The sequence below is a fragment of the Coptis chinensis genome, chromosome 9 (assembly GCF_015680905.1).
Source record: "Coptis chinensis isolate HL-2020 chromosome 9, ASM1568090v1, whole genome shotgun sequence".
NCBI lineage: Eukaryota > Viridiplantae > Streptophyta > Magnoliopsida > Ranunculales > Ranunculaceae > Coptis > Coptis chinensis.
Genome location: NC_141464.1, coordinates 59,889,698 through 59,950,645, shown reverse-complemented (window position 1 = coordinate 59,950,645; position 60,948 = coordinate 59,889,698). Strand labels below are relative to the sequence as shown.

Sequence of the window (60,948 nt, the reverse complement as noted above, 5' to 3'; positions counted from 1 at the left end):
TTTTATTCTTAGCTCCGATTATCATATTGTGCAATATGATACATGCTCTCATAACAATACCCATTGTCTCCACATGCCATAATTTGCAAGCTTTTGCCAAAATCCCTAATTTAGATTGCAAAACCCCAAAAGCTCTTTCAATATCTTTCCTTGCAGCTTCTTGCATCGTTGCGAACCACTTCGTCTTTAGAGCATTAGGGTTTGAAATTGTTTGTATAAATGTCGCATAGTTAGGATAGATACCATCAGCTAAATAATAACTCATATTATAGCTATGCTGATTTACATCAAAATAAATAGGTGGAGAAGTACCATTGATCACATGCTCAAATACCGGTGAGTTGTCCAACACATTGATGTCATTGTGTGACCCTGACATCCCAAAGAAAGAATGTCATATCCACATGTCTTCGGTTGTAACAGCTTCGAGAATAACAGATGGTTTTCCAAAACGACCACTGTAAGCACCTTGCCATCCAGTTGGACAATTATGTCATTCCCAATACATATAATCAATGCTTCCCAACATATCTGGCCATCCATGTATGGCAGAATGTGCAAGCAAGCGTTCTGTATCTGCAATATTTGGCCTTTGCAAGTAGACTGAACCGTACAATTTGATAATTACATCACAAAAATGCCTCAATGCCTGGTTGCAAGTATCCTCGGAAATGTATAATTAATCGTCCAATTGATCAGCCACCATACCATAACCAAGAATACGCAAAGTTGCAGCCACCTTGATTAGAGGATCTATACCAGGTTTACCATCATTGTTAAATTTAGGCTGAAAGTATTTAAAATGAGTCTGAATATCGTTGAAGATGTGAAGAAATAAAAAAAATTCATACGAAAGCGCCATTTGAAATCCTCTTTCGGAAAGACAGGACGATCGACAAAGTAGTTGGCTTCCAATATTTCCAAAGTCAGAGCATAGTTTCTATGTTTCACTTTTCGACCCTTCTTTGAACCACCATGTGGTGCCTTCGGAGCATGTAGTTGTGCTTGTGCAAGTACAGCCAAATGGTGCTTCATAAGGGGAATAACGTTAACAAATTATTTATCAAGACTATCTACCGAGTCTTCCGCGGGAGAAGATGAAGAAGAAGACGGATGAAGATGAAGATGAAGATGAAGATTGAAGGGGAAACATCTCATACACTTCATGATCTATTTTTTGGCAATGTGTGTGTGTGTTGTTTGTTAAGGATTGATGTGAAATGGTTAAATTGTTTGATAAAAATGTTTGAGTTGAGAGTGTATGTAAAATGAAGAAGGAAATGAGTGTAGATATAGTTGGTAGAAATCCGGCCGTTTTTTGTCCATTTTTTTCCCGTTGGAGCACGCACGCGACAAGGAGTGGCGCCGCCCGGTGGTAGTGGCCTTACCCGTGTTTGTGATCAAAGTCAAAAAATGGGGCTTACATTAGTATCGGGCGCGACATTACTATTAATCGCTCCAAGATCCGCATCAAATTGTCAAATTCTATAACAAGAATCTTGACGATTGCGGTTATCGCGACCATGAATGAAGCCACCTAGAGATGGAATTCCGAGAAATTCCGAATATTTTCTTCAAATATGAAGAAAAATACATATTATACTACCACCTAGAGATGTTCTAATGACTTAACTTGGGAAAGAGTTAATTCTTCCATCAGAAAGCTAACATATAGTTCCAGTTCCATTGAGAAATACTAAGACAACTAATTCATGAATGCATTTATCGTACTCTTTATGAAAGGTTTCTTTCTCTAAAAGCTCTTGCTGAATAGGAATGTCTACTAGAGCCGGAACAGGTCCTCACAATTTAACTATCAGCACTTCGCCAGACAAAGAAACAGATTTATAAGCAGCGTCTATATGTTTAAGGTGCCATTTCTAGCGAGGGGCAGGAGTAGCAAGCATAACGATTCTACAGTGATTTTTTTTATTTCTAGCGTCTAGTTAGCACATAGCTTTACCAACAAGACTAGACCAAAGTGTTCACTACTGGGCACCATAAAATCATCCCCCCGTTGAAAATCAGACCAGATATTCTATTAGGTAAATTTTAGATCCATTCAATTGTACCTTCCAATTTCAAATATTTTCTTACATAGTATAGAATATTCGCCAAAACAACTACGCAGAGCACTACCGCAGCTCTTAAGAACGCGCACATGGAATGGCTGACCAAGGAAAAAACAGAACAAAATAAAACAAAACATGGAATTATTCATTAATTATTAATACTTCAGACCTTCTCTGCTTTTGGTTCCCCCTTAGCTTCTTTTTTGTTGCCTTAAGAGAAGCACTTATTGAGTGAAATTCACAGATTTGAGTTCAATAATGGATGGACCGGTGTACGCATGGTTGTGTCAGAATATCCCTAACAACTTAACAAAGTGTGATTATTCAAACTAACACAGATTAAGGACTACACGAAAGGCCTTCTCAATGAAGCAAAGATAATGTTCTCAGGACATTTCCCAACAATGGAAGAGTGGCTTCCAAATTTCCACAGTTACTGTGGCCTTGAACATCTTCATTGTGGATGCAGTCATGAACATGGGGGAAGTTGCAACAAATGAGATCTTCGATTGGATTACCAGTAAGCCTAAGATTATTAGATGTTCCTCTTACATTTATCGTCTCTTGGATGACGTCGCGACTTTCAAGGTATGACATTTGGTGAAACCTCATGTTACTGTTACTCTAGCCGTTATTGATATACAACAGGTTGTATGTATTACTTTATGCCTTGATCGATTTGAACTTCTTTCTTATTAGTCAATGGAAGTTGATGCATCCTAAGACATTAATGTATGCAAGCTAAACCAGGTACGAATGTAAACAGATGAGGGGATTTTCATTTGCCAAGAGAAATATGCGGTGGACTTGCTTAAGAAGTTTCACATGGTGAATTGTGTTACTTCTTCTACTCCTATGAACACGGATGAGAAGTTGACGTTGACTGATGGAACACCAACGGCTGACGAGAGATTATTCAGAAGCATGGTTGGCGGGCTGATGTATCTTACCCATTCTCGTCCGGATATAATGTTTGCAGTCAGTTTGGTTTCAAGATTTATGCACATACCTTCTGTTCATCATCTTGGAGCAGCCAAGAGAATTCTTCACTATATACGGGTGACTACCAGCTATGGTATTTGGTATGGACCAGTTTCAAAATTCAGTTTAGTTGGTTTTGCTGATAGTGACTGGGTAGGCTCTGTTGATGATCGGAAAAGCGCAAGTGGCTTCATTTTTAGTCTTGGGCCCGGGGCTATATCATGGCTCTCAAAGAAGCAGGCAACAGTCGCATTGTCCTCCTGTGAAGCTGAATATATGGCAGCAACATCAGCAACATGTCAAGCTATTTGGATGCAGAGAATTTTGGCAGACTTGCACCTAGTTCAAGCAGCACCAACAGAAATTTTCTGCAACAACAAAGCAACTATAGGAATAACGAAGAATCCGGTTTTCCATGGCCGAACAAAGCATATTGAGCTTCGTCATCACTTCATAATAGAGATGTCATCACAGAAGGCAAGATTGTGATGCAATACTGTTCGACAAATGATCAAACTGTCGATGGGTTTACCAAGGCACTCTCATATCCGAAGTTCTTGAAGTTTAGATCCTCACTGAATGTTTTACCTTTTTGCATCAAGGGGGAGTGATAAGCATTGATGTAAAACAAGTGGGTTAGTGTCTGCAAGTTAGTAGTCCAAATGGTCTATGTAATTGGCTGTAGTGTTTGAGTGGTTTAGGAGTCTGTTAGCTATACTTCAGGAGTTGTGCTAGTCTTATGGAGTCTTAGATTGTTGCACAAGTATAGTCACATTGGCTATGATTCTGTTATAAATAAGTCAGAGTTAGTACAATGTAATATCGAGTCTTTTAGTTCTCATAAAACAAGTAACACTTGCAGTCTCTTCTCTCTGTTCTGTACTTGTGCTTAAGTTCTCTGCTGTCATTATTCCAATAGTTTTGGTATCGAAGCCAAGGTTTGTTCCAGTTGAGCATTGGGCATTGCTCAAGAGATTAAGTGTTGTAGTAGGACACCTTTGTGGAGTGGAAGTGTTTGTCTAAAAGCTTCAAAGAGAAGTGCATCATGACTTCTCTAATTGTCTCACAATCCCAATCCTTAGTTCCAATAATCTTCAATGGCAACAGCTACGAGTTCTAGAGCATTAAGATGAGAACATTCTTTATCTCACAAGACCTTTGGGAGCTTGTTGAGAATGGATATGTAGAGACTGCAACCGATGTGAGGGAGCTTCGTATGAAGGATGCGAAGGCTCTACTTGTCTTACACCAAGCCGATCTTTCCCTGTCTTGCAGACACCACAAAATCGAAGGACGCATGGAATGTTTTGAAGCAAGAGTTCCATGGCGACAATAAGGTGACAACCGTAAAGCTTCAAACGTTTCGTAGGGAGTTCGAAACTCTCCTTACGAAAGGAAATGAATCTGTCCAAGATTTCATTTCTAGAGTTTCCGTGATAGTAAATCAAATGAAATTTTTTGGTGAACAAGTATCTGATCAAAAGGTTGTAGAAAAAATTCTGAGGAGTCTTCCGGCTAAGTGGGATAATGTTGTTATTGCAATAGAAGAATCGAAAGATATGAAAACTTATTCGGTGAATGAATTAATGGGCTCTCTTTTAGCGCATGAAGCTAGGATGAACAAGTCATCAGAAAAGAATGTGGAGTAAGCATTTCACTCCAAGGTGGAGATGTCTAACAGAGGGGGAAGAGGTCGAGGAAGAGGCAACTTTCATGGTCGAGGAAGAGGACACGGTAGATCCAGTATGGGTAGAAGCAATCAAAATGGCGACTAACAAAGGCAGAATAATGAGGATAGGAGATGTTATACTTGTGATCAGGTTGGGCATATCTCACCACATTGCCCACAAAAAGATAAGCAGCATGCAAATTTTGCCGTAGAAAAACACGAAGAAGAAAATCTATTCCTTACCTGTTTAGAATCGCAAGAGAAGATGGGTGATGTATGGCTCTTGGACAGCGGTTGTAGCAACCATATGACAGGGGAGAGAAGTCTTTTTCGCAACATAGATGAGTCCGCAAAGTTAGAACTTCGGTTGGGTAATGACAAGAAGATCCATATTGACGGCAAAGGGACTGTCAAGGCCAAAGGCAAATCAGGTATCAAAAAATCTCTATGTGAAGTCTATTATTCACCTGATTTAGCTCATAATTTGTTAAGTGTTGGCCAGTTAGTCGAACAAGGATATTCAGTTTTGTTTGAGGATAATAAATGTGAAATTAGAAGAAAAGAGGTATCCGATAAACCTCTTATTCAGATTCCTATGACTAAGAATAGGATGTTTCCTCTTGATCTTTCGTGCTTGGAAGAGTGTGCACTAGTCACTAATGTCAAAGATGATTCTAGACTTTGGCATCTACGGTATGGTCATTTGCATTTTAATGGCTTGAAGCTATTAAATCAGAAGAATATGGTATTGGCCAGGTTTGCCTTCAATCCACTGTAGTGATGATGTTTGTGAAGGTTGCATCTATGGGAAACAACACAAGTTACCATTTCCGGTTGGAAAGTCTTGGCGAGCGACGAATCCCCTTGAAATTGTCCATGCTGATATATGTGGTCCAACAAGGACATTATCCTTCAGTAAGAGTAGATATTTTTTACTCTTTATCGATGATTATACTCGTATGACTTGGGTTTACTTCCTTCTTACAAATCTGAAGCTTTTGATAAGTTTAAGGAGTTCAAAGTCTTCGCAGAAAAGGACAGTGGGTATATTCTGAAAACTCTTCATACTAATAGAGGGGGAGAATTCTTATCCAAAGAATTCATCTCATATTGCAAGAAACATGGGATACATATGCAGTTAACAGTGAGGAGAACCCCATAACAGAATGGGGTTGCAGAAAGAAAGAACCGGACAATAGTGGTGGAAATGGCAAGATGCATGTTGAATGAGAAAAGGCTTCCAAATAAATTCTGGGCTGAAGAAGTGGCGACATCAGTTTTTCTTCTGAACATATCCCCAACGAAGGCCGTAAGGAACATGACAACCTATGAGGCTTGGTGGAACCAAAAACCCAATGTAAGTCGTTTAAAGGTTTTTGGTAGCATTGCTTATTCATTGATTGATTCGAGTAATCGTTCTAAGCTTGATAAAAAGAGCGAGAAATGCATTTTTCATTGGGTATAGCGATGAAACAAAGGGTTATAGGTTATATAATCCAGAAAATGGGAAGCTAATTATTCATAGAGATGTTATATTTGACGAAAATAGTTTCTGGAATTGGGAAGAAGAATATAATTAGCATGTGCCATTTGTTGAAGATGTGGTAGAGCCGACTGCAAGAGTTTGAAATGTCTGACTTGGGACTGCTGCATTTTTTTCTCGGTATCCAAGTACAGCAAACAGATGAGGGGATTTTCATTTGCCAAGAGAAATATGTGGTGGACTTGCTTAAGAAGTTTCAACATGCTGAATTGTGTTACTTCTTCTACTCCTATGAACACGGATGAGAAGTTGACGTTAACTAATGGAACACCAAGGGCTGATGAGAGATTATTCAGAAGCATGGTTGGCAGGTTGATGTATCTTACCCATTCTCGTCCGGATATAATGTTTGCAGTCAGTTTGGTTTCAAGATTTATGCACATACCTTATGTTCATCATCTTGGAGCAGCCAAGAGAATTCTTTGCTATATACGGGCGACTACCAGCTATGGTATTTGGTATGGACCAGTTTCAAAATTCAGTTTAGTTGGTTTTGCTGATAGTGACTGGGTAGGCTCTGTAGATGATCGGAAAAGCACAGGTAGCTTCATTTTCAGTCTTGGGTCCAGGGCTATATCATGGCTCTCAAATAAGCAGGCAACAGTCGCATTGTCCTCCTGTGAAGCTGAATATATGGCAGCAACATCAACAATATGTCAAGCTATTTGGATGCAGAGAATTTTGGCAGACTTGCACCTAGTTCAAGCAGCACCAACAGAAATTTTCTGCAACAACAAAGCAACTATAGCACCTAGTTCAAGCAGCACCAACAGAAATTTTCTGCAACAACAAAGCAACTATAGCAATAACGAAGAATCCGGTTTTCCATGGTCGAACGAAGCATATTGAGCTTTGTCATCACTTCATAAGAGATGTCGTCACAGAAGGCAAGATTGTGATGCAATACTGTTTGACAAATGATCAAACTGCCGATGGGTTTACCAAGGCACTCTCATATCCAAAGTTCTGGAAGTTTAGATCCTCACTGAATGTTTCACCTTTTTGCATCAAGGGGGAGTGATAATAATTGATGTAAAACAAGTGGGTTAGTGTTTGCCAGTTAGTAGTCCAAGTGGTCTATGTAATTGGCCGTAGTGTTTGAGTGGTTTAGGAGTCTGTTAGCTATACTTCAGGAGTTGTGCTAGTCTTATAGAGTCTTAGATTGTTGCACAAGTATAGCCCACATTGGCTATGACTCTCTTATAAATAAGTCAGAGTTAGTACAATGTAATATCGAGTCTTTTAGTTCTCAGAAAACAAGTAACACTTGCAGTATCTTCTCTCTGTTCTGTACTTGTGCTTAAGTTCTCTGCTATCATTATTCCAGCATGATGATCACTATTATTTAAAGTAGAAGTATTACATTTTGGTTGTTTGGATTCTGTTTGCGTAAAACCGTAATAAACGACTTCGTTTTACTTTCGTTGTTGTTGCTGTCGTCATTGATTTTTTCTAATTAGGTTTAAAAGTTGCTAATTAAGTGGTAATAAGTGTTTAAGTGTTGTTGTTGTTGTCAGTTCAATTCAGTTGTTATTTATGTTTCTGTGAGCAAGTGTTAGCAAATCTTTACGCCCTACTTCAATTCATTCCATTTTAGTCTACTACTTGTCTATCTTAAGAAATAATAATATATATATATATCTTTTATTAGTTTGACTGTTAGGCTCGAACCTTTACGGATTTAGCATCTATGTGACAGTGGCATCGCTAAGGTTCCTAATAAGCTTGAGAGCTAGATCAAGTAGAACATCAAAGAATTTTTCTATATCGTGATCCATGGTTTTTCTAGGTGATGAAATGGTTTATCATAGCTTTTTCCTTAGTTTAATCAAGCATGTGATTGAAAAATAAAAGGTTCAATCAAATAGTACACATCTGATTGATATGGTTCTCTTACCCTTAGAGATTTAAGAGCTTCTGATGCTTGGTTTTTCCCTGACATCTAACATCATCTGAACTTCTAAAGTATCATTTGATTGCTGATTGCTATGGTATCTTTTTATTTTTTATGTGGATGTGTGATTTTATTTGTTTTTATGAATAAATCTAAGCCTGCATGCATGTTCTAAAATATTGTTATCTACAGTTTCGCTGGTAGCAGATGAATGGGCTGCAGCACCAGCACCTCCACAAGCCCACGCAACTAATCTTCCTGCTCCTAGTTGGGATTGATTTAAAAGGGTGTTGCGTCATTTAGTTTAGATATCATTTTGGCAGATTTTCATTCATAAAGTGACTGACTGACTGGGTATAGGTAGTTTTCTTATGCATCATCTTTGAACTGTTGGAACGATGCATTTTGGAATATTATAACTCATTTAAATTATGGCTTTTTTAGAGAATTATTTGTATTTGTCTGTTTCCTAAGTTTCTCTGGTTACTTGTGATCGAGGCTTCTCTTAATGGTTTCCTTTTCACTTCCTTTTCTCTTAATGGTTTCCTAGTAAAGTGATTGACGATCCATTGCAATATTGCGTTGTTTTCATTTCAATTAAAGCTGTTATTTTGATGAATGTGTAGACCGTTCATATGGCCTATCAATTTTTACGAATGTTGAGAGTGTTAAGAATGGTATCCAGTTGCTGAAAACTGCTAAAAACTTCGGTGTTTAGTTGCTGAAAATTGGTAGTCAGTCAGGTTGTGTTTTGTAAAACGGTAACCAATCACCGAAATGAAAACTCACGTTTGATATCCAGCTGCTATTTTTTACGAATGGTATCTCGTTGTTGAAAATTGGTCAAATATTTGGTATCCGGCCAATTACTATTTTTTACAAATGGTATCTCGTTGCTGAAAATTGATAACTCAAATTTGATATCCAACTGCTATTTTTTTACGAATGGTATCTCTTTGCTGAAAATTGGTCAAATATTTGGTATCCATCCAATTACTATTTTTTACGAATGGTATCTCGTTGCTGAAAATTGGTCAAACATTTCGTATCCAGTTGCTAAAATTTGTTTTAAAACTCCATATCCAGTTATAACTAGTGAACTATATTATGTTAAGTGAATTATCGCATAATCATAATATGTGAAAACCAATAGCATATGTTAAAACGATTGAGAAGATTACAACATTGCTAAAACACATAAACTAACATAAAATTGAGAATATTACAACATTCTATGATTCCTCTTTTTTTCCCTTCCCTTTCACAATAACTTTTGTTGCAAACCCATGACATATGTTGTCAACTTCAACTTCCAATTCCAATTCCAATGTGACCTTCTCATTCGCCTTGCCTGAACTAGAGCACTCACCATCTTCAATGTTGAGCAATGCACTTTTGAGCCATTCAAAGCGTCCACAACTAGGACACTTCAAATATTTTTCGAATTTGCTATGTGGTTGGAGGGACGTATGAACGAGTCTCTTAGTACAACACCTCTTACAAGCTCTCAATAGGCAATTGTCAACCCAATGATCCATATATGTGACCACAACAAAAACACCTACCTTTATTCGTTGTGCTTAAATTAGATTTAAATTCAACAAAAAAAAAATAGTTAGACATACCCAACTTAAAGAAAACAAAGCAAGTGGAGAAAATAAGTGTTTCAAACAAATTACCTTACAAGGAGAAGCTTTCAATGGGCAATTGTCAACCTAATGATCCATATGACCACAACAAAAACACCCACCTTTATTCATTGTGCTTAAATTAGACTTAAATTCAACAAAAATAAAAGTTAGACATACCCAACTTAAATAAAACAGTTGAAGTGGAGAAGATAAGTCAAACAAATTACCTTGAAAGTGTGGATTGGGTGAGTTGTCATGCTCAACACCTCCCATAATTTTGAGTTTTGGTGAGTTTCTATATTAGGGATGGAGAAGAAATGTTTGAAGAGAAATAGATTTTGAGGGTGGGGAAAGAAATAGAGTAGTAAAGGGCTAAAATTTGGGTTTGAATTTGAGAGGGTAGCCAAAAAGTTGAAAACTTATAACTGAAAATGAGTTTTGAGTTTGATTTTGAGAAAGAAATTCAAATCGACCCAAAAAGAGAATAAATTGATTTCAAAATTTTAGAAAAACAATTGGGCAAAATATTGAAATAGTATTGGATTATTAAAATAATTGGTGGAAATATCAAAATTATTTTGAAATTTTGAAATAATTGGTCAAAATAGGTAAATATCGATTTTGACAAATGGTATCCCGTCACCGAAATGAAAACTCAAATTCGGTATCCCATTGCTAATTTGACGAATGGTATCCAGTTGCTGAAAACTGCTCAAAACTTCGGTGTTCAGTTGCCGGAAATTGTGAAAAAGTCAGGTTGTGTTTTGTAAAGTAGTAACTAGTCACCGAAATGAAAACTCAAATTTGGTATCCAGTTGCTATATTTTACTAATGGTATCTCGTTGCTGAAAATTGGTCAAACATTTGGTATCTAGTTGTTGCAAATTGCTCAAAAACTCGATATCCAGTTACTTAACTATATTATGTTAGGTGAATTATCGTATAATCATAATATGTGAAAACCAATGGCATATATTAAAACAATTGAGAAGATTAAAATATTGTTAAAACATATAAACTAACATAAGATTGAGAAGATTACAACATTCTACCATTCCTCTTTTTTCCCCTTCCTTTTCACAATAACATTAGCAAGATTAATTAATCAATATTTATTAGCGTTCCATCGTAGGTATCTTCTATTACAACTTGGGGGATACCTAGTGACCCAAATGTCGCTGCCCTTGGCATTAGTCTTAAAGCTCAACTTGTCACTGGCGGTTCACGATGTTGTCATCATTGCTTCATTGGTAGAGGAACTGGACATGCTTCTATGAATTCAATATTCACATAATGGCATCCATGCTACAATATATGGCAACGCGATACTGAAAATGGCTTTGAAAATTGGTATCTCGTTACTGTACTAATGAGTTTCTTCAATGCCCCACCTACTATTTTTTTAGTCCTTTTTTCCTTTTTTTAATTGCATACAAATTTCCTGCCAACATTCAAATTATAAACTTCGGTACTAATTAAGATACCATGACAAAAGCAAAAACAAATGTTAAAAAATTACATTGTTATTACCTTGGGGTTTGAAGGTCTTGTTGGTTGAGAGCATCGAACATTCGTCGGAATTTCAAATACTTCACTCATTGTGTCATATTCATCATCCGTGTCTATTACATCTTCAATATCCTTTTCTACATATTCAATTGGTTTTTCTAACACTCACTACACCAGAAAAGGCCATAAATGACAGAAATTGTCGTCCTAAATCGAGATTTACGACGGAAAATGGTGTCCTAGAATTCGTCACGAATAGCACTGTTGTTAATATTAACGACGGAAAAATGCATGGTAAAGCAAATTAGAAATGCGACAGGCTTGTGACACTTAAAGCCGTCGTTAATTATAGGACATTATTATTATTATTTTTTTCGATAACCCATTAATTATAAGACACTCAAAACCGTCGTAAATTTCCTTTTTTACTGGAACTACATATTTTCAAATCTAGAATGTACTGAACCGTCGTAAATTTTCGTCTTAAGTTTAGGACACACATTTTCGTGGTGTATTGTCTTAGGGAAGGGAAGTCAAATAATGACAGTATTCGTCGTCGTATTTGTTTAAAGTAATTTTTTTAAAAATAATTAATTTTTTTAGTAGAACCTATTTTTTCTCTGACACCGCTACGAATGCTACATGATTCTCATATCATAAAATCAATTACACAAACATACTAAAACAACACATTTGAAAATTTGATACATTGGTTTTCCAAAATTTACAATGTTTTCAAGCTGTTGATTGCCAATAAATAACTAGGCTTTTAAAGTACACAAAACATAATAAAAACATAATGGAAAAAAAAAAACAATTTGTGCTTTGAAATTCCTATATTCATCATCTTTATGCAATTTGGTCTTTCATTGAGTCGCACAACCTTTCATGAGGGTAAAAAGCCTCAAGAATTTATTTTCTAGAGATGGAACAAGCAGCTAGCCAAGAATAGGCAAACGTATAACACGATAGGAGCATTATCAATGCAGCTCCACTCCAGCAAGTGTAGACTTCAGTTTATCCGATTGAACCTGGAAGTTATTGTACAAGACTACTTGTGGCCAGATACCTAATAATAGCATTCATATATTAAACACTAAAATCAAATAATTAGCACAAAGAGCACTACTGAAAACATCAAGGTTTAAGTATCTAGTAGGCTATTTATCATTGAAACTATTATGTAAGAATTGCCGTGAAAGCGAGTTTAACACTATCATATGAAGGACTCGAGAAAAAAAAAATGTACAGATTCAAGATGATATAATTCTCATGTTCGTAGAAACTTACCCGTTCAAACGAGTAGTGATAACAACAATAAAGTTTCAATTTTGTGAACCTTGCAATCATCAAACAAATATTCAAGAAACAAAACAATCAAGGAATTGATCAGCTCATTTAGACAAACATAACAAATGTAGGAGAATAGCGAAACTTCTATCACTACAAATTAGAGTTACACTGATAGCATAATAACGAGTAGTGACAACAATACCATCTCAGCTCCTGCTCTAACCTTCGGCAAAAAAAGAATATGCAATCAACCTAACAAGTTCAAAGAGATGAAATTATTAAGTGAATATTTTCAATATGCATTCAGTTTCCTAGATTACTGAAAAGTATATAAAACTACAAATGTGTAATGAATCTATATATTTTCCGAGGAGGATTTCCCTAAAAAGGATACATATCATTTCCCAGGAGGAATAGACAAATCCTAGGAATTAATCAACATAGGCACACAAAATGGTGACTCATGAAGATAGGGTATTTCATGCAAGGAAAACAAACAAATCAACATGACAAAAAGGGATCCGAAGTCAAAAAAAAAAAAATAGATCACATTTTTTTAGGAATTCATGCTAACATACCTCTACATACAAATTTAGTATCATATATTATGGCGGCACCGCCATTGTGTGTAACCATCCATACCATGTCAAACATTTGTGCATCTGCAAGATGCCTTTCCAATTTGTCCCTGCTGCATTTTCAGAGGCAAAGAAAGCCACTTAGCCAGAAGGACAATGGGAAAGCTAATATAGAAAGCTCAAGTCTTCATCCAATCTAACAATTTTAAATGGTGCAAAAGTTAAACATCAACGTCCATATGGCACAATTCAAAATTATAAGCAGGTAAAACACAATAAGCATCAACAAGCTTCTTTCTGGCTCAATTATAAGTAGCACACCAGGGAAGAACATATACTGAGAGATATTATACACTTCCACTAAGTTACAAATTACAACAACATGAAGTAAATCAGCGGAACTCAACCATACCAGTCTTGATGAAATATGTGGGTTGAAGCATATGGCTAGCCATTCCAAATTACAATCCTTGACCTGTCAAGCATCTTCATTCAGTGTCTGCTATGAAGTTGGGTTGCTCGCCTTGGCAAAGGTACTCATCACAAACTGAACCTGTACGCCAATCTTTTCGGAGTCGGAGTATGTCCTCTGTGAATGTCGAGCCTGATGCTCCAATGAACACAGTTGACATAGCACTGATGGTTTTATCTAGCATAGCTTCAACCTACATGGGATAAAAAACAATTCATGATTGGAGACCAAAAAATAATACCATAATCCAGAAAGAGTTAGGAAGGTTCAATCCATGACTGAAAATTTATTTTCTTGTTCTATTTCTGCAAGAAGTACCAGTTTCTTACTCTACCTGGGAATCTCCCTCAAGACCATGTCTGTATAGCAAAGCATCCCATTTTTCAGCCAAATTTCGGGATGGCCGTTTAACTAGTGGAATGGTTCTTCCATTCAACATAGTTAGAGACTGGAGGAGATCAGTTTCACTTTCTGCTGCATCTGTTGACAGATAGATTACTGGTGTATTGGCCCTTTCTGCCACCCGACTGATACAATTTACTGCTTGAGGAATGTTGCACCTGAACCACAGGCTTAAGCATTAAGGAAGCCATGACATTACTTAACATTTAAAAAACAGCTAATCAAAAACATTTCAGTGACTGACTCATGAATCATGCTGTAAGAGATTTCGTTGACGATACAAGAACATTTAGAACTCATGCCGAGATTTCGTTATGCTAGGACGACTCTTTCTAGTATGAGTAGTATCGCCTTTGGGGGGGGGGGGGGGGGGAATAACAGTCCAACCAACAGCCACAATTACTGTGTGATTCACGAAAATAAAAATTCCAAATTTGTTAATTCAGATTTAAATAAGGCCTACTTGGACCCGAAAACCAGGTGTCGAAAATATTGGCATCTTACCATCATGGAGGAATAAAATCGCAATTTTGTCATGGCTTGGGTATTTTATAGGTGATGTCAACTCTTCAAGAATAAAATTCTGACGTTGTTAGACACAATCTATAATGTATTGTTTGCGCATGAGTAAATGTTTGAGGATGTACTGTCCATGATATGCAACTGTTTTTTTACTTATAAATACATGCAATGTTTAGGAAAGAGAGCTCAATGGGACACATGACTGAAACCTACCTACCCACTCAATCTCCGGCCTTCTCTCAGAGTCTCTCTCCATGAATTTCTCTAAGGTGCCACAGATCGTCGTAGTTATAACAACATTGATAGCGTGTTTAGGTTTTGTAATAGTGACTCAACTAGCCAATGCAGAGAGGCCTTTGAGAGCTGGTGTTGATGAACAAAGTCAGGTTGAGGATGAAGTAGGTCAAGAAGGGGTGTTGGTTAAGCTTATAAATTTCTTGTGGCAGACTGGAAAGTCCTCTTATCACCACGCTTTTGGCGAAGTCTCTATCGTGCATGCAGCAAATTACTTTCTTGACTTCTTCATCATGAAATTAATAATATATTTGGTGCTTGTTTAATTTGGTGAACATGCAGGAAATGGAGTTAGGGTGGAGATTGGTGGTAGGATCCATAATAGGTTTCTTAGGTGCAGCTTTGGGGAGTGTAGGAGGAGTTGGTGGTGGTGGCATCTTTGTCCCTATGCTCACACTGATCATTGGCTTCGACCCTAAGTCCTCAACTGCCATTTCTAAGTGTCTGTCATCCTTCCTTTTTAACTTCTATTTCTTCCAACAACTAATAATGAAACTTTTTTTTTTATTAAGAGTCGAAGCTAACTTAACACGATGGTACTGGTAAAGGTGCTAATTGCTTGACTTGGCACTTAAGTATCTAAGCTAACTATATACTAAATTCTGAACAAATATAATTATTTTGCATCTTTTTTAGCATTTAAACATTCATGCCTTGCCGCTTCAAGAGTTAAATTATTCAAGATAAAAAATGTAAAAAAGAAAGAAAGAAGATGTTTTGCTTGTCTTCAATCTACTGCCAATGATTCTTCATGAGAACATATACAGTTGTTAAGGTTATGGCATGCAAAACTTACAAAGATTTTTTTTTTAAGGTGAATGACAATGTACTTACAAAGAAGTGATCATAATTTCCAGATAACCTAATATATAACTTACAAAGATGTGACCATAATTTCCAGATAACCTAATGTACTACATACATTGGGGAGTCCATACATTTTCAAGGGTGACATTTTTTTGTAAAGAAAACAAACTTTAAACATAAAGAAAATAGAAACCAAATATGTCGTTGTTTGGTTTTTGTAGCATATTAGCATATATAACTGGACCTGTGTGGCTGTGTCTAACAAAAACAGAAGTGGATCATGGACTCGATCAAGATTTGAGTTTTTCTTAGAAGTTTTTTCGGTTACCAATTTGTTGTGCACAATTGGGTTGTCTTCCGAGTTACGAAGTACCATTAAGTTCCTCATTTTCATTTGCAGCCTACCAACTTCTAAACAAAAAGGGTGATAATATGTTCTTGATCGTTTACTTTAATGATACACTCTTTCTCAGTCACATGATATGCCACTCATGGATAAGCCACCCTCTTTCTTCAAAACATTTCCTCGACCTATCGTTCTTCCTTAGTTCTACAGGGTTTCCCTTTTCTTTCCGAATTCTATATGGTTTACCCTCTCTTTCATATTTCTATTATGATTTTCAATTACTTTAAAGAGACCTGGAAGGTTTGCTAAGTTGTTTTTTTCATTATTATGGCAGTTCTGAGAATATATCATAGATGAGACTACTTTGTATCCTCGGTTATTTTTGAAAGAAAGGTGGTTAAGCAGATCTGTTTAAATTCAAGTGTTTGAAGAAGGAGATTTCTGAAAATAAAAGTGGTGGATGAGTGGATCTGATTCAATCTAATCACTTCCCAAGCTACAGAGTTGTTCACAGTTAACATCCATCTAGACTCTCGTCTCCAACGTATATCTCATCTCCAAGCCTCTTTCTTTCTTTATCCCCCAACAAATCTGTTGGTTTCTATTCAAAGAGGAACTCTCTTAGCTTCATTTGTCTAGTAGCGTAAGTTGTAATGTTTGATCTGTGACCCTAGTCTTTGGTTTATTATCATCTCATCATTAAGGTGATTTTGATGATGTTGATGCTCAATCAAGACAATTGCAACCTATCACAAAGAACAGTTTATCACTCACTATTAGCTTGAAACTTTTCTGTTATGACTCTAAACGGGTATGTTGACTAGAAAAATAGATGAAGAAGAGAAGCAGAAAACTGTTTTTAGATGGAACAAGTTACAGAGGGTAAGGGAGAGGCAGAGTGTATGTCATGGAGGAGAAGTGTATGTCACTATGGAATTACGTAGGTCTGATACCTAGTTGAGGCTATTTCGTATTCTATGTTACCTATATCACTATGCAGAGTTGTTTAAAATCATTGGTTGAAGGGATCTAAGAAAAGGATAATTACTAATTAAAAGGATGGAAACTCGATGATTCAAAGGCAAGTTTTTTCATCCTTCGCTGTTTGGTTTCAGATGAAAAACAGTCATCTGATAATACATAATATTTTACTTGTGTTGAAGGCTAAGCAAGGTTCTCTTTAAACTTAATTGGTTTAAGAAGGCCTTGAGAAGAGAAGAGTTCTGAATGACAAAAGGATATATCACGCGTTGTTTTAACAATAGAGTTTCCACTTTAAGCAACAATATAATTAGTGTATAACACACAAATTCTCAACTTCACATTTTTCTTTTCCCTTTCCCTTTCCTTTTCACCTTTTATCTGTTTATTTCTTCCTTAAATTGGCATATAGGCTGTACCGCTGTAGGCCCTGCACTACTGCCTTAGGCAGTTGATAGTTGATACTTGGGAGATACTTTTACACAAATGTTTTTCATTATTCCAGACAACATTTGTCAATTGTCATTTGCGCTAAAATCAAAGTAAATTTCCGCAAGGCTGATCCAACTCTAGATACAACCCTAGCGCATATTACCATTGAACTATCCCACTTACTAATGAGGCTTCAACAAAGTTTCAAACTTTGGAATCTATGCAACCAGAAAACACATTGTACTTATAAGCTTGTTTCATCCATTTCGTATTTTAAGGGAAAAAAACAAAATTCATTTGTGTTAAGAACTGGGTAGTATACTTACAAAACCCACACACAATTCAATCCAGCCAGAAAATAAAATAATAGACAACAATGGTAAATATTAGAACAAAGAGATTGGTTTCTGCATTTTAAATAATGAAGCAACCGTAGGCAATCTTACTAACATAAGAAATTGAGCAAATTATAAAAAAAGAAAAACAATTGTGAAACCATCGGAAATTGGGGTTAAACAATTACGACATTAAACAAAATTGAAACTTGTTGAAAGAGATAGAGATGGTTACCAAAGCTTCAGAGAGATGCAGCTCTAGCTCTTGCCGATCTTGAGACAGAGAGAGGTAAAGCTCTTGCACTTCGACCGAGGCCTTCACTACCAAAACTATCAGAGCACTCCCACCGTCCCACGGAAGCTTCACTCTTGCCGTTTTGTTTTAGTTTTGGCCTTTTGGGTTTAGTGCGGGCTTAGTGCAAATATTGGGCGGGCTTGTGAGAAAGAGTGGGAAAACCAACTACGACGGTCTGTGAAAAGTTAACAGACACCTTGTCTCGTCCTTAATATGGGACAGAAAGGAAAGTCTTTTTGCCAACATAATGAACCAATACGACTAGCACAAAACGATTTAAGACGGTATTGCTCATACTTTATTAGAGACGGGAAAATAGTCCTAAAAGTGCGTCCTTTTTCTCAAATTCCGGTGTAGTGACTATATACTCATCAATTTCTTTAACATTGAGATATGGGATGTTATATTGTGATGAATCATTCATATGAGAGTTGGGTAATGATAGATCTTCCATTTGAGATGAGGTAAGAAGTGAAGGTATTGAGAGTTGAGAAGTAGAAAAAAGTTGAGTTGAGTTAAAAATGTAGATGTAGATGATTGGAGAAAGAGGAGAATGTAGTTATATTTAGGGTGTGTATTTTAATGGTATGTAGTTGTATTTTAAGGTTGTGTATTTTGATAGTATATATTAGTTAATGACAATATGGTGAAATATTGAATTTTTATTGAAATAATTGGATGAAACATTGAATTTATATTGAAATATTGAAATAATTGGGTGAAATATTGAAATATCGATATGTCTAACCCTAAACCTTAAACCCTAAATTGGGAAGATCGAGGAATCTCAAATTTTGATACCTTTACAAGGTTTTTTTTTTAATATATAATAAAATAGGTGTTAGATTAGATAATGAATATTAACTTCCAAATGTAATAGATGTTAGATGCTAGATTCAAAGTATAGTTAGAAGCTTATAACTGTGTTGGTCTAAACCCTAAACATATGTACAGTTCCTACATATCAATTCTGAAATCATAAATAATAACCAAAATATTTTATTATGGAATGGAAAATGGATTTAAATTATATCATCTAATCCAACTTTAATTTGTTGGTAAAAATTTAGATGTTAGATTCAAATAAAGTCTAGTTAGAACTATACTTATTCAAACCCTAAACCTAGACATAAGCAAAATTGCTACTAATTCTAAAATAAAAAATTGTAAACCCAAACGTTTTATTATAGATTGGAGAATGGGTTTAAATTATATTATCTAATCCAATTTTAATATGTTGGTAAAAATTTAGATGTTAGATTCAAAGTGTAGTTAGAAATGTACTAATTCAAACCCTAGACATAAGTACATTTGCTACCAATTCGAAATAAAAAATTATAACCTAAACGTTTTATTATATATTAGAGAACGCGTTTAAACTATATAATCTAATCCAATTTTAATTTGTTGATAAAAATTTAAATGTTAAATCTAGCTCATTGATCCTTATATATGACTGGAATTTGGAGAATAAATTCTCCTTTCCCAAATCTGTTTTCTTGCCAATATTTTTAATTTAAGGATTTCAATATTTTCAATCATGCATGAACATAAGCTCTTCTTTCTTTAAGATAAGACATGTAATTTCTTTATTCATCCAAATATACTTGCATTGCTGATAAGATATGCTTTTAAGGGGGAGCAAAAGAGAGGACTCATTCTTTCGAACGTAACATGTTGTATGAGGGATTGTGGAGGAGTCCGAATTTGTGGACAAACTTGTCCACGCACATTTCTATTGGTTAAATCCATTTTTGTTCAGTTTAATAGTTTTTTTGGGCAGCCACTCTACCAATCATAAGCTAAGGTCTTGTGGACAGCAAACAGTTGCCCGTCCACAAACTTATTATGATTGTGGAGTATCAGAATCAGAGGCACTTGAAATGATAGTAGAGAAGGTTACAAACTTATGGAAAGACATGAACCAAGAGTGTTTAAGGCCAACGTAATATCCTGTGCCTCCGCAAGTCCTTAAAGTCATTTACAATTTGGCGCGAATATTGTTAGTGTGTTATTCTGACGGTACCCAAGATATTGTAGCTTCATTGTTGATTAATGCAATGCCTATTTGAATTATTTCAACACAAGTTCTGTAATAATTATTTAACAGTAGTCAGCTATGTGCCGATAGACCGATATTTGGCTGTGTTTGATAGGAGCTGTGGCAAATGCAAATTATAGCAAATAACACTATTCACACATTTGCCACTATTTACCACTGTTTGATATGATTTCTTACATGTGGCAAATGTTTTTGAGTTGTGCCACAACTAGTGATTTGCCATGATTTTGATGGCAAAATTTACTAAGGGGAGAGCTATGTAAATTTTCTCACAGCAAATTATACACAAATTTGCCACAAACTATTTGCTACCATGTAATCAAATAGCAACAAATCTAGATTTGCCACAAACTATTTACAATTGCCACTTTGATTACCATGACAAATTTGCCATTGGCAAATGGCGACAAAATTTGTCTTTGCCATAGCTCCTATCAAACACAGCTTTAAAGATTTTCGTTGCATGATATATCTGACTGACATAAATACATTTTGGGCCTTATTAATTGTCAGCCCATAGAAGTTTTGGGGGCCATCCATTTCTTTACTTGGTTCTGTTCAAATTCACACCCAGAAAATGATTTGAAGGAAAGGGCCAAATGGGAGGGGGTCTCTATTCTATGGTAATTCTGAGTGTGGGTAAAAAAAAAATCAGTTGCATTTCCAACCAATCTAGTTTTTACTGTGTAAGTCCTCTTATTTGATGAGCTTTGGTGTTTAACTTATTCTTTAAGAGAAACTATGACACTTTTATGCTTATTTAAGAGAAACTATGCAGTGTTACAACATATTTATTTATTAGTTTTGGTAAGAATTGTGTGGTACTTTAGGATTGAAAGTGTTACTCCCGTTATCCCGTAGTAGTTTGGAAACTTGATTTTGGGTTCATAGTTATTAGTTAATAGTTCAAATGATTATATTTTTCTTTTACGGAAAATTGTTCAATAGTTTATGAAATGTATATTAAATTGTGAACTAGGTGAACATCGAGGCAAGGAAAGAACTCCATTCATCCGTGGGAAATGGTGATGACAATGAAAGGAAAAAGAAAAGTAGAGATATAATCAGCAACTTACTTGAATCCATTCTTTTCTACATTCTCTCTTTCATCGATATGAAATATGTGTTGGAAATGAGGTGAGTTTCTGATTACTCACTAACAAACAAGAGCAGAGCACACAAACTAGAAACTCTCTGATTACTTAGAAACTTCACTCCTTCTAAAATGAAAAACTTACATAGGTATATATAGGGACTTAGAAACATCTAGATTCATGAATGACTCTTAGATTACTTAAGTACATTCATTTACTACTAGATACATGCACTCATTAATACTAGGTTCTAGAAGCAACTATACACTGAATTTGGTTTATTTTCCAACATCCCCTCCTAAACCAAATTCTCTTCCATCAACCACTCCCAGCATGTTCTTCAACTTGTTGAAAACATCAATTTTAAAGGGTTTTGTGAAAATGTCTACAGCCTGATCTTGGGTCTTGACATAAACCAATTCGATGTTGTTATTCTTCACGTGCTCCCGAATAAAATGAAAACGAGTATCGATGTGCTTAGTCCTTTCATGTAACATGCGTTCTTTGCCAATGCAATAGCAGATCTATTGTTAGTATAGACCTTTGTAGGTTCTTCTTCCTGCACCTGAAGCTTTTTGAGAAGCTTCCTTAACCACATCGCATGACATACCGCACTTGATGCCTACATACTCGGCTTCACAAGTAAAAAGAGTAACTATAGGCTGTTTTTTCGAAAACCAAGTGAAAGCGGTTTCTTCCATGTACAAAACAAATCACCACCCCAATCACTATCTGAAAAACCTTCAAGCTGAAAATCGCTACAACTAGAATAGAACAATCCATGACTAGTCGTACCTTTGAGGTACCGAAGGATTCTCTTGGCTGTTTGCATATGTGAGAACTTAGGTTCTTCCATATATCGACTGACTAGTCCAACACCATAGAGAATATCAGATCTGGTGCAAGTAAGATACCGTAGGCTTCCAACCAAACTCTTGAAAGCACTAGGATCAACTTTTTCTCCATCGTCATACTTGGACAACTTGTGACCACACTCCACGGGGGTAGAAACATCCTGGCAGTTTTCCATCTTAAACTTCTTGAGGACCTCTCTTGCATATCCTTCTTTATTAATAAATATTCCCTAATCCAGCTGCTTCACTTCTATGCCAAGAAAGTAAGACATGAGACCGATGTCTGTCATTTCGAACTCGTGAACCATGGACTCCTTAAACCCCTTGAACATCTTGGGATTATTTCCCGTAATGATTAGGTCATCCACGTATAAGCAAACAAACAAAATATCTCCATCTGTAGTCCTCTTGGAATAAAGAGCATGTTCATATGGACATTTATGAAAACCATTGCCTTCAAAGTATTGATTAATTCTGCTATTCCACGCCCTCGGAGCCTGTTTTAGTCCATACAAAGCCTTGTTCAATTTCAGCACCTTGTCTTCATGACCCTTTCGAACATAACCCATTGGTTGCTTCACATAGACCTCCTCTTGAAGGTAGCCGTTCAGGAAGGCAGATTTAACATCCATCTGTGCTATTTTCCATTTGTTTTGAGCTGCCAAGGAAATGATTAACCTTAGGGTCTCCATACGAACAACATGAGCAAATACTTCAACATAATCTATTCCGGATCTTTGATTGTACCCTTTCGCAACCAATCTTGCCTTGTATCTCTCAATTGCTCCACTAAAATTCTTTTTTTGCTTTGAACACCCATTTAACTCCAATTACTTTCTGTCCTCTTGGAAGCTCAACTAGCTCCCACATATGATTCTTTTCAATTGAGTTTATTTCTTCATCCATGGTTCCTTTCCATCTTTTGTCATGCACAGCTTCTTCAAAATCAATTGCTTCACTATCCGCAAATAAACAACCTTCAATCTCTTCGGTCTCCTCATAAAGATCTTTTATATGTTTTCTGCCTCTTGGTCCCACGCTTGAGCTGGAATCTCCTTGAGAGACGGGAGATTGTGGCTGAAAATGAGGAGTAATTGGAGTTTGTGGCTCATGGACTTCTTCGCCAACTTGCAGTTCCTCCATTTCACTTTCAAAGAAAGGGAGAAAATCATACTTCTCTTCTTTTGGAACATTCCAGTCCCATGAAGCTTCTTCATCAAACTCCACATCTCTACTAATGACCAACTTCTTTGAGATCGGATCATATAGCTTATATCCTTTAGCTCGAGAATCATAGCCAATGAAGACATACTTAGCACTCTTGTCATCAAGCTTAGTTCGTTTATGATCCGGTATATGTGCATAAGCAATGCATCCAAAAACCTGTAGGTGATGAATGCTTGGCTTCATTCCACTCCACGATTCTTGTGGAGTCTTACGCCACACCTTCTTGGTTGGACTACGATTCAACAACTAGGTAGCACATTCAACGGCTTCTGCCCAAAATTGTCGAGGCATTTTCTTGCTCTTTAACATACTCCTAGCCATGTTCATTATGGTACGATTTCTTCTTTCAGCCACACCATTTTGCTGTGGTGTATATGACGCAGTCAAAGGCCGCCGAATGCCATTATCTTCACAAAATTCTTCAAATTCCTTTGAAGTGAATTCGCCACCTCGGTCAGACCTTAAAGCAATCAATTCAGCTCCACTTTCTTTCTCAGCAAGCAACTTGAATCTTTTAAATTTGGAGAACACTTCTGATTTTTCTTTCAAGAAGTATGTCCATGTCTTGTGTGTAAAGTCATCAACGAACACAAGAAAGTATCTATTCTGACCAAGCGAAACGGGTTTGATTGGCCCGCAAACATTAGTATGCACCAATTCCAGGGGCTTCCTTGCTCTAAATGTAGCTTCTTGTGGAAAGCTCTTTCTTGGATGCTTACCAAGTAAACAACCTTTCCATAAAAGCCCCGGATTATCTATAGAAGGCAGTTCTTTCACCATGCATTTGTTAGACAACAACTTCAAGCCTTCAAAATTTAGATGGCCATACCTCATATGCCACAACCATGAGTTGTCTTTTTCACACACTTTCAAGCATTGCACAACCTCATTCTATATTAACAATTGAAACGTCCTATTGCTTGTCATAGGAACTTGGCAGATTAATTTTCTGTGTTTATCTCTTATGGAGAGTTTGCAATCTTTCAAATGAATATCATAACCCTTCTCTAGAAGTTGCCCGAGACTTAGAATATCACTCTTCATATCTGGAACATAATAGACATCGGAAATGAATTGTTGCTCTCCATTCTTCAAACGAAATGGAATTTTGCCTTTGCCTCTAACTGGTACCTTCGAGCCATTCCCAAATGTGACCGAACCACGCACCAACTCATTAAGCTCCACGAGCGGGGTTCTTCTTTCCAAATATGTGGATCGCTTGCTGCCGTATCAAGATACCAATTACCTGGTTCATTGCTTCTTTCACCTTGGTAGGTAAGTAACAAAGTGTGTTCAACCTTCGCATTCTCCTCAACAAAGTTAGCCATCTCTACAACATTGTCATTGCTTCTACACTCCGATGCATAATGGCCATACTTGTCACAATTGTAGCATTAGATATGATCCTTACACTCTTTGGCTTCATGACCAAATTTGTTACAGGTGTAACATTGTTTCTGCGATTTTTCTCGAGACCTTTGAAAATTGCCTCTGCCATGTCCTCTTGTGTTATAAAAATCCTTCCTTTCATCATGACCAGAGGTGTTAAAACCTCTTCCTCTTCCATGACCTCTTCCTCTTCCTTGGCCACGACCGCGTCCATGACCTCTACCTCTCTGATTTTGGTTACTAGCTTCATCACGCTCTTTTGTCAATGAGAGCTTTGAGTGCATCACTTGCTCAAGAGATGATTCATGCGCTTTCTTCTTAAGAAGTCTCTCTTCATGAACTTTTAAAGATCCCATCAACTCATCAATCGTCATAGTATCCAGATCTTTGGATTCTTCTATGGCCACCACAGTATAACCAAACTTTGAATCAAGAGATTGAAGTATCTTTTCCACCACTCGAACGTCTTCTAAATTTTCGCCATTTCTTTGCAATTGATTCACCACCGTTTGAACTCTGGAAAAATAATCAGAAATAGGTTCTGATTCCTTCATATGCAAGGACTCAAACTCTCCTCGAAGAGTTTGTAAGCGCACTTTTTTCACCTTCTCCGCTCCTTTGAATGAATTATGTAAAGTGTCCCATGCTTGTTTTGAATTAAGTGCACTTAAGATCTTCTCAAATGCAGATTCGTCCAAAGATTGATAGATAAGAAAGAGTGCCTTCTTATCTTTCTTTCTGGAATCTCTTAGACTAGTGAAGTCATTTGGTTCTAGAGCTGCTTCATTTTGTGGTTCAGTATAGCCTTTCTCTACTATATCCCACACATCTTGCGATCCCAGCAATGCTTTCATCTGGATGCTCCAGTTCTCGTAGTTCTCCTTTGTGAGATGAGGAAACTGAAATGGCATCATCCTATTAGCCATCTTTTCCACTGTGGCTCTGATACCACTTTGTTGGAAATGAGGTGAGTTTCTGATTACTCACTAACAAACAAGAGCAGAGCACACAAACTAGAAACTCTCTGATTACTTAGAAATTTCACTCCTTCTAAAATGAAAAACTTACATAGGTATATATAGGGACTTAGAAACATCTAGATTCATGAATGACTCTTAGATTACTTAAGTACATTCATTTACTACTAGATACATGCACTAATTAATACTAGGTTCTAGAAGCAACTATACACTGAATTTGGTTTATTTTCCAACAATATGTTGTCCAAACATTTGTCTTATCTAAATGATGGAGATACATCTGGATTACTGTCCCATCCCTAAGATTCGACCGGGAACTTTTTCCCTATGACTCCACTGACTCGGAGGACGAAGACCCATTTGATTATAACGAAAGAGGTGATAAAGATTACATCGATTTTGTGAAAAAGGTTTTTTCTCATCACCAAAGCTCCGCAATTGAAAAAAATTATTTATCTTGGCGTGATTTGTTCTGTTGATACATCTCAAACTAATGAATTGATCTCTATTGTGGTTTCATGTAATGTTCAAGAACTCAATCTACAATTTCGCCCTAGAGATTGTGTATGACTTTCCTGTTTTTCTGTCAAACTGCAAGTCATTGACATTTCTGTCATTGGATTTTTCTCCTGATATGCACTCAGATTCCTTGCCACTTTATCTCAATGATTCCATAAACTTACCTGCTCTTAGAATTCTGCATCTTATAGACATCATTTTTGAAGGTGATAGTTTTTTCGACAAGCTTTTCTTAGGCTGCTGATAAGAGCCCAAAACTGTAGTTTTAACCCTTTAACAGTCATACTTTTAGACCAATTATGTGAGTAATAATTAAGAGTTAACACTGATTACGTGTTTTTATGCATTTCAAGCTTCAAAGTTCATTATGTGCAGAAATGTGCCACTTTAGTGAGATAAAGGAGCAAAGGTCGGTTACTAAGGAGTTCCGTGATTAAAGGCCAAGTTTCGAGAAGACAAAGCCTTTCTAAAAGCCCGGTCAAAAGTTGAAAAGTCGACGCTTGCGGTAAACAAAGACACAAAGTCAGCAGAACTTCCGAAGGACATATCTTTGGACTCAGACCTCGGAATGGGGCCTACCTTATGTCAAAACGACCGGATCGGAAAGAGCTTTCCAATGGTCTAAGCCTTGAACCAATCAGAGGAGTAGAAGTGGACGGAAAGTCTGTTGAAGCCAACTGCAGCTGAAGAGGCCTTTCTGGACTGAAAGAATTGGGTTTTGGGCCTGATTCTCTGGCCCAAAACATGGCTCCAAGCCCATGCACGATTTTTGGATCTGAAAGTATAAAAACAAAAGCTTAATTCTTTGTTAATGGTAGATTTTTAGGTTAGAAAATAAAAGTAGCTTAGAATAGAAAGTAGCCATTAAAATAGCTTCTAGATCTAGTTTTATTTAATTGTTTTTGATTAAGTGTAGTTTCAAAATCCAATTATTGTATTAGATTAAACATTGGAATCTTGTTCTTCATTTTGATTAGGTCAATAAAGTAGTATTTCTATCAACTTCGATTTTTGTCATTTCCATTTCTAGATCCAATTTCAATTCCTGTCCTTATTCCATTTTAGTCATTAAATTAGATTTCATTATTGTTTAATTAAGTAAATTTCAATTCTTTATATCATGTTTAGTTTAAATTTAATCGGAAATGATTGCGTAATGATTCTCGGCTAAACCTCCATTAGAGGGGGTTGAGAAGCCTTGATGAAAGCTTGATTCCGATTAACGTAGATTCGTCGTAATTTCCTTTCCACTCTAGAAACGTTAGTTCACCATGAGAATGGGTTTAATCGTTCACATGCTAGTTATTAATTGGTAGAAATGCCATGTGTAATTAGGGATTAGGAAGAACCAATTGTTCCGCAAGCAGATTCAATTCGGATTACGACGATTTGTAGTTAATAGGATTAAGTCGAAGTTAAGGTGGAATCAATTCCCTTCTAACTCCTTATCATCGAATCAACGTAGCATTCCCTTAGTTATTCCCATCGCCGACTAGTTGCATTTAGGGGGTAGTTGCATCGTAGTCTAGTTTCCTTTTTAAGTAAATCTCTCATTAGACTTTAAGTTTAGATTACTTACACGCGAGAACACAAAGATGGGAAGGACTAGGAGTGGAACGAATCACTCTACTCCACTATATCTCATAGACTTGAGAGTAGAATCTTTGATAAAACATAGACCCAAAATATCAAGTTTAGTTTTACTTGCGTTTAGAGTTCATCGCTTTATTTCGTAGGTAAAACTATTCATTTTACTATTATCAGCTGCCCAGTTTTGGAAAATTTGATTTTAGCGAATTGTGAATTTGAAAAATATAGCAGCCTCATCATTTTTGCTCGTCAAATCAAGTACTTACATATAGGTTTTTTCTTCAAAGGTGATCTTGATCCTACCAACTGTAAGATTATGGTATCTGCTCCAAACCTTGTTACGTTCTCTTGTACTGATTACGCCTCACATGAATATTCTCTCGAGAAGAGCCTTTCTTCTTTAGAAACTGCAGATATTGCATTTGATGCAGGAAATGTGCCTATGATTGGTGATGGAAGCTAGATGGTCCAGTTTGCACAATTGAAGATGTCAATCGTATGATGAAGTTTCTTATAGGGCTTTACAATGTGAAATCTCTCTCATTAACCACATTTTTCCTTGAGGTAGTCTTTTTTCCTTTTTTATTCTGTGTTAATGAAAGAGCAAAAATGAATTGTTAGGCTTATTTTTTTGTTCTTCATGATATTAAAACTCTAGCTGAAAACTAGTTCAATAGTATACAAATCTATATTTTCTCGTTTTACTTATTATATATGAAATATGATGAAGAGCCAGTACAATGGTGTATAAATATATATAAGAAATTATTTCAGGATCTTTCAAGTGAGATTTGCATAATGACAAAGCCTCAAGGCTACTACCACAAACTTTTTGAGAACAATCATTGTTTGATCTGTATCACATTTGATATTATCGTGCAACCAGTGGCGGAGCCAGGAATTTGAGTAAGGGTGAGCCACCCAAACAACCAAACATTCAAAGAAATAATAATAACTAATTTCTTTTAACTAATAATTCAAACTTAACCCAACCACAAAACAAATATATTTCGAACATCAAATATCTTATAAAACGATACAATAGGAACATTGGATCAAGAGTCTCTAAAATGTAATGTCCAGAGAAGAAGGCAAGAGTCGGTAGAAAACAATAGAGAACTAGACAACGAGGAATATTGAAGTGAACGGGTAAATGCCAACGCTAAGGTATGCAACCCTCTACAGAAACTTGAGGCGGGGACTGGCAAGCAGAGCATTGTTGCGAGAGTAAAAGATCTCAATAGGTGCATTTTAACATTTTAAAACCCACACTAAACAAATATATAATGAAAACACTAGTAGAACAAGATCACGGTGCAAATTCCTTCTTAAACACCTACAAAATTCTAGCAGCTACCAAACGTCCCATTAACCAAGATCACATACGGAGTTTACCAGCTTCACTAACAAGTAACGAGTCCAATTCCACAACCTTTGACCAAAAGTCATCATATCCACATAAAGGCACATTTACAGTCATTATTTTCCAACACCCTAGCATGGGTTGGAACATCTTCAATCTTCATAAGGAACACCAATATGATGGGATCTTGCATCTGCCATAAAAACTCATCCCTAAGTCCCTAACACAACCTCTATTGTCTAAAAAAAGTAAACTCCACCATTTAATTAAACACGCCTCAGGTCTCAGTTGGCAGTCACAATAATGACAACCATGATTAACACTAGAACACATTGACTCCCCTCAAAATCTCCTAAATACAACCAGAAATGGACCTAGAATAGACAACCGACAAATTGCCCTTACAGTTGCAAACCTAAGTATTTAGTGAATTCACGACAAGAAATTAAGTAAGAGTTTCCATTAAATAATATGGTCTAGGAATCAGTACAAAAAGATCAAAACGAAGACAAGAAATTAAATAATGTGAGGCTTACCTAGTTACTCAACAAGAAGTCAAGAAAAGTATAAACCTTTTAGTAGAATAATTGAGAAGGAAGTTAGGGAGGAGAAGTGAAGTGTTCTTTTGTTTGGGTTTCTGGTTAGACTGATACTATATTTTTTTTTCTTCAGTGAAGTTGAGGGTGAGCGAGTATGCACTCGGGCCCCCGGCTCCACCACTCACGAAAGCAACAATGCAACTTATTTCAAACCAAGAGACCATTTCAAGATATGCCCACTTTACCTGATTGTTGCCCATATTAAGTTGACATTTTGATTCCCATCTTGGATTTCTTCTTCACAATTAGTAGAATTTGTATTTTAAGCTTTTAGCCAACCAATATTATGCATATCAATGCATGAGTGTAGATGGTGAAAGTTGATTCAGGAAAAGTTATCAATGGAGTCCCTTTATTGGGCGACTCGTTGTAAAGTCAAGTAAGCCACAGTACTCAATCCCTCTATCCCTCTATCCTTTACTACTGATTAATCTCTCTCTGGTCAAATCCTCACATCTGAGTTCAAAGAGAATTACTCTTCACAAATTCTTCATTCTTCTGGTACAATCTTCACGGGTTGTGTCCAAAAGTTGAAGATTTATAATGGATTTGTATGAACTGGAAAACCCAACTATACCTGTAACAGTCTTTCAGGAGGCGGAAAGGTTAGGTGGAAATGCTCTTAATGGATCATCGATGCAAGCAATAGAAGAATCTCTTTTGCTGAAAAAGTAAAAACTCATGCTTCCATGGAAATCGATATAGCTGCGTTACCCATTCCTAGGATGAAAGGTAACATTCCATCTATAAGAATTCCAAAACAAGCAATAGATAGAGGTTTACAATTCTGCAAATTCAGTTTAGCAGGTCGACTTGATTTCCAAAAAATCAACATAGACACCGTTAGAACTATTGTTTGCAAAAATGGCTTCAAAAGGTTCTTTGGAAAATAGTCCCAATTGGGAAAAGGTTACTTCATGATTAGACTTACATGTGAGGAAGATCTTGTCAGAATTTGGAGTGGAGGACCTTGGAAATTTGAGAATCAAATTCTCATGTTAACAAAGTGGAAGCCAAATTTTGATCCTGAAATCCAACGCATTTCTCATGCAATGGTGTGGGTTAAATTACCTAAACTAAAACAACAATTTTGGGACTATTAAATACTCATGGCTATGGGTAGATAAATTGGTTACCCCATTGGAATCGATAAAACAACTACGGCGAGAGATTTTGGGTTTTATGCAAGTGTACTAGTTGATTTAGATCTTTCTAAACCAATTCCAAGCCAGATTAAAGTCGAAGTTCCAGATGGACAAGACTTTATCCAGGAAATTGAACTCTCAAGGCTTCCAAAATTTTGCTCCTATTGCAAGTCAATTGGACACTTGATGAGCGATTGTAAATCTCTACAGAAAGAGATAAGAAATGAGAAGGACACAAACCTGGAAAATGAACCGAGGCAAGAAAATCAGCATGCTACTGAAGCTGCAAATCATCGAAGGAGAACATAAATCGGCAAAATAATAATCGGGAAGCTGGAACTAGTGGGGACAAAGACTCACAGGGTGTTCCCATTCCTATTCCAATTTCTATTGGTACTGGTGATACATTACCAGAAAATGTGGTGGATCTAGAGGCCGGAGATGCACAAACACAAGAAGCTAGAACTGATCATGATGATGCAATAGCACAAGTTGGGGTAGCATAAAATATAGTTATTGATGCTATTGCATTGCTTCCACTAGCTGTGGAAATGCAATCAGTGCATCCTTTGAATGCACCTCAAGCTGATGTTACAGCTACTAACTGCTCTCTAGCTGTCGAAAATTCTGTTTCTCCAACTATGTGTAGTCTTCTCAGAGTTACTATGGCTGAAGATACAATTGTGATGCAAGAGAATAGTCGAGCAGCTATTTCTTATTCTCGCACTGCGAGGACTATGAAGAGTGGAGCTTTAGAGCCCAATTCCTCTTCAACGATGAGAATGACTGAGCCCAATTCTTCTACCACTACTAGAGAGGGAAACAGGCTCAAATTATTGAATGAGACAAATTCACTTCTAAGATCGGTAAATTGGGCTGAATTCGCAGATGAAGATGATAATGTCGAGGATGGTGAAGAAACATGGCAGACGATAGCAATGAAAAAGTATAAGCCTGCATGGATGGTGCAAGAGCATGCTGATGATGAGGATAACTCAAAGGATGGTGAGGAACCATGGCAGATTCAGAAGAAGAAAGGAAGCAAGACAAAGGGGAAAGATGTTGATCCGACTCCTCGTCCACCCAGGGCTAAAAACATTCCAGCAAGATATAAATGAATTACTCTTACTAGAAACACACATGGTTTAGAAATTAGAATGAAAGCTTTATCACCTTCATGGAATTTTTTTTTTGAATTCAAAGTAGGAACTTAATCTATCCTAGGTGGTGCTTAATGATAAGAGCCAAAAACTGTAGTTTTAACTCCTTAACAATAATATTTTTAGACCAATTATGCGAGTAATAACTAAGAGTTCATGTTGATTACGTGCTTTTATGTATTTCAGGCATTGGAGTCAATTATGTGCAGAAATGTGTCACTTTTGCGAGATAAAGGAGCAAGGGTGGTTGCTAAGAAGTTATGTGATTAAAGGCTAATATTCAAGGAGAAAAAGCCTTTAAAAAGCCCAGTCAAAGTTGAAAAGTTAAAGTCAATGCGGGCAGAAACAGCGCACAAAAGTCGGTAGAAACTTCTAAAGACCGTATCTTTGGACTTAGACCTCGGAATTGGGCCTGCCTTATGTCAAAACGACCGTCTTAGAAAGAGCTTTCCAATTGTCCAAACCTCGACCCAATCAGAGGAGCAGAAGTGGACGAAAAGTTTATTGAAGCAAAATTCAGCTGAAAAGGCCTCTGTGGACTGAAGAAATTGGGTTTTGGGCTCGATTTTCCGGCCCAAAACATAGCTCCTCAGCCCATGCACGAAAAAGTGGATCTTGTCTCTTCCATTTCAAGACTTAACTCTTAAATATACTAGTTTTTAAGGTAGCCATTAGAGAATAGTTTTAGATCTAGATTTAGACTCCATTAATTAATTAGTTTTATTATCTTGTTTTAATTTCAAGAGTTTGAATGAGTATTGTTAATTTATTTATTAGATCAATAAAATTAGTTGCTTCTTCATAATCTAGTTTCATTTCATTAAATCATTGTAGTTTCAATTCATAGATTTAGTTATTTATCATTGTTAGTTTCAATTAAATCTTGTATGAGTAGATTTCCATTAAATTCAAATAAGTAAATTTACAATCTTTATATTATGTCTTGTTTAAATTCAACTAGAAATGATAGTTTAATGACTAAAGGCTAAACCTCCATTAGAGGGGGTTGAGGAAGCCTTGATGAAAACTTGATTTTGTTAGCTTAGAAATCATCGTGATAATCTATTCAATTAGAGAACGTAATTAGTTCACCATGAGAATGGGTTTGGTTGCTTCACATGCTAGTTATTAATTGGTAGAGATTACCATGTATAATTAGGGATTAGAAATACCATTTTGATATGCGAAAGCAGTGAAATTTGGATCACGATGAATCTTTGTTAGTTGATTAAGTCGAGTTAAGGTGGAATCAATCCCCCCTAATTCCTTATCATATAGTCAGTTTAGTATTCCATATTCGAATTATCATATTTTGTTAGTATAAATTCCACCGTAGTATAATCCACCTCATACTCTTATTAACTTTGGATAGACTGACAACCTTAGAAAATATTGAATTCTAAAAAACTAGGAGTGGAACGAATCTTTACTCCAACTCTATTGCGATAGCATTCGAAAGTAGAAAACTTTGATAAACCTATTAAAATCGAAAATAGCTTTAGTTTTACTTGCATTTGAGTCTCGTAACTTATTCGTAGGTAAAACTATCGTTTTTACTTTTATCACTTAACCCCTATATTGTAACCTTATTATTATATATAATATTCACATTTTGCCTGCAAAAAAAATGTAGATGGTGAAAGCTTCTGCCCAGAAGGATGAAACGAGCAAAGTTGTAATTCTCCTGAGTATCCTTTATATGTGATCCCTTGAGGTTTTAGCTATATACTTATATTCTGCTTCATGTATAACCTATTTCTTGTTTATCTTTTGCGTTCTTTGTAGTTTGTCTTAGTAACATCTGAAGTGTTGGCAAGGTCACCCATGCCTTTCAATAATCTAAAATACTTGAAGCTGGACACTTGGATTTGCAAAACTTGCAGTAGTTGCACCGCTGCTATCATGTACATGCTCAGGAACTCATATAGCCTTGAAACTCTTGTGGTCCATATTATCTCGGTAATGACATATCTTCCATTGTTTCTTTCATTTCATTTATTAGCAAATCAACACACATGATGATTGTGCATGTTACACTGGTATCAAAATTATTATAAGTACTTCACAATTATTTCTCTTCTAATTGAAGAATGAATAGTGAAATTGAAGTCTTTTTTTTTCCTGATAGAAACATGTCATATATATCATTAAAGCATTAAAGGTATAGTACTACAATCCAAAAGAAAGCTGGGCAGAGAGCTTACATCCTGGTTATGGGAAGCCCACTTTGCAAGGTCGTGAGCTTCTCCATTAAACTGTCTATTAATCCAGTGAAAGCGGCAAAATACTAAAGGCTTACATAATCCCTGGATCATACATCTAATAGGTTTTAACTTCCAGTTCATAGAGTTCTTATCACTCGAGTTTTGTAATCCCATAATGACTTGTTTGCATTCTCCCTCAAACAGACAAGACATCTCTCCTGTGCTCCTAGCTAGTTTGGCATCCACTTCTAACGCCACCATCTCTGCCTCCTTTGCACTTCCAACTTCAAATCTTTGAGTAGCTGCTCCCAATAGCTTTCCTTCCCCATCCCATGCCAAGGCTCCTGCTGCAGCAGCCCTCGTAGCCCTACAATAAGTAGCATCAAATCTAATTACAATAGTGTTTACCTCAACCAAGGGGAAAATTGAGTTGTTATTTGTATCTAGCCATGATTTAGAGAAGGTTGAGTTAGAAGAAATCACTCCCTGATTATCACTGAAAGCTTGGATACCCTTATTCCACTTGGCATAAGCTTTCCTCAATAGACTATCTCTGTTAGGAGTTTTGCCCTCAAAATTTGCTTTGTTTCTCGTCCCCCATATCTCTTGCAAGATGATAGCTGCTAGCAAACCCTTTTTTGTAAGTCTAGGGTCTGTTGTCTAAGTCTAGTCAAGGAAAACATCCAGCCAATCCCTCTATTCAACTCTAGCCCCAGCCCAGAGGCAAACCAGGCCATCTTTATCCATTCACATTGGAAAAAGATGTGAATGGGATCTTCAGGTGCAGACCAACAAAAAGGACACGTATAGTCCCTTTTAATGTTTTTTCTAGCCAACAAATCTCCTGTAGGGAGAATGTTCATATACATTTCCATAAGAAAATCTGATTGCTAGCAGTAAGCTGAGTTCTCCAAAGAGTTTTTATGCTTTTGGGATTCAAGGAGGAGGTGCCCCTTTGCCATTCCTCTCTTTTCAAAAAATGGTAAGCAGACTTAATAGATAACAAGCCATTCTTTGTTCCCACCCATCCCATGTGTCACTTGCCAAACTAGTAGGTCCTGATCACCACTTGTTTTATCAAGGTTGCTATCTCCTCAAGGGGAAAAGAATATCCACCTTTGATAGTCCCAATCATTGTCATCCCCTAGCATCAAGTCCCTCACTCTAGGTTCTCAAGGTCCGTATATCGTATCATCTCTTCCAGAGTAATAGGGCCATTTTTTAGGAGGATCTAAGGTTGTTTCATGACTTTCACCTTTTCCCCCTTTCCAATGCTCCATATTAACCCTGGGAGTATATCTCTGGCAGTTCTACGAACACCTTTCTAGAACCAAGAGGCCCTAGGAAGAGGGTCAACTTTACTATCAAACCAGCACTTCCCATAGGCAGCTAAGAAAGTTTTAGCCCATATAAATGTATTATCCTATAGCTTTCCAAGCCAGTTTTGCAAGCATTGCCTTGTTCATGTCCCTAGCTTTTCTCAGCCCTATGCCTCCCAAGGACTTATGTTTACAAATGCCATCCCACCCAATGGTGTGAATGCTTTTGCTGTCATCAATACCATGCCACCAGAAGTGTCTGCAGGTTTTATCTATTTTTTACAAGTGGATCTAGGGAGCTTGTAAGTTGCCATAGCATATAAAGGAGTTGACTGGGCTATAACTTGTATGAGAGTAGTTCTACCAGCTTGAGCAAGGACTTTTGCTCTCCAGCCCTGAATCTTACTATGTACTTTATCTACTAAATAATCAAAGTCCTCTTTTTTTTTATGAGATATGACAATAGGGACCCCCAAATACTTATCCTTTTTTGTCAAAAAATCTCATTTTCCATAATCTTTTCAAAATCTTTTTATGCATATTATGAACATTTTTGCTACAATAGTTACTAGACTTACCATAGTTTATCTTTTGTCCAAAAGCTTCATAGTATTCCTTAAGGATGCTCTTAAGCTTCCCACTTTTTGCCAGATTGGCTTTAGTGAACAAGATAAGATCATCAGCATATAAAAGATGAGTGATAGGTGGGGCATGCCTTCTGATCTTAATGCCATGAATATCCCCATTGCTTTCAACCTTAGCAATCATCCTGGATAAAGTTTCAGACACAAGAATAAACAGGTAAGGGGAGAGAGGATCTCCCTGTCTAAGACCTCTATCAGGATTGAAACTCTCAAGAGGAGAGCCATTCAACAGCACTATGTAAGAAATAGTAGAGAGGCATTGGGAGATGAGGAGTCTCCACTTAGCACTAAACCCCAGCTTTTGAAAAAGATTATCTATGAAGGACCATTCAACTCTATCATAGGCTTTGGCCATATCCATTTTTAAAGTTGCAAGCCCTTTTTTAGTTTTCATATGTTTCATATTATGGAAAATTTTACTAGCAAGACCAATATTATCTCCTATACTTCTACCTTTTATGAAGGCTCCTTGAAAAGGAGAGACTATCTTATTTATGTGGGCCTTAAGTCTATTAGCAAGGATCTTAGCAATAATTTTATAATAGAAGTTACATAAGCTAATAGGTCTAAACTTAGACATGTGGTCAGGATTAGAGATTTTAGGGATTAAAGCAATAAAAGTTTCATTGAAGCTAGGATTCATGCAACCTTGATAAAAAAAAATTCCTAATACAGTCAATAATAGAAGGACCTATAACATCCCAACACTGTTGATAGAAAGTGCCCTTTTTTATCATTAACTATGCCATCTCTTTCCCCTGCCGTTAAGTGTGAAATTTTTTATTCTTTTTGTAGGCTACGAAGTCAAAATTAAGGAATTATGGTGTGGAAACTTCTGCCCCTCTACTTAAAATCATGGACTTGGACATGACGCTACAATGTGTTGAGACATCTCAATCATATGAGAGATTACAAGGAATTATAAGGCTTCGTCACGAAGGATAGATCTAGATGTTGTCAAACTCTTTTGATGTATGTTCTTTCGTTATTCTTTATTGACTCACAAACAGTAATTAGTAATGCATTGAATTGTTGTTTGTTGGATGTTTAATTTTTTTTTTGCAAGTTGTAATATGTTTTGTTTATAATTGGCAATGTTTGATAAATTCAGTGTGGAATGTTGTATGACATGGCTATTTTGATGGATGGGTTGTTTGCAAATCATTTTGTATTAATATAGTGAAATTAAAACAGGAATGTGTTTTTTTTTTAAATAATATAAACCACGGTTTTTCAAGAACCATGGTCATTATTGTTACTATTTCCCACGGTTAGCAATAAATATAGCAAAGCACAAAGACTATTAACCACGATTTTAGAGATCATAATACCATGGTTTGTTCAATAACCATGGTATATAAGAGATACTATTAACCACAATTTTGTTAGAAGTATTTGTCACGGTGGTGGTTACCACCACGGTTTTAAAATAGTGGTCAGGGGGTTTTACCATCAGATATAACAGTGGTATATGAGCTTTTCTGTAGTAGTGTTACATGCATTGTACATTGCTTTAAATCATCAATGAGTGAGATTCATTTGTGAATCAACAAACTCGATTGATTGGGTAATGACATTGTATGTAAGGTGTGCTGTTGATTATAGAAGGAACTGCGACCCACGTGAAGTCTGGTTGATGATGTCCCTTTGAGGAGCTCATAAAGATTGTCATGTAAACCCTACAGGTGGATTTAATCTGACATGACAATGAGGTTGAGTGGTACTACTCAAGGACATAAGAAGTTGATTAATGTAGTTGTCAGTAACTTGACTTAATCAACGGACATTTGATATCTTAAACACGGGGAGATCAACAAGCATATAATATGGAGCCCATAAACGTAACACATAATTTGGGATTAGGGCGGTAGTGCGACAATGGCCTTTAGTGGAATAAGCCATTTGTTGACGGACTTGGGCTGTGTGTTCTGGGCGAACATGGGAAGCCCAAGCCCGTCAGGAGACCTAACCCTGATTTCTCCTCATGGTCCCTGTTGTAGCCTATAAATAGAAACCTCTTTCTCTGGCCATTTTTTACTAATTGATTGCTCAAGAAAAGTGAGATCCAAAATTCGGTTCCAACTTTGTGAGTGAGAGAGGCCAAGAGAGAAAGAAGCGGTTGGAAGATCGTTGCCCACACAACGTCCATTCTAAGGATAGGAATACAACAGAAGATCAAGAGGTTGCTAATTCTCAGAGATATCACAGCTGATCTAAGGTAATAATTCTAAACAAAATTGTGAGAACCTTTATTCCACTACGCATGGTTTTCACAGTTTTTAGTAAATCATTCGATGCGACCATAATGGTTCCTATAGTAAAAGTGTAATGGATGTGAAATATTTGATCATTCATCATTGGCAATCAAAACTTGCATTTAGCAGGGAATAGAGGACACTCTCTCATCATAGGGTTCTTCATACTGTTGAGATGATTAGAAGGCTGTTGTCTAGGGGTAAGTGCTAAAGGTTTATCGGTGTATGCAAAGATGTTCCTAAAGGTTATTTTATCTTCTCTGTTATTGTTTGATATATACTCAGTCCCATTTTTTTTTTAATTATTATTATAATTTTTTGTAGGACCCTTTTACGCTATTTTCCCTACCTACCTTAGAAGCTAGGTAAATTATTTTCCCTACCTACCTCAGAGCTATTTAAACTCAAATTAAGTGATTTACTTTGCTAGTGATGCTTTGAAATCCAAAAAGCTAATGGCTGTAGAGAATTGGCTAGGTTTCACATGCAACCGGTTGAGCTGCTCCATATTTTTCAACTTACATCCAAGCACCATGGAGATATTATCGTGTTTATGGCTAACAATGCGTGTTGCCTTCAGTTGAAGCTAAATCAATGATTGTAAATTGACAGCTGGCTAGGATTTCAAACTTTTAATGGTTTGTTAGCTTTAGCAAATTTTCAATTTGAAATTATTTTGTACAAAACTGCTGTGATGCGGAGTCATCTCGGCGGTAATACAAATTAGCTCATGGTATTAGTTTATGTCTTTCTGAAGATCAAATCGAGTTATTATCAACTGTGCCATTAGATGTTTAGAGTAGTCCATGACTTTTAGTTTCTTCCATAGCATCTTATGTTGATGTGGTTTCAATATTTTTACGCCAGGATATCACTGACATGAAAGCAAATGAGTGATTTGTTGGTAAAGGTGACCATTGGACTCCTCGCTTTTCATATATATTGATTTCTTTATGTAGTTGGTTCTCGGTAAATTTTGTTTATGTACTCAATTTTCAGTAGTAATAAGTGGCTTCAAATTTGGTTGACAAGGCAACTTCAAGATTTAATTGACTATGTTTTCTACGTAACAGATCAAGAGCAATACGACCAACATTGTCAACATTTGCTACCCATAAATGGAACATTTTATCCTTAATAAGTAGTTGCCTTCCTGCGGATTTTATGTCTCAAAATTGAATTGGTACGAAGATGAAGGTTGTTTGTTTGGGTGCCACAAGACCAAGATTGCAGAATTTCATGCCGAGAAAGTAGAATTGCTTTATGTGGAGTTATGTCGTGTGAAGGCCTTACTTGATTCCAATGTTTGGTTTAAGTCCAATGAGAGCACCGAATTGATGAAAGAGCTGAACACTGAGGTGAAATTCCTGAAAGAAGAACTTGAGAAAGCTAAAGCAGCCGAAACAAGGACCACAGAACCAACTATACAATTTCCTTAAAAAATTGCACATCACAATTGTCACTGCTTCAACAATTGAGCATCACAATATTTACCAATGGTGTTTCATGTGTTATTTTCTACTTAGGGAAAGAAAAAAAACGGCACCTATTTCACAGGTGTGGTTAAAAACAAAAAGCATGTGGAATAAATTAACAAACACGTAATTTTATATTTTTGTTTCCCGATAAGAGGTAATATCATTTTTATTGCCTATAAATTAGAAAACAAAACAAATGCACAAAAAATGGGCCCATATCAAATTTAATAACTCAAACTAATGGGCTTTGGCATTTTATTTACTGCTCTAAGTGAGTAAGTGATATCATGCCTGCTTTTAGAAATTAAAAAATAAAATAAAAATGATAAACCCATAATTTATAGTAGACTTTGGGCTTTTAAATAAAAAAACCAATAGATATATTATTTATTCAAATATACTTGGGGCTTTTGAATCATTAGCTATCAATGTACATATATTATTTATGCTTTGGGCTTTTGTATTTTTAGCTATCAATGATGGTCGGGCTAAAGAGTTAGTTGAGAAGAAAGATGGGAGAAAAAGAGAGATATTGAGGAGAAAGAGAATTACTTATGCATTGTCTTATTTGCCCCTCGCCTTAAATTTGAGTTACTTAAACATTGTATTTTAGGTAGTGTAAAATCTGAAGGGTAAAACTAGAAATAAAAATTGGCAACATACCAATTTGACTTTAGTTGTACCGTCCAAATGACTATTTTGCCCTTACATTGTATATGTTATTATGTTTTTCCGTTTTAGTCATGATTGTAATAATCAAAAGGTAACAGGATATAAGGGGAAAATGGTACTGTAGGTGGAGTCGTTTCTTTTATAGTAGTTAGAAACTCCAAAAGATTCAAAAGAAAGAAAATGAAAATAGAATTTCCAATAATGGATAAAAGTGCAATAGGGGATAAAAGTTGTCACCATCACCAACTTTAATAAAATGTCTGGCGTGCACGTGCATCAATACTTAATATATTTAGTCTAATAATTCATAGTTGTTGTTATAAAAAACATAGAGCTGCCCTTAACGATATTTATTGACGGGAAAAAAATGCATCGTTTAAACATATTTTATGATGTTGTTATTTATACTGGAACAAGAAATCCTTTGTTTCATAATTGTCGATTTTGTTTGCTCGAGTAACAGGGACACTTCCCACCATTAGTCCTCTGGTATGTTCAGTAACTTTAGAATATAATGTAGTTAATTCGTTTGACTGTTATTGCATCTAGCATGAGTACTACTATATAAGTTATACTACATCTTTTACAAATTGTAGCTTAAAATTTTATTCCAATTTAGATGTTGGTATGTATATTAGTTGCAAGTGTGGGCTTACTACCATAAGTTATACTACATCTTCAGTCCCTACCTATAAATTGGTTCCCAATCTCACATGATTTAGTTATAGATATATTGTTGGAATGCTTTTGATTCAAGATAGTTAATATGCTTTTGTTTATATGAATGGTTTTTCATTTTTCAAAAAAATAAGACGACTGATATGACTGATATGAAAGAGGACTAAATTAATCAAGCAAGTAATGCTTAGGGGTAATATGGCTTACTCTTCATCCTCTAACATATTGTAAATAAATGTAAAATGATTGTTGGACCTTTGTCTTATAACAAGGTCATTGAAATTGAGGTTAATGATACCCACCTCCTCGCTACAAGTTAGAGGGATCGGTTATTGTGATAAATGAGGTTTGTGGTTCTTCCCCATCTATTAGATTAAAAACCATGATATCATGTGACCAGATCTTTATTATCTCTCTGTAATTAGACATTGAAATGCTACTAGGATCTGACTGCCAATTAAAAAAAAATGGTTGTGAGTAATTAGAAAGGAGATCCTCAAGGATTCTTGGTCATAGTATCTTATATGGCAATAAGGGGTTATTCTGCCACTGCTATTAGTCAATTATTGCACTCACCACGAACACTGCATCTTGGGGCATCACACATTGCATTGAGATACCTCAAAGGTTCCTGATCTTAGTATTGTAGATGGCAAAAGGTACACTTCTCAATAGAAGTTTATAGTGGGTGATTACACGTAATCTTCATTGATAAACCATCTACATTTGGGTATTGTGGACTGTGTGATGGAAAGTCCTTTTGCCCTTTTTTCCTAGGTATCTTGAATCACTTTAAGCACGATACCTAACTCATTCACTTTATAATGATTTTGTATAAGACTAAACTTTTGGATCAATTTAATCTCGCGATATATGTTGTATGTAATTATTTGATTATGCTTATACTCCTTTCCACTAGAATATGATGTGCTTCTCATGATTATTATTATTGGACAATAGTATTTTAGAATTCTTTTGGATGGATGCTTCAATTATTTTCTATGATGCTGTTATGACTCCATACTATAGTGAGGAAATTGTCTTCTCCTTGGCCTAGCATAATAACACGTTATAATCCGTGTGATTCTTAGGTATTTTCACTGACCCATGTATGGGATATTCTTTTGTGAAGATCGAAAGAAGAAATTAAACAAAATTAGTATTTGTAGTGTATTTAAAAGTAGTAAACTATTGAAATAGTTTGATTATTAACTTTTAATTGAAAAGGATCCATATCCATGTCCGTCTCTCTCTTTGAATGGATTAATGGCTACATTGTTTAGTAAACTGTACACAATCAAATTGTTATGAGTGTTATGTAGAAAAGACAATATGCAAGAATAGTTAGGCATACATAATGATCTTTGTTTTGTTACCGTGTACAATTCTCAAGATCAAATTATTTTCTGACATGTGGATCACGGTTTGATAGTTAAAGAGAAGAATTACTTTGTGCATATGGGAAAAACTTGACAATAGTTGGATATTATTAGGAAGCTTTCAAGTAGCTTATTCATATTTTTCGTATTGGTAGGCATGTAGTACATAATGTAGTACGTCTTATTTTTCTTGAGAGCCTACCTCTAGGTAAGCTCTATGCGACTATCGTACTCTTTTGAAATTGAATTTTTATGTGTCTGTCGCCCTACGTACAATTATAATGGTGGTTATTCTTCCAAAATATTTTTGTATGGACTTGAGCAGTAGAGCGACAACATCCCTTCAAGGTCATTGGTGAGGCAGTATCAGGTCAAATTTCCAACCGGGGCTCGAGATTAGTCGAGGTGCGTGTAAGCTGGCCCAGACACCCGTTTTTTTTAAAAATACAAGGCACTAACATCCTACCAAATTTCATTCATGTTCAGGTTAAAATAACATAATAGTATACCATTTGGAGTAACCTCAGTCAATGTAATTATGCACTTGACATATATTTTAGTTTATGAAGGAAGCGTGTAATTTATCATGTAAACCCAAGATTTTTTCATTTGAATTTTGTTGTCATTAGAAGATAATGCGGATTCCTCTTTGAGAGACACAAAATTTCTTTATACTATTTGTCCCTAGTTTACTTTGGGCTTGTTAATTTTTTTTTAATTTATTATTATTATTATTTTATGATGAAGTAGAAATGGATATTATATTAAACATTAAAAAGCATAAATAATATTTCTAATGATATATTGTTGAAAGAGATTATTAAAAACCAATTGTGAGTGGCTGAGAAGTGGAATGAGTAAATGAGTTGTAGATGGAATTCATGTATATGCACAATCACAACCTAGGGACAAATAGTATAAAGAAATTGGTTAATGCTTATAAAATTTCGTACTGTTCCACTATGAGTCACTAATTGCCATACACGATCCCACTAGCATAGGTAGTTATTCAAATCCCAAGATTCCATGAGAGAATTTCAATTACAAATGAAATACATTATGAATATCCTAAACCCAAGACCCCTCCCGACCAATCAGCAAGTCGTCCCTAATTTCTTTGAAAATCATATGGGTATCTTTCGAAAAGTGGCCACTTAAGTGCTTTTGGGGACATGGTTCGCTAGGCACTTTGCCCTTGTCGACAAATGACTATGTATGACATCCTTCTTTAACGCCTCCTTGGCCGTACTGGGGTGTAGCCAAGGCTTGTTGGAAGAGCTAGGAAAGTCTCCCTTACCTTCTTGCCTCCATAAATGTGACAAAGATGTAGTCACCAACTTCGTCCAAGTTGTTACAAAAAAGAGCACACGTTATATGATTCCGAACCTTTAATATTCAAATTATCATTTCTTTATTCGTTATTGATTTTTTTCTTCTAAATAACTTCGTTAAAATAATCTAGTATTTGATGTAAATCTGTATATAGAGGCAATTTTAGGAATTCTATTAGCTGTATGTAGATTCTACAGCTGTATGTAGAGCCTCTACATACAGCTGTAGAATTCTAATAGTCAAATTGCCTCTATCGCTCTACGCCCTGGTTAGTTTGTTACTTAGGTTTCACCCTTTTGTTTTATAGGTCCAAATTAATTAACTGCCTTCTTCATGGGATCTTCACTTTAGCAGTGATGTTAGTGTATTTTAGAAGATACCATGGTAATTTAATTTTCCATTTTATTGCCTATACAGTTTGAAATCAATGGTTATTGAAAAAGTTTTCTTCTGTAAGTAAGTTAATTGCCAACTAAATCTCACTTCAGCCGCTATATTCTTGATCTTTCATAATTTGCAAGTTTTACAGAGTTAACTGTTATTTTTATTTTTTCTAGAAAAAAAATCAAGATGTGAAATTGTGGATGTCGAATATTTGGGAGAAGAAGAACCCATGCAGCACCTGAGCCCTGAGGTTTATTGAGGTTTGGAATTTCCGATGATAAAATGAAGAACTTGAGTTGCTGAAAGTTTTTGAAGAATGTAGGGTCATTAGAGAAATTGCTTATCTCCTCTTCAAAAATTCTGGTCGGCCAAAAAATGAGGAAGATATGGATTTTTTCACTGAAGAGTTCCAAAAATGTCCTAGAGCCTCTTCATATGTCAGAATAGTATTCACTATTCAGCCAATGTTCCTTGTAATGTCAGAATTATTTCTGCGCACTCATTTTAATCTGCGTTGTTGATCAGCTATAGTTCTTGTCATGATCTATATCGATCTTTAGGTAAACACTTCATTAATTTGGACATCTCTTCCAATCGTGTTTGTAGTATATATATACAGTAGAGGAAAATCTGCTCACATTTATAAGAAATGCCAAATGCAGCCTAGAAGGCTAGAATAGAGGTAAAATGTATGATACGCCGTCCTATGGGCTTGGACTTTGAGGGCTTTTATCGTATGGGGCCCAGCCCATCTAACCCATCTATATCGGTTTGCATTTTGGCGGTACTAATAACTAAAAGAAAGGGGCAGCCCCTACGTAACCAAAAGAGGGCAGTACTCGAAGTTAAGGAGGAAAATGGAAGCAAGAAAAGAGCTCAAAGACAACAAGAAGAAGGATAAAACAAACATAGACATAATCAGCAATTTACACGACTCAGTACTCCAAACATTGCATTTTAGAAATGTTTGTTTTGTTGGGGAGATTTTTTGATAAGTTTTTAAAGGGTGTCAAGTATTGGGGAGATTGATAATGAATTGTGTACTTGATAAGTCGAATCGTTTGGTGATTAATGTTCCTCGATGACAAGAACAATGTTACCGTAAGTCATGGTATAAGTTGGATTATGCGACTGCAACAATTGAAGATGCTAATTGGACGATGAAATTCCTCAAAGGGCTTTACAATGTGAGATTTCTGACGCTAACCACATATTTCCTTTAGGTAATCTTATATTTCTTTGTTTCTTATGAAATGTTGAAACTGTAGTGATATGATTATTATATGGGTTAACTAGTATTATCGGTTACAGCCTTTTTTAAACAATAACAAAATGAATATTTGAAATATTAATATCTCAAACATCACTATGTTCACTTGTTTAAAACCTGCACTATGACGGGATACTACACATACAAAACCCTAATGTACCATATCATTCAAGAATCAACTTAAATTAAAATAATCCCAATAATTATCCGCCATTGCTTTATTAAGATATCATCCCGCCCCAAAGAAAACATCAAACGGACTCTCGAATAATAGTCCTTACTACCATGTTCTCATGCCATGCAAAAAGTAAACTACGCTATTACATCATTCCAATAAGAATCGGACCTAAAAGAAAACTAACGGATCGCCCGGGCAAGAATCCCAATCACACGCCGTTCCACTACCTTCCACCTATGTTCCCAAGAACACACTCACGCTTGCCAAACAAGCAAATATGGGTCAAGAAAATGGAATTTCTTTGGTATGAGTATACTAACCACATATAAACATTTCAAATCTTTTTATCCAACTAACACTTTAACTCTATCATAACCTAATCATTCTCGGTTTGGAAGAAAGGTAGTTCCGCTATCTCAACCCGGCATAGTTTCTTCCCAAGCAAAACTTCCATTATATTAACTCATTCTAATAACTCGCTTTTAATATCTAAATAATTGAATTACAACTTACCGATATCCATCACAGATAAGGATAAGACCGCTCTTTTTGAAAAATATTATTAAGTCCTACCCTCCTGCAAAAGAAAGTTAGAATTTGTATATAACATATGTAGATATCCTATATGCATTCAAAAATAAACCCAAACACACTCGCATAATCAAATCAATTTCTCTTATCAATTAATCAATTACTTTTCTTATACACCCACCCTTTAGTACCTACTCCACGATTTGCACTCCACATATTTGCCAAATCACACATTCTTGTGTGCCTCTCTCCCACTGAATACCACAATATCATAGCCACCTCTAGCTTTCATACACGTATTTCACAGCCTCATTGGGCACAAAAACTCAAGTCATTCATGGCACATTCAATGAATACCTTAGGTCATTCCCGCCACATTCAAGGAATACCTATCATATCACTAACGTGTCATTCATGACACATTCAATGAATGCCCTGGGTCATTCCTGCTATATTCAAGGAATACCCAATCCTACATTCCCGTACACTCAAAGAATACAACTAACCCGCAAGGCGAATAATTTAGTTCCTCTTTAGGGCAGTCCAAACAATCTGGTCATTCATGACACATTCAATGAATACCCGGGTCATTCATGGCACATTCAATGAATACCCTTATATAACGCTAACGGGCCATTTATGGCACATTCAACAAATGCCTACCTAACATATGACATCATCAGTCATAAAACTCAATTCCAAAACTTGAGGCGTGGAGAGTTCTAAAAGAGTGCGGTAAATTTTGTTACTCATTATTGAACTTTATTGCATATATTATTTCAGAGAACGAAGGAATATCTTGATTCAAATATTTTTGGTTTACGCGTTATTAATTTCATGGATGTATAAGTGTCATAACGTTGTATATCGTAAAAGACCAAAAATCACAAAGCAAGAAATATAATGCATACAAATATATTTTAGAAAGGTCTTATCCTAAGTCAAACATGCCAATAGTCCTAGACTTATCCTAATAGACCTAATCATAATTTTAGGAAAAAGTTAAATTTAATAATCGGTCAAAGTCAACCCCGGTCAATAAATAACTCGGGTCAATAAATAACATTGGTCAACCAGGTGCCTAAACTCCTCTAACCCAAAAGCCCAAAGCCTAAGGCCCATAGTTTAAACTTAAGTATAAAAATAAAATCTAAAATTTAAAACATAAGCCCACCCATCTAAATTCGGGCCCAAGCCCAACAAAACAAAAATTTAACTTCACTGCTCATCTTCCTCACCAACGCCTCCACCAAATCACCACCACCAAACCACCACCAATCAGCCACTCGCTACCACTAATGAACCCAAATGTTTGGTTCGTGAGAAAACCCCTATATACCTATACCAACAATTCATGATTCCATTATAATCAGAAAAATCCCAAATCGACGCCATTAATGGTCTCATAAAGCCTCACTCACGAACACCACTCACCTCTCAACCATACCCCTACAAATCAATTCTCATACCACCAAAACAACTACCATACACATTTGATCGACCCTTTCTCCACACTAGATGGCGCTGCCATTAACGACCTTTTGCCACCTGCAACAGACCCACCCAAACACCAATCGACTAAACATCAACCCTATCACAGTTTAACAATTTCACAACATATACCAACACAACAACCTAAGAGTTCAGTAAAAATTTATACAAGACCGAATTCAAATGACACACAAGAAAAAGGACGGTTTGGGGTTCCGAGGTTGACGCCAAGAATAACCGCTTTCAAGGCTTTGACAACCTCCGAACCCACAACTTCCATCCAACCAATTCATGAATACATAAATCGCCTAGTTTGTTTATAGCCAAAGAATCAATTTAGGTTTATTCAAAGTTATATACTAAGTTAACACTAAATAGTATATCGTGATCGACTAAACAAAGCATCATGTGAACATTACCTCGTATCATGAAATCTATAGTAAACAAAAAAATAAAAACGTAAAATATCTATTCATCACTTTATAAACCTAACAAATGGTAAAAATCCCGAAAGACCGAAGTCGATCATTACAAAAAGGACGATCTTCCTCGCTCAAAACCCTTTCTTCTTTCAAGAAAACTCCTATTTTTTTTTCTAAAACTCTCGGGGTTTTTTTCCCTCAAAACTCTACGTGAGAATACTCTATTTTTCTAGTTTTAAAACCTCCTAAAAAACAAGGGTTGAAACTTATCTACTTACTTACTTTACGGCTTTTATCCAGAATCGCTAGATGTCCTATATCTGTTTTATCTATTTTCATTATTATTATCTTTATTATTATTATAGGAAAAATAAAATAAAAGACGGGGTATTATAATTATTCCCCAGTCCCCACTAGAAGAGCCAATTAGGATTTCCGCCGTACTAGATGGGAAAATTAGACAAAAAAAAAAAAATCAACTTGGGTTGACCATGTTTTTTTTTGTGTGTGTTTGGGTTTTTCTGCCAGTTGAAAACATGGTGAAGAACAAAGGTCAGGGTTGTGTGGGAAGCCGGAAGCCTCTTGGTTTCAATTTTATCCTATTCGATGATTAACGGAGTTTCTTGTCTACCTTTTGGATTTTTTGTAGCTTGTCTCAGAAACCGCTGAAGTATTGGAAACGTGGATTTGCAAAGCTTGCTTCTCTGCTATCATGTACATGCTCGAGAACTCTCCCAGCATTGAAAATCTTGTCATCAAAAATATATGGCGGTAATGAGAAATCCTGATATTCTTTTCAGTTTTTTGTTTTCTGAAAGTCAAGATTCGTGAACATGCTACTCATGTATCCAAGTGCTTAAGTACTCTTACAATTGATTCTCTACCGATTGATGAATAAATAGCATGTCAATAAGCAAACTTTAGCATACAAAACGGGACTTTGTTTTCTTTTCTTTTGTGCGTAGCTATAATGATCAGAACAATATCTCTGTGCTAAATACAAGAACTTAGGCAGACCTGGATAAAGCTATAATCCCATTCGAATATTTGATGCCTAATGTTTAGATGAATATAAAAGGTCTCTGGAGACTGTTAAACCGTCGAGTAAATTGCTCTCTTTTACAATCATTACACTACTATGTAGTACTGAAAGATACTAGAAAACGGTAATTTGATTGCATATCTTGTTCCTGGTATCATTTAATTGTTCTTGAACTCCTAGCATCCAAACTCTTACAATAGAAACAGAACGGATATTATGTTAATTACAATATATTATAGAAACAGAACGGATATAACCAAACATTAATCGACTGATTTGCTATATTTTCCAGATCTTCATTGATTACGAAAAGAATCCCCGTACATTAAGGGCATACCCTACTTAGCAAGATAATTTATAAGCTTTACAAAGTTACGCTTCTTATTTTACTGCTGTTGTTCCAGGTAAAAATAAAATGCCCTAACATTGAGCAAGTGGAATTGAAAGAGGAGTTGTTGAAGCCCCTCATAAGTATTGAGGTCTGGAATGTCCAAGGATGTGTTGAGGAACTTGAATTGATCAAAGTTTTGCTGAGGATGGCCGTGTCATTGGTAACATTGATTGTTTCCGCTTCTGAAAAATTGTCAGCAACTGAGTTAGACTCTTTCATTGATGAGCTGTTAAATTATCGTAAAGCCTCTTCAGATGTCACCATACTGTACCATTAATCTTCATTGCGAAGTGAGTACTTGTCTGTGGATTCTCATAATTCTTGCTGCTGTTGGTTCCCCTTAGTCCTTGTCCTTGATTTTTCATTTCGTAACCGTTCAATTGGAATCCACATTTTGTCAATCTCGTTTGTGGTCGTGCTCATATTATGATTTATGAAGACTGTTTGGGCAAAACAGCTTACGTTTCTAAGCAGTGTGAAATGCAGCCTTGAATTGGATAGACATTAAATAAAAGGAAAGCACTGTATTTTAGGTTCTCCATATGAATTTTGACTGTTGAGCCGGGCTCAAAGGAAGCTGCTGCTCAGAGAGACTTGTGCTAACATTGTGTTAGGAAGCAAAAAAACTCAAGCTTCAATGGCTGTAACTATTGGGATTTTCGTTCTTCACACTTTCTTTATAATGCCTATAAGCAAAAGAAGGGCATGGAACAAAAGGCAAACTACTGACTTTTATATCCATGCCATAACTCACTAGAGGGTCACCAGATTTTGATGTCTTTTTACAAGAACTCGTTCTTTATATTTGCTGGACGTGCAATTTGATATTAGTAGCTGATGTTACAAAAAGAAGGCATGAATCCTGCCTTTTCTTCATTAAGGATAATTAAACAGGTTTCATTAAGCACTCGAGCTAAATTACTTAAGCTTATGATATCATCTATAATGTCCAGGAACAAGGGGACTCTGGCCCATAGGGGGACTAGAGTTCTTCACTCAAATTAACACTGCCGTATAGACAATTTTGCCGTGTCCAAAACTATTACAGAAATTAAGTTAATGGGGTTTAAACTGGAAAGATTAGGATTTGAGGGACAATTTAGGTTAGTTAATCCAAAATTTTAAAGAAGAATAAAAGGTTTAAGAGAAACTTATTTATTCTAAGAACGGATAATATCTTAATTTTATTCTGAAAATTCTACGATAACTGATCTAGAATTGGAAATGTAAACAGAAGAAAAGTAAAGAAGAAACATGCCAATTTATTGTTTCAAAAAAGAAAAGGAAACATTTTATTTGTTTAGTTTAAATTGGAATTTGAAGAGAACTTTGGTTATGGGTCTTAAATTTGGATAAAATATTAAAGAGAAACAACATGTTTAAATGATTTACTTTAAGAGAATCAATCTAATTAATTTTTTCCAAATGAAACCTTTCTAATTAAATTTTTATTGGAAACTAGAACAATCCTCAAGTGCTAAACAAGAATGAATCAGAACCAAATTTGTTGACAATCCCCACTTGAATCTCAGTATAAATGGCCTAATACAATGGAACAATGGGACCTCAGAAACCAAAATATGGGAAAAGTACCACATGTTCTAGTTGTGCCACTCCCGGCACAAGGCCATGTGATGCCTCTAATGAGCTTCGCTCAAAGGTTAGTTGATCACGGAGTCAAAGTCACTTTTGTAAATGCTGAGTTCATTCACAAGAAATTAGTTTCCTCCTTGATAAATCACAAGGAAGAAAAAGAAGATAGAAGGATCCATCTAGTCCCAATTACGGGTGAATCGAATATCAATGATGACCGTACAGATGAACAAATTTTTTATGAGTTTATATCTGAAAATACGCAGATTCATTTGGAGAAGTTGATAAATACGATTAATGAATCAGGCAATGAGAAGATAGATTGTGTTGTGGCTGATCCATATTTGGGGTGGACACTTGAGTTTACTGAGAAGCTTGGGATCAAAAGAGCTGCGTTTTGGAACATATCCCTTAGTGCTTTGGCTTTTACGCTTCTTGTTCCCAAGCTACTTGAGGAAGGAGTCATTGACGATAAAGGTACTCTTTGTGTGTGTGTGTGTGTTTCCTTTTTGATAGTATAATTTTATTTTTAATTTTTAATTTTTATTTAATTTTTAATTTTTAAGTTATTGAACAAGTCTGAAATTGAGAGCACAAATTTCCACATTATCAGGTTATCCCATGAAGGAGGAAAATATCAGACTTCCACCCAGCATGCCTGCAATGAGCTCCGTAGACTTCTATTGGGGATTTTCAGATGATATTAAGTTACGAGAAATACTCTCCAAATTCTTAGACAAGGCGAACAAAGGTGCTAAAGCCGCTAATTGGATAGTCTGCAACTCATGGTGTGAGCTCGAGCCTGCCAGTAACGATTTCATCCCTAACATTCTAACTATAGGTCCATTGCTTGCGAGTGAGCAGCTTGGACATCCTACCGGACAATTACTGCCAGAAGATTCCACTTGTTTAACCTGGCTTGATCAGCAACCAGCCCAGTCGGTCATTTACTTAGCATTTGGAAGCACCACAATCTTTAACAAAAGCCAATTCAACGAACTAGTACACGGACTAGAACTTGTCAATCGACCATTCTTGTGGGTAGTCCGATCCGACTTCACTGATGAGCTCAGTTCATTATACACGGATAGTTTTAAGGTGAGATTAGCTCACTATGGAAAAATAGTGGACTGGGCACCTCAACAGAAGGTCCTGGCTCATCCCTCTATTGCTTGTTTTGTAACTCATTGTGGTTGGAGCTCAGTTGTTGAGGGTGTAAGCATGGGGGTTCCTCTTTTAGGCTGGCCTTATTTTAGTGATCATTTTCATAACCAGAATTACATCTGTGATATTTGGAAGGTTGGCTTAAGATTAGATAAAGATGAAAATGGAGTCGTTACAGGTACTGAGATTAACAAAAAAGTGCAGGAATTGCTTGGCAACGAAGGTATAAGATCAAGGGCAAATAAGCTCAAAGATGTGGCCAAGAGGACTGTCAGTGAAGGAGGATCGTCCTCGGAACACTTCAAAGACTTCATTAACTGGATAAAAGGCTAAAGATGTCCTATAAAATGATTGTAGGGACTCCTTCACAGAGGTCGTTTCAGTACTTATTCAAGTTACCGCTTTAGAGAGGTCAAATCGAGTCATTGTTGTTGAACACAATGTGTTCCTGATTAATTATATTAACTGATATTCTGCCTATTTCCATCTGTAGTTATTTGATTTTTTAATTTCACTTCTTCTATATATATATATATATATATATATATATATATATATTTTTTTTTTTTTTTTTAATTTTTGGGGTTAACGCAGACCACTCCCTATAGCACCGAACTGCAAAGAGTTACATACCTCCTTGAGGTATGATCATCAGGGAGATGTTCCTGACTTCAAACAAGCTAGGCTACAACCACGAAGCACGCACTCACAAAAACAAGCTTGTACCCGCAACAAAGAGCTTAATACTGTGTAGGTACCCTCTGTTCTACATTCATATCACTACAGCACACATGTCCACAACCCATGTCGTATCTCCACCAGCTCGTACCGCACCACCAGGACGTAATAACGACCCAAGCTCAAGTCGTTCCAAATCTCAGTTACAACCATATATGGAAGCAAATGATCTAGCGCAATCCTGAAGCTCAGTCAACGCACCAATCAAGGAGACATTTACTTTGTAACATCAGGAGTAATGACGAATCATCAAGATAGCACACAATGTGGGTCTACACTTGATAACGACCTAGAGCAAATAAGGAAAGTCAGCTCAAACATCTATAAGTAGAGAGAGATGAACTACGTAAGGCTTAGCTTGATTCAGGTTTTACCCAAGAAACTTGATACGTAGGCAACTTAAGTCCCAAAAAAGAGTGCATCCATTCCCTATCAAACACAACATTAGGTTGTAGACCCAAAATACCAAACCTTTACATTGGCACTGGCTGCCGGTTCGTTTCTTTGAGAAAAACACACACACACTTTTCTCAAGCCCACGAAGCTGGTAAAAAAAAAAAAAAAACTACCATGGAGGCACAGCTACAAGCCCTAGTAGATCAGGTCAAATTCCTCAACGAATCATTCACAACGTTATAGCAAGAGCACCTAGCTGCAAGTGAGCAAACCACCTCCAACACCAACAAAGGCACTCCAGACGTAGTTGAGAACAACGCAGTCACAGCCTTCACCACCACCACCAATCAACGACTAGAAGACTTTGCCCAGAGATTTGAGAAGTCAAGTTTAAAAGTCCAAAGGTAACCTAGATCGCTAGAAGATGCTCGGTCGTACAAAGCATCACCATTCACCACCGAATCGAGACAAACATCGCCCCTCGGACTTCATCCAACCAAAGTTCCCATTTAGACGATAGTAGCTCATGTCCAGCCAACACGTGAGCTCGCTTAAGCTAGATCCTTGACCGCATAACGCCCGGCTCGGACTACGACTACCTGAGGTGCAAACTCTTTCCAGCCAGCTTGAAGGACGGAACATTAGAATGGTTCTACACACTCACTCCTGATTTAATTAGCAACTTCGACAAGCTAGCAGAGATGTTCGTAGCAGAGTTCGTCCACAATAGGAAGAAACAAGTCCACCTAGACTCGCTGTTCCAGCTGAAGCAAGCACATGGCGAGACGATCTACGCTTTCCTAGGATGTTTCAAAATGAACTCCTATCAATAGAGCTAGGCCTCAAGGACAGCTTTAAAACTTCTGCATTTACCAACATCCTCTTAGACGACTCCGACCTAGCAGGATCTCTCATGCGCAACAAGCCAGAGCGCCTAGACGACCTGTACCACAGAGTCGACAAGTACATAAAGTACGAAGAATGGATGGCCCAGTGTAAAGACAAGGAAGTCCTTGCAGTAAGCAACAAATGAGGACCCAAAGAAAGCCATCAACATTCAGGCAACAACAACAAGGGCAACAATTCCCACAAGCCCTCCTATACGAAAAAGAGAATTCTCCAACTTCTCCAGACACAAGCCATATCTTGAAGAAGATATATACAACACCTTACTTCAAGCCAAACATTAACAATGTGATAGCAATACCAGAACGTCCATACTACCATTTCCACAAACTCCACCACCATAAGACCGATGAATGTTGGAGTCTGAAGCACTACCTCCAAGACTTGGTCGAAGAGAGAAAATTGAAAGAGTTCCTGCCTGGAAGCGACCTTAGGCATAAGCTAAATGCCAACCACAACAGAAGCAGGAGCTGGAGCCATGAATGACCTTCTCGCAGAAGGAGCAAGAGCAAGAGCAGAACAGCCCGACGATCTAAAACTCCAGATCGGTCGAGGCACAATAGGAGATAATACTCCTCCGATCACGACGAGGAAAAGGTAGTCCATATGATTACAGACACCTCCAGCAACGAGACCTCAGGTTGTGAAAAGCGCAGGCATGTAGGAGCACTATAAGAAATCTACTACCTCTTCCAAAAAGCTGAGGTAATCATGCCTACCAACTCTCAATCCACGACCTCCATATCATTCACTGAGGAAGATCTTGACAAGGTGTGCCTACCCCACAATGATGCCCTGGTAGTGCACATCAAGATAAACGGATGGACAGTCAAATGGGTCCTAATTGATCAAGGTAGCTCCTGTGACATCCTCTTCTACCAAACATACAAAGATATGCACTTGCCAGACTCGGTGATGATAGAATAAAATGCACCACTCTATGGGTTCAACGGAGACCGCACAGATGCCACTGTAATCATAAACCAACATCAATCAAAACATCTTACTAAGTCGCACACTTCAGACCACAAGAAGCAGCAAAAGATGAGAACCACAACACCAAAACAATAAGAGAAAAGAAAACTAATAAATTGACCAGAAAATTTTATCTTTGTTTCGGAACACAGTCACCGATCATTGGAATATGACCACCGTGACTAGAAAACGGAAATCCCAAGTCTAAAACCATAAAGCTCGATACAATGTAGAAAACTAGAATAATATTGATGATAGAAAAAGTTAAGTGATTACATGAGATCACTCTCCTTAAATAATGGGAGAACATATACTTAGACTACTACCTACTAAATGTGGGACTAAACCATATATTATAACTTATATATATCTCAACAAACTTCACATCCGTATTAATTGAATGATAAATGACTCGAAAGCACAAACCTTGATCTTCAATTCACTTATGTCAGACTCATTGGAACAATATTCTAATACCAATTTCTTAAGTTGAAGAGAAGAGATACTGAGATTTTCATATTCCAAAATCCACAGTAATTTAGATAAAAGTTTCTAAAACAGAGCATCTTGAGAAGAGTTCAACAATCCACTTTTCATCATCAAATTGAATTGCAGTAAGTTGCAAAGTTGTGAGCCTAGGTAAGCTCACCAAATGAGGAACTTTTAGAAGACAGCAACTTAGGAAAGAATCTACATATGTAAACTTCAGTACCCTCAACGATCTAATGGCAAAGACGCTACGAAGCAACTGGATGGGTGCTATAAATACCAATTTTTTAGAAACAACAAGATCAAGCTCTTAGACATTACATTTCATAGCGGTACGAATCCATTTCCAGACATGGTCTTCAGTCAAGTATGATACGTCCCAGATGAGACAGAACTTTTGCATGCAAGAGTCTGTATAGAGAAGCAATACTTTGTCCACAAAATTAGCGAAGTTACTAAAGCATGAATGTATGTTGCGGCTAAATATTAAATTGGGAATTGAGGTCCAAATATCTTATCATCCCCTTGATAAAAGGCGGGTTCTCACAACATATTTCATGTCCAGAAAGGAGAGGATGTGATAAAGAAGCGGTACAGGTAAGTTGCTGTAAGTACCCTTCGTTCTCAAACCAATCACTATAGCATACGTGTTCACACACCAGGTCGTATCTTCATAGCTCGTACATCACCAGGTCATGTCTTCATAACTCATACATCACCAGGTCGTACCATGCCACCAGGAGATAACCACGACCCAAACTCGTGGTCCCCAAATATCAAACACATCCATACATGGAAACAAATGATCTACCGCGATCTTGAAGCTCAGTAAACGCACCAATGAAGGAGACATTTACTTTGTAATAGCAGGAGTAATGACGAATCATCAAGAGAGCACAAAATATGGATCTACACTTGACAAACAGCCTGAAGTAAATAAGGAAAATCAGACCAAACATCTATAAGTAGAGAGAGATGAACTACGTAAGGCTTGATTCAAGTTCACCCAAGAAAAACTTGATAATGTGAGGCAACTCTTATCCCAAGAAAGAGTGCAACCATTCCCCATCAACCTCAACATCATGTTGTAGGTAGAAAACTACACATCTACATTGGCGCCGTTTTCCGGTTTGTTTCCTTGAGAAAAACACCTACACTATTTTCTTAAGCCCACGAAACTGGTTAAAAAACCACCATGAAAGAACAACTAAAGCTCTCGTAGATCAAGTAAAGTTTCTATAGGAATCATTTACCACGCTCCAGCAAGAGAACCAAACTATTCGCGAACAAATCACCTCAAACACCAACAACCTGGCCCCAGACGCAGTAAAAAACAACGCAGTCACAACCCTCACTACAACCACCAATCAACGTCTTGAGGACTTCGCCAAGCGGTTGGAGAAGTCAAGTTTAAAAAGCCAAAGACAACCCGTGATCGTCCGGAAGATGGTCCAAATTACAAGGCATCACCATTCACCACTGAAGTCAGGGACAAACAGTCTCCCACTGATTTTATTCAGCCAAATTTCCCGTTGTACGGCGGTAGCTCGTGTCCAGGCCAGCACATAGCTCGTTTCAACCAAATCCTGGCGCTCTACATCGCTCCAGACTTTGACTACCTCAAATGCAAACTATTTCCAGCCAGCTTGAAGGACGGAGCATTAGATTGGTTCTACACGTTAACTTCTGATTCAACCCACAACTTCGACAAGCTGGCCGAGACATTTGTAGTAGAGTTCGTCCACAACAGGAAGAAACAAGCCGACCTAGAATAGTTATTCCAGCTGAAGCAAGCACATGGTGAGACTATTCCCGCTTTCCTAGAATATTTCAAAAAGGAACTGCTATCAATGGAGCCAGGCCTCAAGGACAACTTTGCAACCTTGGCATTCACTAACGCCCTCCTAGACGACTCTAAGCTAGCAGGGTCTCTCATGCGTAACAAGCCAGAATGCCTAGAAGACTTGTACCACAGAGTCAACAAGTACATGAAGTATGAAGAATGGATGGCCTAGCGTAAAGGCAAAGAAGTCCTCTCAGTCAGCAACAAATGGGGACCCAAAAAAGCAACCAGTACTCAGGCAACAACAAGGGCATCAACTCCCACAAGCCATCGTACACCAAAAGAGAATTCTCCAACTTCTCCAGGACTCCAAGCCATACCCTGAAGAAGATATATACAACATCTTACTTCAAACCAAACATCAACAAGGTGATAGCAATACCAGGACGTCCATACTGCCACTTCCACAAACTCCACTACCATAACATCGATGAATATTGGAGCCTCAAGCACTACCTCCAAGACTTAGTCGAAGAAGGAAAACTGAAGAGTTCCTGCTAGAAAGCGACCTCAGGCATAAACTGAATGTCAACCGTAACAGAAGCAGGAGTCGTAGTCATGAACGACTTGCTCGCAGAAGGAGGAGAAGCAGAATAGCCTGACAATCTAAATCTCCAGGTTGGTCGAGGCACAATAGAAGACAACACTACTCCGATCATGACGAGGAAAAGATAATCCACATGATTATAGACACCTTCAGCAATGAGACCTCCGGTCGTGAAAAGCGCAGGCTCGTAGGAGCACTGCAAGAAATCTACCACATATCCTACAAAGCTGAAGTGATCGCTCCTGCCAGCTCTCTAACTATGACCACAATATCATTCACCGAGGAAGATCTCGACAAGGTGTGCCTACCCCATAATGATGCTCTGGTAGTGCACGTTAAGATCAACGGTGGGGATCAAATAAGTCGTCCTAATCGATCCAGGCGGACTCTGGACATCCTCTTCTACCAAACATACAAGGATATGCACCGCCGACTTCGGTAATGATATAGTCAAATGCACCACTCTACGGGTTCAATGGAGACCGCACATATGCCATTAGAGATGTTATCCTACCGGTCTCCATTGAGAAAAAGAGGACATGGTTAAGACCTCAACACGCTTTTAGTGTGATAGATGTCAAGTCATCATACATTGCCATCTTAGGGCGTGGGTGGATTCACAAGATCCAAGCAGGTTCCATCAACCTTACACCATGTCCCGCTATTCCCGGACTCGAGGCATCAAGGAGCTTAGAAGAAACTAACTAGAAGCTCATCGATGCAATCAAGTAAGCACAACAGCCAAGGCCAAAACTCAGGCCGTCCAGACAAATGACATCCCAAAGCTGCAAGATCCTCAAGCTTCCGATTCCCAAAGATCGCGAATGCACAAGTTCAAGGAAAAACAAGCACAAGTCGAACCTGGAGAGAAAGTTAATTTGGGCACAAATGATGACCCAAAATTTGTTTATGTAAGGGCTGATTTAGACTCCAAGCTCAAAAAGTAACTTGTCAATTTTCTATTTCTCAATAAAGATATTTTGCTTGGTCGTATATCGATATGCCAGGAATCGACCCTCAGGTCGCTTGCCACAAATTAAATGTATATCCAACTATAAAGCCTATCAAACAATGACCTAGGAAACTAGCACTCAAATTTTAAAAAGTCATCAATGAAGAGATAGAAAAGCTCAAAAAAGTTGGATTCATTAGAGAAGTTGAATCCTGACCTGGTTAGCTAACATTGTAGCCGTTCCTAAGAAAAATGGCCAGGTATGATTCTGCATCGATTTCACCAACGTCAATAAGCATTGCCCAAAAGATAGCTTCTCCCTACCCCGGATTGACATACTGGTAGATCAAACTTGCGGACATGAACTTCAATCGCTTTATGGATGCATATAGCGGATACAATCGATACCACTTGCGTAAGAAGACCGTGAAAAGACGCCCTTCATAACCAAACAAGGAACGCTCGCTACAATGTCCTACCATTCGGCTTTGAAGAACGCATCACGACTACCGCAGAGACTTGTCACAAAAATGTTCAAAGATTTGCTGGGTGACATTATGGAAGTCTACATAGACGACATGGTAGTCAAAAGTGCAAAAGCTGGCGACCACATTTCTCACCTGCAAGAAGCCTTTGAAAGGTTGGGCCAAAACAAAATGAAACTCAACCCAACAAAGTGCATATTTGGGGTAGCCTCAGGGAAATTCTTAGGATACCTCGTTTCACAAAGACACATTGAAGCAAACCCAGAACAGATACGAGCTCTCCTTGAAATGCTAGAACCAACTTCCAAACAACAAATACACAAGCTATCTGACATAGTTTTAGCCATCAACAGATTCATCTCACATACATCTGACAAATGCAGACCGTTCCTACAAATACTAAAGAAGGGTGCAACATTAACATGGACAAATGAATGCCACAAAGCTTTCAATGACTTGAAGGCTTACCTATCAACTCTGCCCATCATGTCTAAACCAAATGAATGAGAAATACTGGGGCTTTACCTTGCGACTACCGATTTTGCCATCAGCTTGATCCTTTTTTGCCAAAGTGAGGGAATCGAAAAACCAGTCTATTTCACCAGCAAGACATTGACAGGTTTAGAAAAACATTACTCTCCAATTGAGAAAACAATGTTATCTTTGTTATACTTTGCTCGCAAGTTTTGACCATACTTCCAGGCTCACAACATCAAGGTCTTAACAGATGTACCCATCAAGTAGGTCTTGAGTTCCACCAACAAAATAGCCCGTATGGCCAAATGGGCTGAAGAACTCGGAGAACATCACATCGATTTTTTTCCAAGAAAGTCTTGCAAAGGTTAGGTCGTTGCTAACTTCCTTGCTGACTTCCCTATTGAAGATGCCAACTGGGACCACGAGCCCATTATTTCACTCCATCAACCAACCACCCCAGACACATGGAACCTCTACATAGATGGAGCTTGCAACAATAGCGGTAGTGGACTGGGGGCTGTGTTAACTTCACCAGAAGGAACCCAGCTACAAAAGTCAATAAAGATTGATTTTGCAACATCCAACAACGAAGCGGAATATGAAGTGTTAATCACAAGCCTCCGCATGGCATAACAATTATAAGTCCGAAAGCTCAAAGCGTACAGTGACTCACAA

The 60,948-nt window shown here is 37.0% G+C and overlaps 2 protein-coding genes and 4 long non-coding RNA genes across 7 annotated transcripts; 3 read left to right on the top strand and 3 right to left on the bottom strand.

Annotated features, from left to right (window-relative positions):
* Positions 1–2,024: 2,024 nt before the first annotated feature.
* LOC147477057 (uncharacterized) lies at positions 2,025–7,543 on the top strand. The gene is made up of 2 exons (XR_015208907.1): positions 2,025–6,079; positions 6,322–7,543. It is a non-coding gene; the product is annotated as an uncharacterized LOC147477057 (long non-coding RNA).
* LOC147477056 (uncharacterized) lies at positions 6,466–7,914 on the bottom strand. Its single transcript, XR_015208908.1, has 2 exons — positions 7,017–7,914; positions 6,466–6,961 (listed from the first exon to the last, which is right to left on the bottom strand). It is a non-coding gene; the product is annotated as an uncharacterized LOC147477056 (long non-coding RNA).
* Positions 7,915–12,607: 4,693 nt separating this feature from the next.
* LOC147477055 (uncharacterized) lies at positions 12,608–14,265 on the bottom strand. 2 transcript variants are annotated; one of them, XR_015208083.1, is made up of 4 exons: positions 13,977–14,265; positions 13,583–13,835; positions 13,171–13,283; positions 12,608–12,844 (listed from the first exon to the last, which is right to left on the bottom strand). It is a non-coding gene; the product is annotated as an uncharacterized LOC147477055 (long non-coding RNA). The 2 variants fall into 2 exon arrangements; XR_015208082.1 differs by lacking the exon at positions 13,171–13,283.
* A 7,035-nt stretch (positions 14,266–21,300) lies between these two features.
* LOC147477054 (uncharacterized) lies at positions 21,301–25,675 on the bottom strand. Its single transcript, XM_086584838.1, has one exon. It carries the CDS (start codon positions 25,606–25,608, stop codon positions 24,688–24,690), a length of 921 nt encoding a protein of 306 aa, XP_086440964.1. The 5' UTR covers positions 25,609–25,675; the 3' UTR covers positions 21,301–24,687.
* Positions 25,676–48,696: 23,021 nt separating this feature from the next.
* Positions 48,697–50,162, top strand: LOC147477053 (uncharacterized). The gene is made up of 3 exons (XR_015207937.1): positions 48,697–48,827; positions 48,925–49,046; positions 49,722–50,162. It is a non-coding gene; the product is annotated as an uncharacterized LOC147477053 (long non-coding RNA).
* A 1,130-nt stretch (positions 50,163–51,292) lies between these two features.
* On the top strand, positions 51,293–52,936 carry LOC147477052 (UDP-glycosyltransferase 83A1-like). The gene is made up of 2 exons (XM_086584075.1): positions 51,293–51,778; positions 51,915–52,936. Exons 1-2 carry the CDS (start codon positions 51,343–51,345, stop codon positions 52,796–52,798), a joined length of 1,320 nt encoding a protein of 439 aa, XP_086440201.1. The 5' UTR covers positions 51,293–51,342; the 3' UTR covers positions 52,799–52,936.
* The last annotated feature ends 8,012 nt before the right edge of the window (positions 52,937–60,948 follow it).

Excerpts from the sequence above, each read along its gene's own strand:
- LOC147477052 (XM_086584075.1), top strand. The coding sequence starts at position 51,343 with ATGCCTCTAATGAGCTTCGCTCAAAGGTTAGTTGATCACGGAGTCAAA. Across the intron at positions 51,779-51,914 it reads AGGAGTCATTGACGATAAAG|GTTATCCCATGAAGGAGGAA; the intron begins GTACTCTTTGTG and ends CCACATTATCAG.
- LOC147477054 (XM_086584838.1), bottom strand. The coding sequence starts at position 25,608 with ATGGCTAATAGGATGATGCCATTTCAGTTTCCTCATCTCACAAAGGAG.